The following is a 61,751-nucleotide window of genomic DNA, read 5'->3' as shown; positions in this document are numbered from 1 at the left end:
GGAGCCTTCAAGGTCCTCATACATAATGCATGGGTAGAAGGTCTGCTCAGTTTTCATGTCCTCCTAATTCATTCCACAAAGAGGCAGCGGTCTGCCAGCACACAAGGTCCACAGCTTGGATCACACTGCACATTGTCAAATCAGAAATTTTCTCTGCTGACACTTTTCCCCCCTTTAAACAAGTGCTACCATCAGGTTGTTTTCATTAATCTCCAGAGACCAAAGGGTTTTAAGTATTTAATAAGAATGACTTGTTACACTGCAAATGCATACACAGGATTTTGCATTATAGACAAACACAAAGAAGTACAGAAATGTGAGTAGAATGGAAATAGATCTGCTTTTCAATTTTCTACAAATAATTATCTGAGAGCACTAATATGCAGTTGCATTTAGCTTTATATATTTTTGCTGCAGTTCCAGGATTATATATTTTAGTCTATCTTAAATTCTCTGTTGCTTTCTTCTCAGATATTTTCTTCCTATTTTTATTTATTTATTTATTTTCCAGTAAAATAGCTCCTCTCGTCGAGACTGGAGACTCATTTATAAATAAATACTGATACATCTAGCAATTGATCCTCAATAAATGTAGGTTTGGGCTCTGCTTGCACCAATTCCAAACATGGATCTAAAGACTTGAATCTAAATCTATTAAATTCATGAGTTCTGACTATTTTTATTTTTCCTGTTTTGTAGATGCGCCTCTACCCATCTCAGGTCTTTTAGAGCCTATATCAGATTTTGTTCCAGGATTGCCCTGTTTTTACACCCAACTATCTTTAAAACCTCCTACCAGAAAATTAAAACATCTTCACAGCATAATAGTGCTACCACCATGTTTCACCGTAGTTAATTTCATACACTCACATAAAATCCAATAAAACTTATTGATTGATAATTTGGCTGAAAAAAAAACTAAATATTTATATATATATATATATATATATATATATATATATATATATATATATATATATATATATATATATACAGTTTATTCTAAATTTTCTAGACAGAAAGATAATAAAAAAAAAGCAAGGAACCTAAAGCTTCAATAAGTAATGTGATCAGTTCACCCTCTTCACAGGTAAAACCTTTGATGGAATCAGCATGCTGACTTATTTATCCAGATTCCCCGTGCTCTTTGCCTTCACAACCCAGAGACACTTAGTGATATTTATAAGTTTAATGCTCACTGACACAGCCGTGGCCTTTGCCTTCATTTTTTATCCTGCCTCCGCTGATTTCTTTTGTGGCCAGATTTGATGTGCTGCAATCGTCTTTTGTTTCTCTTCTGCTCACAGCATAAAATCATTCATGAAAATCAATCCAAGCCATGCCCCCATCTCCATGCGCTTCAAAACGTAGCCTTCTGCTGACCTCAATAAATTTACAGATGAACGTTAAACATTTCAGTTATTGCCCTCAAAGTGGCCTTTGCACAAACAGTCTTTCTATAAACGGGGACACTTAAAGCTTTCTCTGTGTCTGTGTAGACGGAGACTGGTAACATATCCACTAATGTCACATAATAGACCTGTGACCCATTTCCTATGCCTAATGAATGATGGCATGTGTTTGTTCCAGTTTATGGTATTTATGGAGAGGAATCCTGCTGTGCTTTTAATTGAAAGTCAAACCAAGACAAACATTCTGGATGTAAACTAAGATTAAAAACACAAAATGAAAGTTTTATTAGGAATATTTACGTCTATTCATAACGGCTCCCTTACTGCTTTTATTTAATGAAATACTTCTTTACAGATTCACCATGAAGCTTACAGTAACATTTCTAATAAAATATTCAGAATTTATAGTTGGTTATTGAGTAAATTCATAATTATAAAACAAGTAAAAAGCTGTTTATTCAAAATCTTAGCTTAAAATGTGTAAAATTATGTTTTATTTAACCGCCTGAAAAAAATAATTTGTGATTAATGCAGCCAAACCCTTTTTAATGAAGTACTTTATTGAAAAAGTAATCCTAATCCATGGCTGTTAATTCAGTTTTTCTTTTTTCCTGGATGACTTTTATTGTTAAAAACAGAGGCCAGTTTATTTATTCCAATGTTCAAACCTAGGAAGATAATGGAACATAAAAGAAGTCAGAGTTAAATGGTCTTCTGCTAAATCTAACAATAGTTAGGAGTCTTTATTTGTTTCACATTAACTCCAAAGTCTGTTTATCAACAAATATCTGTCCAAATATCTAAGTGAGTTTATGAATTCTTTGAAATTTCAGATTTCCAGACTGAACCTGATGGAGAATTTATTGCAGGAGGCAGAGATTTTGATAATAACAAGGAGAGCTTCCAGTGTCAAAGACTTGAAACTAATGCCCAAAGCTAACTGATCAAATTAGTAGTGAAAACACTCAGAAAGAAAGAAAGTTTTGCTTCCTGTACAGAAAATTATGATGGGTGTAAAGACCATAGACTGGTAATGCCATTTAATAAAAATAATACTGTTTTTTTTTTTTTTTTTTTTAGGCTGCACAGTGCCTTGGAGCAAGAAGCTTCTGGTTTTGATACCCGGCCCAGGGTCTTTCTGTATGTTCTCCCTGTGCATTTGTAGGTTCTCTCCGGGTACTCCGGCTTCCTCCGACTGTCAAAAAACATGACCGTTAGGTTAATTGGTTTTTCTAAATTCCCCTTAGGTGTGAGTATGTGTGTGAATGGTTGTTTGTCCTGGTTGTCTGTGTTTTGCGATAGACTGACAAACTGTCCAGGGTCTACCCTGCCTCTCGCCCGTAGACAGCTGGAGATAGGGACCAGCACCCCTTGCGACCACAGCTGGGATAAAGCGTGATGAAAAATGGATGGAATGGAAAATGTGCAATTTATTTTTTAACTGTCTTTTAACTTGTGACACCAACAGACAAAGCAGCTTTTCCCTCATGAGTTTGAGAAAACTGCTACCTCCCAGTCCAATGACCAGACTACTGCACATTTTATTGCATTACTATTAACATAGATTATATATTAAATATAGGATACATATATCTAATAATCATTGACGCATTTAAAAGGAGATGCTGGGAAGCAACATTTTGTGGTATTCTGTGCAATGACAAAAGCTTTTTCTTTGAGCCTGTCTCTTTCCTATTATGAATAACTTTGGGTTAACTGTAACTGATAGAATAAACAGGATCTGTAAACTTCTAAGTTCCTCTTAGTACACTACAGTGTGTTGTATTATACAATTTGCACAAGCCTGGGTCTCTATGCAAAAGGTTTTTGCATGTCTAAACTTTCTACTATTTTTTATTCCTATTTGTTCTTTAGTATCATTGCAGCTATAGGATGTGAATTGCGAATTCTTTCTGTGGTGTTCTTGTAACAGATTATATGCTTTGATTAGAACCTTTGCATCTATTTGTTTGAATTTTAGGTGGGTTTTATTTAAATATTCTCTAAACACTGTAAGGAGATTTAAATTATTTTCTCAAGTCACATCAATTTTAATTTAATAGGATCTGTTAATGTGTTAGTGTACAACAGACAATTTTTTTGTGAGCACTGGGAAAGAACTTTTATTTATTTATTTTTACTATTTTTTTTAAGCTGCAGCTGAAGTAAACTTGGGTGAGGGGGTGGTTTTGAAGAATACTTGTTGTATTGGGCTTATTTTTTGGCTTGCTGGAAAACTAAAAGTCAAAATACGATATAGTTTTTATGTTTATGTGAATTTGAGGTTTTCTGTCTTGAAAAGCTACATGCACACTGTATTGTTCTTTTATTCTTTAAATTACAAAAGCTTTGTCTTTGAGCGCAGGCTGCCCTGCTAAAGGCTAACAAATGATTCAAATATTTTGTGTCCTGGTGCCAAGAGTGGATTAAAAATTCAGATATTATCATTTATCAGAAAATATCTACCACCAAACAAATATATCTGCAAGTGAAGATTGGTGGATATGTAAACTGTACTTACTGGAGATGTGGATGGAGAGGCAATCAGCCAATACTCACACAACTTTCTTTAGACAACAGGGAACTTTAACAGAGGTGTGGTTCAAGTCCTCGTGCTAAAGCTGACCACAAAATAGCAGAAAAACTCTGCACAAAAACGTTCATGAATAGATTGCAAGCTATGGAAAGTTATGGTTTAGGTAAAGTTTTAATTTGATTCCATTTTTTTAAACAATCAAGCAAGCACAAAGAGATGCAAAACAATATTGTGTAGGCCTAAAACAATTGAAAGAAAATGGGAAATGCAAATAGCTATGGGAATCTTTCACTGAAAAACTAATTTCTCATCCCATCATACTGTGGGGATATTTTTTTTTTATTGGTGATGATAATTTATTTTAGTAGGCAATCTATCTTCTTCCTCTTATCAAGGGTCGGGTCGGGGGGTAGCAGCTTCAGTAGGGAGGCCCAGACGTCCCTCTCCCGAACCGCTTAGGCCAGCTCCTCCGGGGGAATCCCAAGGCGTTCCCAGGCCAGCTGAGAAACATAGTCCCTCCAGCGTTTCCTGGGTCTCCATCTGTGTTTCCTCCCAGCGGGATGACAGGAACACCTCACCAGGGAGGCATCCAGGAGGCATCCTAGACGCCTATGAAATTATATGCTGTCTAAAGCATATAATTTCAAAATTCAAAAGTATGTATAATTTTGCTTCCACATCACATTGGTCTGTCACTTAACCTGGTTTATCTTACATTATACATTCAAACCCTTTTAGTTTGCTTTCATTATTACTTATATAAAAAAAGGTCAATTGATCAAGGTGTATATTGGTGCTTTTCATTCCCAAATAATTGTAATATTATGCAAAATTCAAATTAAGGGATGAACTGCAGCTTTGTGAATTCTTGTATGGTGTCTGCTGGCCAGTTTGTAATATTTTGATATATGTCCAGCCATGCTATAAAATCTGGTCAGGATGATTGATTCGTATCTTTGCTCTCTGCAAATGAAAAGACTTGTTTTGCATATGGATACAAGGGTCAGTTGTGGAATAGATGTGAGCAGCTGAGGACTTCTGAGAAAAAAAAAGAAAGGAGGGAGACAAGTGAGAAGGAGAAAGGGAGGTCCTTTGGCCACTTGTGGCCTTCACAACACAGGCACAAATCATAGAGGGACGTGGCAATTGGAGTGACAGATGAACAATGCTGGCGTTTTCCAACCCCCTGCGAACAGTCCCATCCATCACAGCATGGGAGATTAATTCAATTCATCAGCTTTTTGTCTCCTTGGGCCCCTAATGCCACCTGATATTGCTCAAGGAGGACTTATAAATGTTTGTGGGTTTGATCTGTGCTCGCTTGCCTGACACTGAATTAAAACATTATTCTACTTTTAGCAGTACACTGTTTGTTTGTTTTTGCCAACAGCTTGACAACCACTTCTGCCATAACTCTGATCAAGATGAATTTGTATGAAGTCCAAAATGTTTGCCAGAGGCATCCAAAAAGACGCTTGAGTGGAGACTGAAAGAAAAGCAGAGGAGGGATGGATGGCTGTAAGAGAAAACAGACTTGCTGAAGAATTAATGGGAGCTGTGTTTAATAACTGAAAACATTTAAATTATTGGTAGAGACATTTTTGTATGATCTAAGCCTAAAAAAAAAAGACAGTTGGCTTCTGAACGTGAATACATTTGTAAATAAATTACAAATCATTTGACCAGAAATAAATAAATTTTGATATATTTTAAATTGACAAACAACCACTATACAATAATATAAATCACTGTCCAGCAACGAATGACTGCTGAATAACAGAAGTTAATACTGACATCTAGTGGCTTTAGAAATCACATACTTCATTGTAGAAAAAGTTTCAGTTTTTGCTTCTAATTTTTAGTTCAAACATTTCAATATATTTTCACAATATGCTTTTTGAGAAATGAGAACAAGTTCTCATTGAGGCCTGACAGTTTGGCGATAAGTCACAACCGTACAGGATGGACAAGAACCACAATGCTCCACACTGCAAAATTAGCTGCAGCTTAGTGATGTTCCTTTTAGACTATGAAAGGAACTCTGAGGAAGCCGTCATGCTTTCAGTTACGTCAAGTTGCTAAACTGAAACTGGCCTTATCTAAACATGATCTGGAGATAATCCAGGTTTATGCCACAAATCGTCTTGAATGTTGCAACTAGCTTCATGCTGGGATCAGTCAGGCCCATCTTCAACACCTACAGCATGTTGAAATGCTGGTTCTGGTAGAAACCAATATGCAAACATCTGTTCTTTATTCCACTGCATACATACCATTAACTTTTAATCCCTCCAATGGCTTTATGTTCTGGCCATTTTATACTTGCCTCCAAATTTACATTTCGGTAGCTTCCTGTTGGTTGTGCTTGAAACTAGGCTGAAGCTTAGAAATGGGGCTTTTTTTAGTCAGCCTAAACTTAAAAAAAAATGGTTGCCAGTGGGCTTAGACAGGCTGCTTTTGACATCCATTTAGCGACGTTTGGCAGCTTCTTTAAGTCTTCAATTCTGCTTCTATATCTTAGTTTAAGCAGTTTATATACCATGCAGCAGCCTGATTAAACTTTTCTTAAATGATTGGGCGCCATTTTTTTGGGGATAGGCTTTGTCAGCTTATAAGCATAATTTTTCTAACCATTAAAAGCAATTCAGAGAAAACGTTGCACCAATCTTTGGATTTCCTGCAGAATTATAGTCTATCATTTTAAAGGCATAAGGAAAATAAAAACCCATGCAACACATCTTGGAACCAAAAGTGCACTACAGGCAATATGTTAGATCCAATTTCCTAATATTTGTGGTTTCTGTCATAAGGCAAACTGATATTAAGTTTATCCATCCAAAGACCAACTTCACAACGACTAGTTTCAGTCCATCATTTAGACCTTAATAGATTGCTGCAAAGCACTTAGCAAGACCCTATAATAGGCTGCTATAGTGCACCAATTGTAAAGTAATCAGCCATCTCATAATATAAACATATCTTGACTTTTTCCCCTGCAAGCTTCCTTGAATATGCCAGACAACAGGCTTCAGGAAACTAGTTCAAAAGACATCTCTACAAAGTCATGGCACAAGTTTTGAAAGTATAAAACAAAGACTGAAAAAAACCTTAAAATTTGAACATTGTTTGCTTTATTCACATTTTAAGCATAGGTCTTCTGAGGCATATAATGGATCCTGCCTCCTCTCCAGATACAGAAGTAGTAAGCTGTGCCCAGACATCCAACTAGAGACACCAGGAGGACTGCTGTTACAACGACAATCTTCCACACCCTCAAGTCATGAACTTCATTAGAATCTACAGAGGGAGAAAAAGATGAGTTGAGCCTCCAAGGCAGAAAACAAACGATAATCCTAGAGGTATTAGCATTATAGAAGAACAAACCTTGACCCAATGCAAGATTAGGTTCTGGAGTTGTTTGGAAGTTCAGGATGTCAAGTGGCAGCAGTTCAGTTGATTCTGAGGAGTTGTCGGGCAACATGCCCTCATCTGGTGAAGGCGTATCTTCATCTGGATCAAAATAGTCTAAATTATCAAGATCTGTTACCCAGCGGCCATTGATAAAGACAGGAGAGCCTGTACAAGACAAGGACCAGAAGTATCAGAACTCAAAAAAACAACCTACTTATCAACCAATTGGCTGCAAACAGTCTCACATTCTTACCCAACAGAACAGTTGGCATGAACAAATGGGCCAGAAGCACAAAATGGAGCATAAACATGACTATACTGAGACATTTAGGAGTTTCATTTGCCTTTTATCTGTGCTGCTGATCAGCAGAAGAGGAATCAGCTGTGTTCTGACTCAACAGGCCCAATTACTGGTGCTCTCTGGTCAGCTGCTGCTGTTTCCTTAAATATCCCTCTGTTTCATTGGCTTGGAGGTCCCCGGCATCTGTTCAGTACCAAGTATCAAAATTTAAACACATAATCTGCTAATGAAATGTACAGCTCACAGATAAATCAAACCAAATTATAGTTATGTCTAATAAAATATACCCTAAAAAAATAATTAACCATCAAAGTTACTCTACTGTTAAAAGAAATTAATGAAACAATTATTTAGAATAACCTTCAAAAAAACTAAAAATATGATTACCAATGAAATAATGGGTTATAAAAGTGATATAAAAACAAAGCTGTGAATTGAGGTTTTTAATGCATTTCAAACTATTATGTTCTATTCATCTATTTTAATTATTCTCTTTATTCAGACCTTTGGTAAGAGCGTGCTGATTATGAAGTGTGACACTCTTTATTAATAAGGTTGGCTGGGCATTATGGTTATAACCTGGACTTATAGTGCAAAAATATTTATTGCACCGGATCCAGGGGAAAACAACTTTATTAGTCAACTGCTTGCATATATATATATATATATATATATATATATATATATATATATATATATATATATATATATATATATATATATATATATATGGACCAATTAGAGCTCTTTTTTTTTTAAAGGGAAAATAAATAAGGATAAATGTGTGAACTATAACAAAATCTCTGAACAAATATTACACACTGTCCATTATAGAGCCATAAAAAGAGGAAACCAGTTAGAGAAGTGGGGCCCACATGGTGCTTAGAAGGATTATCTGGTATAGAAGGAGATACGACAGTGATTAAAGACACTAGAGGAGCACTGTTCAAATTTTAAACAGAAACACAGAATTAATAAGCAGAATTTAACACAAATAAACTGTAAATGTAAGACAAAATTAAATATGAAATGTTTGGAAAGTAATGACTGTGGAATGGATAGAATAGCTTTAAAACTGATTTATAAAATATAATCATAATTTAATGGGGGAAAAAAATATGGAAACTAGAAATAATAAAACATTGCATTGTGCTTTAAGACTTTACAAAAATTTCCCAACTGCAAAACAGTTGTAGGAAAAACACAAATAGTAATATAGCCAGATTAGGATATTTTAAATGCATGTTATGAGAAATAAATAAATGAGACCTCAAGTTTTTGGATTATTTTGGATTATCAGTAAAATAACATTTTAAACATAATATAAATAAGTTCAATTATTAGCTGTATCAGTTATAACACTCCATATTTTACCAGAAGAAAAATTTGGCTTAACAATGATGGAAGAAGTACCATAATTCCAAATAAAATTAGGGAAAAAGAATCAAACAGATTATATATAAAGGAGAAAAGTTAAATATTTTATCCGCAGTCCAATGGTCGGAAGACATACACCAACAAAAAATAGCTTCCTCACATTTTAACTCCATGTTATTGAGTTTAAGACGGACATTTTATTTTATTTTGCCATGAGGCAATACTTCCAAAAGAAGGTTTGTAGTTACATACTTATTTGGGGCGGTCTTCCCTAATCTGAGTGCAAAAAAAAACAAAAAAAACAAGCACTTCTCTGCAGATCTCCAAGACAAGATTGTCTCGATGTACAATCTGGGGTCTGATACAGAAAAAGTTCTGCTTGTTTGAAGAACCCAATGAGAACAATGGCCTCCATCATTTTAAATGCAGTTTGGATCCACAGGGATTCTTTCTAGAGTGGTCTGGGGAGAAGGACCTCAGTGGGGAAAAGGACCATCTTTGCAGGAAGCCTCCAATTAGGATTTAATGGCAGCTTTGCAAAAAAACAACACTTTAAGTTCTCAGACCATGAGAAACAAACTTCTCTGGTCTGATGAGACAAAGATCATTTGTCTGAACCCCGGGCATTATGTTTGGAGGAAACCAGGCTCACCGCTCATCCCAAGTCCATTACCATCCCTACAGTTAAGCATGGAGGTGGTAGCACACTATATGGGTTGCTTTTTAGGCAGCAGAAACTGAAAGACCAGTCATGATAGAGGGAAAGATTATTGAGGCAATCTACAGAGACAGAGGATAGAAAAAATAATCGAATATACAGAGACATTTCAGACAGTACATGTTTTATTTCCCCACATCCAAAAAACAGCAGAATAAGAAGATTGCACACACTCAAAACACAAACAACTTGCTTTACATTTCAGCTTCAAATTCAACAGTGATAAACCGTTTCTAGGTTGTTATTTTTTCAGTTAAGGCTGAAATATGACCCAGGTTCACATTGATCAAAAAGTAAACATAAACTGTAGTTTCTAAAGCCTCTTTAAAATCAGATTAACATTTTACATAAATATAAACATTTGTTTACGGGGGAGGTCTACTTTTTTTTGTTCCAGGTGGTTGTTATAACACCACAGCAGGAAAGGATGGATCAATAAAATATTGTGAAGTATTGTGGCACAGCTACAACTCTGTGTTTGGATTGAAGAACATTTGGCTTCACTGCTATGATGAATTAAACTGGCTGATAAAAAACCTCCGGGACCCTCTTTTTTTTTGCATAAATAACACAATATGTGCATAAGTGGTTAAAAATGAAGCATAAAAGACATTTATTTTAGGGATGACATTCTGATCTACAAAAAAGTTGTACAAATTCCTGATGCAATTAGATATCTTGGAACCAGGTTTTCCTTAAGTAGGATAAAACAAGTAAATATGAAGAAAAGACAGATCAAAACCAGGGTAACTGTTAAAGGTTTATCCAGCTGTAACTCAAATTTCCTTTCTTAAATTCTAAATATTTTAAAATATAGAATTGACCTACTATTCTGAATGCAGAAACCGATCCCTGCTATATAAGCTCACATATACACACACATATTTCCCTTGCATAGCTCTAAGAAATGTTGCATCAGACTTGAAGCAGCATCAATAAATGTGCTATTCCTAAATTTTACATAAAGATAACATTAACCTAATGTGTATCTGATCACTGCAATGCTAAGTTTAAATTTCCCTTACAGTGAAATTATTTGAGATTTAAAGTTAGATTGCACAGTTTGTTTATTTTTTTCTTGGCTCAGGCTGAGTATACATACTGTAAATGTAAAACTGTGCAACCTCAATAATTTGAAGCCAAGACTGACATTTGATGCTGTGTAGGGTGTTTAATTATCTAGAACTGCCATCTTTAACTGTAAACCTGTTTTATACAGTGTATTGAATAAGAAATAAAAATAAAAACATGAACTGTTTAAAGAAGGCTGTAGAGAAAGGTTCACTGGCCTTCATAAAAAGAAAGATAGACTGGAAAAGTGCCCCATGTAACTTCAGCTAAGTGCTGCATTTTTTCTTTGGTAACAAATATTCTCAAGGAAAAGAAAAAACTTTGATTGCAACCAGGCGCATTGACTTGCCATTATACTACCGTACCATTAAATATGGCTAATTAGAAGAAATCAAGCATTCAATGATAGAAAATCCAGAGTAAACGGCTCAGTTCTCTTTTCAAAGATGGCAAAATCTAACATTTTCATTGCCTTCCAGGTATTTCACCTTATCCCTGCAGAAAAAAATATGATCTATTATAATCTATGACGACTTTCTCATTTAGATTCATTTTGGTAATACAACCGTCTGCCCTGAAGTTAAAACAGGAGCAGGATTTCCCCTTAAACCCCCTGACCTATTACATAAATATTCAACTCTGCTGTAAAAAACTATAGTAAAACAGGTATATCACTATGTAAGTGTGAAATATTGCTCTAATACATGTCTGCTTTCCAGATGGTCTGAATAACCAGTGCAGGTCAACAGACTGGCGAGTTTCCAGTCTTTCCTGCATCATCCCCTTTATTCTTCCTTCTTTGTTTCCTTGTAGACCTTCCTAAGACTTGAGTCCAGCAGGAAATCCACTGACCTGCAATGTAAACAGAAAACAACAGTTAGCTAAACAATGCATTTAGCAAACAAAAGGTGTCAAGATTCAAATCAAGCTCAGTAATTGATTACAAACTATAAACCAAGACTGTCAAAGTGAAACAAAAGTAAAGGATTTTACATATTTAGACTATTTTATGTATTGAAAGTTTTATGAACCAAACAAATGTGTTAATATTATTGAAATGAGTGCTAGCATTAAACCAATTATTAAAAAAAAGGTTTTTGTAAAATCTGAAAAATGAATTTCATGACCATTTAATAACAATGGCTGCTTTTGTTGTTCTTACAGAAATAAAACAAAAAGATATGCTCAAAATTTAAAGGCATACTGACACCTAAGAACAAGGAAACTAGCTGCTTTCCAGTCAGTGTGTAACGGTACACTAATCACAGTTCTCTATATCACCAGCTTTTAAAGATACACTTCCTTAAACTTTTTTTTATACACTCGGATGAAAACAATAAATAAACATAGGTGACATTGAATTAACTTTGATCAGCAGTAAACAAAAAATCAATTTCTAAATGTTCGATTTTGACATTTAAAAAAACTTACAACTGGGAATTCTAGAATGGACTAGAAATTTGGTGGGTTTCAAAGAAAAATAAATAAACGAGACTGTGTTCAAATTTGATCATAAAACGTACTTAAAATCACTTCTGATGTGCTTTGATGTGCGATGGTCTAGTTTACGAGCTGGACCTGAATGCAGCATAGCAGCTGCTGCTAAACTCCAAAGTAAATTCTCCAACTTGCATTTTACAAAATATATATATTTGAACTTAGTTCCACAATAAAACCTTCATATTTGGAGGCAAATGTATCTTGCCTGCAAGCTGAGTTAGTAGGATGGGGGAAAAAAAACAAAATGATTCATTGTAGGGATGCACGATATAATCGGCCCCATATCTGAATATCGGACATCGGCCACCCCATCGATATTTAACCTGATATTTGATCAGCTTCTGAGTTTCTAAAGTCTAAAAAAAAATACTACTTCTTCTTCTTCCTCAAAAACTTCTTTTTTACAGACTTAAAAACTTCTAAAGACGAGGGAAAAAATATTGATACATTAAAATATCACAATATCTTCATATGCTTATATATTGCTATTTAAAAACACCATATCAATCTCTTTTACTAATGAAATATTGCTATATGTCATCGTTATGCTACGAAATCCCTCAAAAATTCACAAAATTTTGCCATATTTTTATATGTTGATATATTGAAGTGGTATTGATCTATTTTACTAACAAAATCTCACAAGAATTTGCTAAATATCACGAGAGTTTGTAACAGAACGATGAAATTTCACGAGATTTTGAAAGTAAAATAGATCGATACCGTGTTTTTAAAAATCTATTTGATATCAGCATATGAAAATATATTTGAGTACCGGTATATTATTTTTCAAAGTGTCAGAAATGGATAATAAAACTGCTATTTTCAATGACTACTTATTTTTGTCCAGCTTTAACATCAGTATCGGTATCGGTTATCGGCTACATGAGTTTTAAAATAACGGCATATCGGATATCGGCCAAAATCCCAATATCGTGCATCCCTAATTCATTGTGTTATTATGCTGCTACAGTGAAATACAGTTTAAGGTTTTGTTTTTTTTAAAATACATGATTATCAAGGGGCCCAACAGTTACGGAGGATTGAGAAAACTTCAACCTTTACAAGGTAGCTGGCATCTTGTTGTGTTTTATAAATCAGCTACAATCAAAGCCGGTGAGCTTAATGTCATTTTACCATCCAGTGCAGTTAAAACTATTTAAAAGTTAAGACTTAAACATATTTAATTTGCATTTTACCTAGATACTAGCAGGACACAAACACAGCTTATACCAACCTGTCTATTGGAGTGATGATGAAGGGGATGGTGGAGAGGCCAATAGCGGTTGTGGTCCACTTGCGTACAGGCAGAGGCCACTTGTTGGTTCTGCCCAGCAGATACAGGGAAGCGGCGCACACCCGGTTAATGGTGAAGCCTGGGATGATGACAGAAGCCAGGGCCTGCCACACAAACGTGTCCACCACAGCTACCGCCACTCGTGTTGTCCTCCCTGGATTGTCCCCATGGACCTAGAGGAACAGATGGAGGAGCAGAGAGGGAACACAACATAACTGGATTTCCTTTTAATGATGTGGTGGCTCATTAGATCCTTTATTTTTCATGCTACTACATAAAAATATGAAAAATGTTTGTGTTCTACATAAAATCAAACTGAAATTACATACTCTGAGATGTATTGTAAACATAGACAGTGCACAGACATATTTTTGGTTGCCTTTAAACTGAAGTTTTACGCAGTTCATGTAAATACCCCAAAAAGCAGTGGTTACTCTTATTTGACCAGATATGTTAACATAGAAATTGAGAAAAAGCGAGCTTTCTAGCCAATTCATCGATGATTAAAATATCATTACAACGACTAATTATGCCAATAATCTTAACAAAGAGTGATATCTCACCACAGCTGCTTTCTTGCCTTTGTCCACCGCATCGGCGGTGACATAAGCAGTGGACACAGCATAGCTGCCCCAAACGAAGCTCACCGGCACCAGAGCACGGAAGGCCTCCCCGACTTCATTGGCATAGCCTGCAGCGACACAAAAATAGATGCAGTTAGATCTTTAATCTTATTGTCTCCTCTAGCTGAAAGACGATACTCTGATAAGCAGCCCTACAACAAGGACATCTTTTTATTTATCAAAAAATAAAAAATAAAATTAAAGAAAACAGTTTGTGTGCTGTAATTTTCTATTAAAAGCAAGCAGGAGAAGGAGGCAGCTGATTAAAGATGTTAAACTTTGGGTTTGTGTATAGGTATAATATACTCAAAGTACAAATTCCATTAGAGAAATTATTCATTTGAAAGGTATTAACTTATTTCAGTTTTTTTTTTTTTTGCATAATTTTATATATGATGATCCATGCATTCTGACCATACTGTAGGTCAGGGTTAGATGGTTAAACTGATCTATAAATCTATTTTTTTTTTGGCTCAGCCCTTACCTCATCACATCAGACCTAGGTAGATCCATCTAGCATCTACATCTAATCTGCTTATTGCTGGTGAACAAAGATACAAAACGTACACCTCTCCTCCTGCAATGTCGGTTTCATTCCCCCTGTGGAAAAGTGGATCCGATCTGACCTGGACGGTTTGAAAACCTCATCGGTTTTCCTTCTGCTACTGATCTAGTGAGGGTGGTGCTCACCAAACTGGAAAAGCACCTAAACAGTTTCTCTTTACTTTTTTTTTTTTTTTTTTCATGCGTCTATCCACACATCAACATAAACTTCATATGAGAAATGAAATAAATGACATGCCTTTTAGGTGGAAAATGTGATTTAAAACGTAATCTAAACTCAATTGCAGTTATTCTCCTACTCTATTATCATAAGCTGTTTTGACAGGTCAGATTGTTCCCAAATTGTTGATCTTTCAATAGAGGTGTAAAATAAATATAAATGACTCGCAATGTATGCTCTTGAGATATCTATTTAGGAATGTATGTTCCAGTTCTCAGAACAAGACATTTTGATTTTTCTTCATGATTCGCAGCTAATGATTTGATTAATATTCAACTTTACTTCAAGAAGTTACGATTTTCAAACCTGCTAAACTGTAAAGATCTATCAAGATCAGAATTTTAGCTGAAGTCTAGACAGTGAAAAGTGCAGTAACAATTTTATCCAGAATTACTCTAAAATAGGCAGCTCAGCAAAAATAATATGCAAGTGAGTAAAGGTTTTACTGCATCATTTAATTAGAATAATATTTCTAAAACATTGTAATGGGTGTCAATTATTTATTTTAAAATACTAACCAGAAGATGAAATCAATTAAATGAGACCCATCATTTAAATGACAAAAATAATTTCCAAAATAAATTTGAAAACATCTGCACAGATCTGTGTGAACAATCCTAATGGTAGATGAAGATAATTCCCAAGGATTAGGACTGGAAGCCAGCAGATTAGGATTTTATGAGCAGAGGCATAGCCGGAACATTTTCATAAGAGTGGCCAGGCAATAACCAATGTACACTGAGGGGGGGCCGAAAGCGGATAGGCACCAGAAACTTAGGGTCAATCTACACTGTTCCAACAGGAAAATGAATGAGAAAAACTGGAATTTTCTAAATAAAGACAAACTATACTTTCCTACAGCCTTTGCTAACAAGTAGATGCATATATTTAAACATCGGTGCTTTCTAAATAAAAGGCATAGTTGATAAAATTCTTTCAATTTTGAGATCTGGGGCGTAAATCTTTTCCATCGTCATTACTTACCTACTTGTATCAATAAACATTCTGCTTAAAATTGATATTTACAAGCACTAATATCTACATAAATTGATTATTTGCTAATTTTTTATTAAAATGACTTGCAGAGACACACTTTCTATTTACCCCATATAACACAAAATCTAGTTCTGAAAAGAGCATGAATTCTGTATTAATAATCTTTGATGTTAGTATATTGATGTTTATAATTAACCACAAAAAAATATAAATGTTGTGAATATTCCACTTGAGAGTATTACTGCTGCCACCATCTGTATTAAGGCCCATTCATACCTCACGTAAAAGACGGATACGGATACGTGTGGAGTGTTTCATACGTTCTAACCGCCGATTTCGTCCGTACTTTGACACGAAAATTGGGAGCTTACGCTTACGGACGAAACGGATCAATACGGAGCAATACTACCGGAAACAGTGGGGGCGCTATTGAGTTTTTAGTACAAAATGTCAACAAAATCAGGTCTTGGACCATCGCCATCATAGATATCCATAATAAAGGCTAGATGTCTTACGGCGGAGTCTCAGACGGCATCACCGGCGGCCATCTTACCACAGGCAGGCTTTCTGTTGTGCTCTGTGGTACCTAATGTAAGGTGAGTGATCAGCACGAACACAAATACTCTTATCTCACTGAATTCTTGACGGATTTACAAACAGTTTGGTTTCTTACAAACATTATGAACGTGACTATCATTCTTGATGCTTGAACATGTCGAAATTGCAGATTTTCTTGTCGAAAAATGACTTAATCATGCAGCATAGTTGTGCATCACTGCTACTTGCGCAAGTTATCAAGGCTGAGACTATTAGTCAATTATATAGGTTTTACTGACACCAATAACGATTGTATGACAATTAATCTTTGGTGTAAATTACAATCTTTGTGGATGTGGTTGTAGTTATTAGTTGGCTAATAACAATAATCTGAGTGTTGTATTTTCATTATTAGCCTAACGTTAGCTGGCTAATAACAAGAAGCTGCAAAGTGAGACATAACGTTAGTAAGTTAGCAGCTAACGTTACAGTTTAGCTAGCTGCTAACGTTAACCAGCAACTTTACATCAGTGGAAGAGGCAGAATTTAACATGATTTCCAATCGATTTGGTCTGTCAACACATCTTACATTATGTTACAGGAATTTGCTGGGTTTATTAAAAGGAAGATGCCAGACTTTTGCGATGACATAATAGTATTACAAGATTGTTGTTGACTCAAAGCTTTTATAAGTTTGTATTAGTTTCATTTGGACAACTTAAAGATGGTGTTGTGCCAAACATTTTCAACTTTCCAGCTCATCTTCAAAGGGCATGTGTATCATTGAAATTTAATCACATATTGATATACCAATCTTATACACCGTGAATTGTTGTTGGTCACTTTTGTTTTTGTTTCTGCAGGTTATATAATGTGTAAGCAGGAGGAGAAGATCTTCCATCCCCGTTTGCTGACATTCCTGCACTAGTACATGACCACAGCTACCTTCCTGTCCGCTTTGATGGCCTTGTGGACAACGCTCTCTTGTACATTACACAGAAGCTCAATAAAACCTTCCTTTTCAAAGGGCATTAGCCAAGCTATGTTTTTTGGGTCATTTTTTAAATCTCTGTCTTCCATGTGTATACCATCACAGTAGTGTAGGTGGGGATTTCAACATGCTACATCTATATATACTTGTGAAGGGGACTATTGTACCAATTTTAATAGCAAATAAATGTCACTTTTATAATGGTTTAAAAATAAGAACTTTTGTGTAATTACTCCTGATATATAATCCAAATAGTCTACATGAAACTTCAAAGTGTTACCTTTAATTTGAAACCTGGATTATGCTTCTACACCAAGAGGTTGCCACACAATAAGCCTTTTTTGTCAGTATTTCATATTTTATTATAACAATAATATTCATATTATAAAAGTATGTATGTAAATATAAATAAATTAGGACTGTGAAATAATTAATCACACCCAAATAAAAGTGTTTATTTATATATATATATATATATATATATACATATATATAAATATGTGTACATATTAAAATATATATAAATATATATAAATATGTATATATACATATTTATATATATATATATATATATATACATATTTATATATATATATATATATATAAATATGTATATATATATATATACATATTTATATATATATTTTAATATGTATATATATATTATATATGCATATTAATATATATATATATAAATATGTATATATACATATTTATATATATATACATATTTATATATATATTTTAATATGTATATATATTATATATACATATTTTAATATGTATATATATTATATATACATATTAAAATATATATATATATATATATATATATATATATATATATATATATATATATATATATATATATATATATATATATATATATAGGTATATATAGGTATAGGATATCTATCTATATAGATATCTATATAGATATAGATATCTATAGATATATCTATATATCATGTTACCATTCGGTACACTGAGTTTTAATAGCTTATATTGATTTAACATAAATACCTTGTGCAAATGTATATTTATTGCACCTGTATGTTCTATTCAATGTTCTTTTCATATGAAATTCCATGGTTATAATTATTCATAAGTGTGCAGTGTCATAACTACATGTCTGACTTTTGTTTAACAAACCAAACAGTTAGACAATTGAGGAAGTTATGGTTATTTAAGTACATGCGCCTTTAAAACACAATGTTACGAATGAGCGAGCTGCCTGTGGTAAGATGGCCGCCACGTGCGGACGTCGACCCCCATTGGCCAGCAGCGCGGACGAGACATCTAGCCTTTATTATGGATATCTATGATCGCCATGTTTTGATCAATGACGAATCATTGGCGCCCAGCACTGCCACCTAGAGGAAATACGGGTTATTGCGCACCTCAACGGACGGAGGTATGAAGGAGTCAACGGATAGAACGTACGGACAGAAATACGGACGTGCAGGCCAAACGTGAGGTATGAATGGGCCTTTAGAGGGAAATGGGTGGCCAATGATTGGGTAAGGGTGGCCATGGCCACCCCTGGCTCCCTATCTAGCTCCGCCCCTGTTTATGAGAGGAATGAACACATATCTACATATCAGGACACCAAAGACGTGTTTCACACCGGATACTGCTTCACTTTAAATGTTTACAACAAAAACAGAGGTGACGGTGCTGATGCTGCAATCTACCTCGGTTTCTCATTTCTCAGTTTCACTGTACGGTTTTTCCCTTGTTAAAATGTTATGAGTCACTACCTAAACTTCAATAATCTGGCTAAAGAGACACCTCTAACATATTAAACAAACCATTTGCTTGTTTTATTTCGAAGGGTTTAAGCAATTGTCTGAACAGTTTATTACACCCTTTATGTCCTCTAATAACAATCTGTCCTTCAGACCCCAGGTTTGCTATAAATAGAGCTTTAAAAGGGCAGGTAGCCGCATAAGCTAACGATGCTAACTAATAGCTTCTGTGTTTTAACGGTTCCGGTTTCACACTCGGCTCTTTTCTGAAACACAGAGATTACCAGGTTATGTTAAACCAGCACTTTACACGTACCTAAAAAGCGGACCCATGTGTCCCGATAAATGTCGACCGCTTTGTCCGTTTTTTCTTCACTTTGATCCATACTTCCCTCTACTCCATCCCCACCAATGCACAAGGCGTGTCGGGATTTCCGACAAACCAGCAGGGTCAGTGAAGGGGGCGCGGTCTGCTGCACAGCATTCGACTGGCTATAAAGGACTCCGAAGAATTAAATAACCCGATCAAAAAATGGGAATTCCAAAAATAAAGGATTTTTAAATGTTCTATTTCATTCAGTTAACAAATAAAAAAAAAAATTACTTGATATTATACATCAACTAAACATATATTTTATTATAAACCTAATCTCAGCTTATGACAAACATAAATATTAACCCTCCAATCTAAGATAGATGAAATCTATATCAAAAGCGCCTTTAGAGAGTCAAATAGATAGAAGAGGGTGTAAAGAACAGCCTACTTCGTACTTTAGAATATCTAAGAAAACAGCAAATTAATTAATCAGGTGGAAACAACAATGAAACAATAGCAACAGGGAACTGTAAATTTTATAGCAACATATATATCTCAAAATGTTCTGAACAAAAATATATAAGGTGCCCCCGAGGACATAAATCAGAATTAACTTCCATATACACATATTAAATTAAACTCTTCCATATAATGTACTGAAAAACATGCATAAATACTAGTTAAAAGCTCTCACTTAAACTAGTGAAAATACTAGTAAAATAAACTAGTGAAATAAACTAGTGAAAGAAGGGCAAGAGATTTTTATGTCTTTCCCTTCTTTCCTAAAATTTAAGATGATTATAAAGAAACGTGTGATAACAATATAGCGTTATGGTTGAACAAAGCTCCTGGTCCAGAAGGACTTATGGGTAACTTTTAGAAGCATTTTTTCGGTAGACATAAAAATATTATTGTTCCAAGTATTTATAGAAAATTTTAATAAGGATTTACCTCCTACAATGAGAAAAGGTTTATTATATAGATCCCCAAACCAGATAAAGATCCTAGACTTATTAAAAGTAGAAAAAACTCAGAAATTCAGATTATAAGTTGCTAACCTACACATTTAACATGCGCCATCAAACTGGAATCTCTAATATTGTTGTAGAATCACAATTTGGCTTCTTAAAAGGAAGATAGATCCACAACAATATTAGCCTAGCAATGGATTTAATCAAATATAGAGACTTTATTTAACAATGATGGCTTTATTTTTTTTTTTAGATTTTTATAAAGCCTTTGATTTTGTAGAACACCAGTTTATGTTTTCAATACTTAAAGATTTAGGTTTTGGGGAAAAAATATGCAATTTAATCATGTGTCTATATCAGAACATCAATATTTGTATAATACCACCTAAAGGTATGATTAAACATTAACAGCAATATTCCTCAAGGATGTCCAATTTCCCCATATCTGTTTATTTAAGCTGCAGAAATGTTACTAATTTACCTAAAAATAGTAAAATAAACAATTATCTTTTTAAGAGTTTTAAACTTTAATCTACTCTGAATATTATACTGCAAAACAGAATTCAACATCGTTATCAGTCAATTTAAAAACAAGGATGCCTCTCAAAAAAGTCTAATATATTTACAGTATATTTAATCCATTTATTTCTTTCCCTGCAATTACATTACATACAATACACCACCACTTTTGGAACCACTGATTCAACCGAGACATGAAACACTGTAATATAGGTTAAAACCATATTTTACCAAGCAATTTAAAATGCAACATTAAAACAGGTATACAATATAATTACATGACTGTGAGACGTTTAAAAAGACACAAAAAAAAAAAAACACCATCTAAAAGGACAATTTCTGGAGGCCCGTTTATTGTGCTAGAGTGTATCTTCCATGTTCTATTTTGTTGTGATTTGCAACTTTGATAGTAAAAGAGATTTGTTCACATTTAGATTTTAAAGGAGAGATGTTAAAGACCCAATGTAAAGATTTCACATAGATTAATCTCTAACCTTCTACTTTTATATATAAAAGGCTCCAATTGGTAATATATTATTTTAAATATGTAAATAATAAAGAATACTCAATATTCGAGCTATAATACTAATATAGATGAATTTTTTCATATAATTCTAATCATACATAAATCAGAATAGTAGTATTATAAGGGTTTACATCTAATAGTGACAAGAAAAATATTATATAGTCAAGCTATAAAGATGTATTTCTTAAACAAATGTATTGAACGGATAAGTCTGCTTATATTGAAAGTTTTATCAAAATATGATCAGTCAATAGACTCTCTAAGTAGTAATTTTTGCATCGAAAGTAAATCGACCAATTACAGGCCGAATGCTATGATTGACAATAACATTACCCAATCAAAACGGGCCAAGCAGCACGACGCACCAATGGGAACAATGCTGGTATTTCTAGCAGTGAGATTTTTTTTTGACCCATTATGGCTTCCGTTAACAGCAGCAAGCTGCGCCGCTCTGATTCACTCTTTGACGTTATGTTCAGACGGAACATCATGCCGCACAAACTGTATTTCATTTCTACGTGTCTTTTTTTATTTGCAGGCTCGTGTTTTCCCGACGATGATCATGAAATGGAGGAGTTTCTGAAGCGGGAGTTTTCGCTCTCCAAGCCTTACCAAGGTATGCCGGCGGTGGGGGGGTCATTCTAGAGAAAAATATTTCCAGAAGGATGCTTACTAAAACTGCATCTTCATTAGATTCTCATATTTGTTGGATTATAACCTGAGCAGGGGTATTGATCAGATACGATATACGTCCCTTCCTACGTTAAGCAGTATTATTGCAGTATTACCATAAAGATTAATTCATTTTAACATGTTTTTTACTGTGTCAGCTCTTTTTTTGTTTGACTATGTGTTGCTGCTCTGACGGTAACCTCTAGCCTTGTCAGCTCTTCTATCATTTGTGGTCGCAGGTGTGGGATCTTTAGGCTCCTCCCACTGGGAACTGATGGGGGATGCCATGGTAACCACTGACCAGGTGCGACTCACACCTGACATGCAGAGCAGACAGGGGGCGGTATGGAGCCGCATTGTGAGTACTATAATTTATTGCTAATAACTGATTTCTTAGTGTGTATGAGTGGGATTGTGTTAGATTTATGTTAGTAGAAGAATTGGTCATCTCCTTCTCTTTATTAGCACTGGGAATCTCATACTTAGACCATCATTAAATTATTAGTATGACTCTTTAGATGGTAATAATTTAAAATATTGTTTTGGTCGGATTTTTAGAGAATATTTGTTTTATTAGACTAGATAATATGTAACATAAGCTATAAGTTGTTAAAGATAAGCTCTGTGTATGCACCCTGATGCTCTATCTTTCCGGTTCTTTTCCCTAAAAGGTGAACACTCTGAACAAACTCTTTAAATTACACTTCATACTTTATATGTATTAAATAACCAGGAGACATGAAAACAGATTTTTATAGAAATTGTAATCTTACTCAGATCAGAGAAATTGCTTAGGGTTACAGAAGGCAGCTGCTCACCTCTGGGCTCACCTCTCAGGTAGGGCTGGGCGATATGGAAAAAAAACTATATCACGATATGGATTATTTTATATCACGATAACAATATATATCACGATATACCACAACTGATGTTGCATTTTATGTTTTCATAGTCTGTCAGATGGACAGGGTTGAAAAAAATCTTTCATCGCCTATTTTTTACCCATCATCTTGTTTCCTAATATGAGAATCCCAACCCCAAACCAAGAACACCAGTTATGCAATTTTCGGCCATGACAGTGAACAGTATAGAATCTTGGCTATTGCGCTGCAGTAATTAATCATTTAATATTCGTTTGTTATTGACATTTTATAAAATTCCAAGGCCAGGTTTTTCTCTTGTCTTTCACTTACCTTGTTTTCCACTAGAAGGCGCCTCGCCTATTTAAGAAGAAATGTGTATTTACAGATATAGCGTGAAATAGCACCTGTGATCTGCTTGTGTCGCTGAGACGTCTTCTCATATTGTGATCCTTGGGCGAATGCTTCCTTAAGCTTCGGCTGTGAGAATTTCTTTCCAGTGCTTCCTGTATTTTCATCCCTTGTTTGTTTTGATCAGAGTGGTTGTAGTTTACCGTGTTCTTGTTCATGATTTTTCTTCAGGTGGTAAAAGAGGCCGGAAGTATTTGCATCAGCCGCTGGAACGGTTTGCTGCACAGTTTACATATCGGCTGCGTTTTTTCTTTATCAGATGGCTGAAATCCGAAATATAACCAAACAACCGAGCTGCCTCCCATTTTGGGCAAAAGTGGTGTTTGTTGTGTCTGTGACCTGGCAACCGTTTCGGACTCTGTAACCGCTGCTGCGGTAACATCTTCTTGGGTGTCCATCATTCATTTTCTTTCAAGCCAGAAAGAAATTTCGCGGGCTCTCTCCGTCAGTAATGTCGCAAACGTATGGTGCAAAGCCGCGTGACGTAAAGCGGTGTAGTGTCGCAAAACCACGTTCTCTACACATTATCTTTTTATTCTCTTTTTTTTTTCGTTATATACACCTAGAGTTTGCATAGCAAAAATGCAAAATGTTATATTAACAAATTATATTAAAATGTATATTAGCAGTAATAATAATAATAAAAAAGTTTATCACGATAGAAAAAATAGAGGAGAAAGGTCACGATAGACATGTTTCTCTCATCCTCACGATATATATCGCCATATCGCCCAGCTCTACTCTCAGGAAGTGGCCTCGATTAACAGTTAAAAAGGCATTTTATACATCTCCAGTCTGCCGCATCATTATATTTTACATCATACACATTAGCAGATGAGTAGACATCCATGGCTCCAGCCTTATCAAAATAGGACACCGCTCTCATTCCGTTTCCAAATCGTTGCCACATACAAAATGAAGATTATAACTGTTTATCCAGCAGAGGAACTCTCCTAATTAGATTAAAACTTCATTCCTGATAGGCAACAGGCAGCCCATACCAGGGTGTGATAAACACACAGATCTTCAATGATAATTATCGTAACAAGTAAATAATGAACCAAAGGGTGCTATGAAGGACCTATCTTTAGTTCTAACATTTTTAACTCACACAGATGCAAACAAACAGAGGCCTGTCTCTATATATATATCTGTAACAGTCAAAAATAAGGTGCAATAAAATATATACAAACATGGGGTGTGTATAGGGAGTATACGGTAGGGTAGAATGAATTTTATAATAGTTCATTCACTGCATTTTGTTTTTCCTGTTGTAGGAAAACAAAACAAAATGAAGTCATTATGAATTAAACATTTACATCTGGTAAAGTAGAAGTAATGTAAGGTTATAGATTAATAATGCATAATAATCAATGGTATTATCAGATAATCACTGGTCAGATCATATTATATTATTAAATCAAAGTAGAGAATGAATATATTTTATTATACAAATACAAAAGGACATGTTTTGAAAATACCAGTCTGCAAATTATATATGCAATAATGTCAATAATGATATATAGATAGATATTTACAGATTTATATCTATCCATCTGTCTTTGTCTTTTTATACATACCTTTGTCTATATGATGTGATAATTCATCTAAATAATAAACCAATAAGGTACACAAAGGAATAATTAAAATTGATAAAAGTAAACAAACAAACCATCAATGGCTAAAAATCTTAATTTTTAAAACAATGAAGTAGTTCCAGGATCTCCTGAATGTAAAGGAGACTTTTTTCCACATTTTAAAGGATTGCTTTAGCCGTCCTAAAACAATTTAACTGCATTTAAAAAAATATATTTGAATTAACATAATTCAAACATGGAAAGGATTTCCACAGGATAATATAGCTTTCCTTCAACATGAAGCATGTTTTTTGATTTAACTAAATTTTCATGAGTTGGATCAACTTAATTAACTAGTGTGAAGGTACCACTGTAAAATAAGTTGGTTTCAACTAAATTTCTAAAATTCATCTTCATCAAGTAAAGTCAATTATTTGGTACAAAACATTGCTAATTAGTTCGGCTGGCTCTATTAGATTACATTGGGTCCAACTATAGTAAATAGGGTCAGGGTTTAAGGTTAAATCAACCTTTAAAAAATAAGTTAAGCCAACATTTGCTTTAAATTGGAATGACCATAATAAATTAAGTTGAGCCAACACATTTAAATTAAGTTGAACACATTTAATTTAAACTGGAGTAACATATTTACATAGAGCTGATGATTTTTTTTTTTATGTTCATCTAAAGAGTTATTTTTTTCTGCGATACTATAAGATCTCCTTTTGCTAAATCCTTACCTTCTTGAGAAACTAGCAGAACGAAAAGTTTCTTTTTTACACTCTTGCACATGTTTACTCTATAAAGTTCTTTTATTTACCAATAATTGTTTTACCGTTGCCTCTTTTTTTTTAGCCATGTCATCTAAAGGACTGGGAGATGCAGGTGCACTTTAAGGTTCACGGGCAAGGAAAGAAGAACCTGAATGGTGACGGCCTGGCTATCTGGTATACCAAGGAGCGCATGCAGAAAGGTTATCACGATAAAACATAATGTACTGTCAAACAAACTCGATACGATACTAATGTTAACAGATATAATTCTACCCATCTGTAAGTCTATATCAATGTGCCTCCAGGTCCTGTATTTGGAAATATGGACAACTTTACTGGCCTGGGTGTGTTTGTGGACACGTATCCCAATGAGGAGAAGCACATAGAGGTATGCCTCCTCAGTTGTGTTGTAAGGTCGGGTTAGTAAACAGTGCCTCACCCTGACAGGTGTTGTCGGAGATCGGTGTAAAGGGTCTGTATTTGTGTTCTTTGTGCAATCATTTGGAGACAGGCTCAGAAGAAGAGATACACCCCCCGCACACAGGTAACCTGGCTCTTTGTTGAGAAAAATAAATGGAATATAAAATAAATTCTAGGCCGGTTTTGAAGCATGTCACTCGCCTGCATGGTTTGCTTGGTGGTTTGTTTTACTCATGTTAATATACTTCACAATTCAGAAACCATTAAACACATTTCATATCAAATATAACAAAAAACAAACTGAAAATATATTTGAAATTTATATGTGAGTCTCAAATGGGTTTTACCAACAAGAAATTTCATAGGAATCTTAAAAAAAAAAACACGTTTCAAAAGGTGTCAGCACAATAAAGATACATTTTATTAGTCTTTTTAAAAATAAATGTATTTGGATGAGTTAAGCTTATTTGATGTCTAATTTTACAGTTGTTCTGCAAAAGTAAATATTGCTTTTTCAATGTTTAGTCACTTTACAGGCATTAATTACTTAAAGTTATTGGTTAATACGAATTAACCTATCATTTTAAATGGAAGATAATGGTTGATGAAATAAGTATAAAAGGCTTTATATGCCTTTATATTAGCCCCCCCTGAGTAAATATTTATCAAAAGCACAATTCATGCTATGACAGCTGCAGGTCTTTTCAGCTATAGCTTTGATGCTATCAGTTTATGTCTCTATGAGCCATATGCATCTAAAGGCATTGTGTTGGCTCATTTTTTGTTTTAAAAAAAAAGGAAAAAAAGGCTTAAACTGAGACTGGATGAAGATTTTTTTTTTATTATTCATAAGCACAACTTTGGTCGAATTATTTACATTCTGTATTTCTTGTTAAATGTTTTTAAGTCTGAGGTATTGCTATGTTCAGTCATGTTATTATGCATGTCATCTAATTATTTACGTTTTGGCTGGTAAATCATCAAAAACATTTCAATTCTGTCCTTAGTTTTAAACCTTTTGTCAATATCAATGTGAAATATTATTGTTTTTTAAATTAATATTTGAATAAAATGTTTGTCTTCATGCTTCTTTGACCTATAAAGAACTTTAACAGTTAGCAGACTCATAATTCGTTCAGTTTTTTTTTTATTATGTTCATATCTCATGATGCCATTCATTATTTATATTGTTTTGTGATGGTATTGTGTTTTTATAAGAAATAAGTTTAAATCAGATTCTCCCTTTCTCTCGTCTTCCCTTCTGTCACCATAAGAGGATCTTCCCATACGTTATTGCCATGGTGGGGAACGGCAGCATCAGCTACGAACATGAGCGGGACGGTCGGCCCACCGAGCTCGGCGGCTGCAACGCCATGGTGCGCAACCTCAAGCACGACACTTTCCTCTTCATCCGATACGTCCGCCGCAGACTGACGGTAAGGAAAATCCTTTCCTCTTTTTTCTGCCTAGAGACTCAGGGTCAGAAAGTCATACTTTACCTGCATCTGTGGGGCAGGTGATGATAGACATCGATGGTCAGCACGAGTGGAGGGACTGCTTGGATATACCTGGAGTGAGGCTTCCTCTGGGCTATTATTTTGGAGCGTCAGCAATCACTGGAGATCTGTCAGGTAAATAATTGACACTTCCATCACAAACTGTTATACTAATACAGTCAATTAAATATTTTTTTTACTTAAAGGCATACTGCTATCTGAAAGATCAGTCATATTGGTTTGCAGGATTTATACTTTTTCATGGTTGCAAGGGTAAAAAAAATAAATATTTTTTCTGCTTTATGTAAAGAACATGCCATGGTTGCTTCCCTGTATGGAAAACAACATTTTACTACTTGATTTATTAGGATGCTTAGAAATATTTTAGGGAGACTGAAGCCCCTCTAAAATAGGCCTCACAACATCAGTTGCTGTAACTATAGATAACCACTTGGGGGAAGGAGTAACTTGTTGGATACAGCAAACCTTTACAGAACAATCAGCTGTGGATGGGAGATGTGAAAAAATATGCTGTTTATTTTCACACAGACTCATTTGTTGTAAAGAAAATAATAAAAAAAATCTTTACATGTCTTGTTTTTGGAAATATATATGATAAGTAAGAGCCCAACTACTGCAAACAATACTCTGGGGGGGAAAGCTATTATTTTCTAAGCTTTTTTATTTAACCAGATAAAACGAGTAAAAAAGGTCCACAATACTTGCAACAATTCTTTCAAACGTATAGATTTTGATTAAGCTGTTTGGGATGCAACATTAGATAAAAGACAAACCGGTAAAGTAACAATCCCAGACCTTCTGTCAGTTTATGGGTTTCTAGACATCATTAGTTGGGTTTATTCTTGTCCCATTAAATCCTAGATGTCATTGCTTTTACTATAATATACATAATACGATATTTGCCCATCGCTAGTGTTATCTAGTCCACAAGTCCTGACTGACGTTTTCTCTAATCCTTTTGACTGAATACAAAATAATGAAAGCAACTATTTATTGTGTTTTTTCTGTATTTGCTTTTTAAACTTCCCGAATATGTACACACCTGCTCTATGTTTAAATCAAAATACCACAAGTCGAAAGTTAATCTCATTATATCTCATTAAGAGAAAAAAACAACTGTGTTGCTTGATTCTAAATTAAAATGGCATTTTTCCCCCGGTCCTTATTTTAAATGAGTGCAACCAAAAACTAATCAATGATTATTGATCTGGACTAATGTAAAATCTCACACTGTTATGTTACTCCTAATATTGAACTTATTATACTGATCTATATAAAGAGGGCTTATTTTTGGAAAATCCACAGTTATCAAGATTTTTGTAAAACTCTTAAGATAAAAAATATAAATTAGTTATTCACATGATTTTCTTGTTCTTGATTTTCTCTGGTTTGGTAGACAACCATGACATCATTTCCCTCAAACTTTACCAACTGACGGTGTTGCGAAGTAAAAAGGAGGAGGAGGAGGAAGAGCAGGATGTAATAACTATCCCCAGTGTGGAAAACATGGAGCTCCTCCGATGTAAGTTGTCCACAAACGTAACGTTACATTTTAAATATATAATAAGCTAATTACTTGATTTTATTTTATTTTTTTCCCTCAGTGGTTCAGGGTGAAGAAGGGATGAGCGGAATAGCGATTTTCTTCACTGTGCTCTTCTCTATGCTGGGATGCATCTTCCTCATCGTTATCGGCATGGTGGTCTACAGCCAGTGGAACGAGAGTCGGCGTAAGCGCTTCTACTGAGGAACGCCTCGATGGGCGCAGGGAATGTGACAACTGCTGCGGGCCGCAGACCCAGCTGAGATCAGACGCAAAGTAAGACACTCCAACCGATCGGTGGAGGAGTGGAGGTTGTGAAAACCTTGCTGACAATGAAATATAAAATAGGCAGAGACCAAGTACAGGTTCTTACTTGAACTCAAGAGATTAACCTGAACCTGGTGGAGGAATTTAAACTTTTCAAAGTTCAACTCAGCCTCAACAAATCCACCTCTGTGATTTTCACACACCAGACATGAGCAGCCTTCATGATTCTAATACAGGGAACCCAAATTTAATACCATGTTGTTTATCTTAAGTCATGTTACATTATTTGTAGGGTTGCCCAATATATTGCATATTTATTTATATATTTATTTTACAAAATCAAGCGTGCTATGTTTATTGCGAAGAACTGTTAAGATTATAATAAAAGTGCTGTCTTTTTAGGGCTCTCCATTATGATTCCGTCCTGATTACTTAGTTTAAATTTAAGGCACAATGATGCACATTTTTCATTTTATGTTTACAAATGCCTTTTTATTAGAGTCCATAAAGATTTCACTAATTGTAGTGCATGAAGCCAACATTAACAACACTTTAAAGGTGATTCAAAACCTTCTTTAAAACATGCTGAAACATCGAACCTAAAACTTAACTGGAAAGACTTTTTTTTCTTTCCCCCAGATAAAAAAAATATTGTATTTGTTTTATCTTATATTGTAACATCACTAGACTGTCCTTGTATTTGCATCTTCAACCCCCCTCAGTGCTTTTCAGAACTGGAGAATGTAATTTTACAGCCTACGTTAATTGTTCACATTGTTTACATATCATGCCCTTATCTCTGCAAAGTCAAACTGATTTTAAGATGTGCTAAAGAGTTTTAAAGGACAGGAATGTTTTATCTCTATTGGCTTTTACCAATAATAAATGCAGCTTCATCCAATTATAAAATCTCTCAGAATTTACCTTTAAATCTATATTATTTGAGACTTTTCTTTGATGAGATCTTATGAAGATTTAAGAATGTAAGCAACATTTATGCTACTGACTTCTATTTCCAAACACAAAGATTACCTTTGTTCCTGTGTTGAATATCATTGCTGTGAACTCGGCATATACACACACACTCTGGTTGATGTAGATCATCTTTATTTATATTTATCTCATAGTTATGTGATTCTGTTTTGTTGTCGAATTGTTATTTATATTATATTGTGTGTTTGTTTTTTTCTATTAAAACATGTAATGTATTTAATCAATGGTCCTGAATTCATTTAAGCCTCTGCAAGTTTTTAAGTTGAGCTTTGGGATTGACCTGGTTAGCATTTATTTCAATGCATAGGCATTAAAAGATTCTGCAGATTCAGTAAGTGGGTCTCTTAAAATTTAGAGAGCAGGACATCTAACCTTGCAAGAGTAATGTTTATTTGGTAAAGATGTTTGGAGCCCTAAAAGAGGTGTTTGGTTTGTTATAATAGTAGCACAACCCCTCAAAGTCTGATATTTTTCATGTATTCAGTGGAAAAAAAGGCTAGTTTTCAAATTAATCAGTAAAATGGTTATTAGTATCAAAGGCACCACAATTCAGTTGGATGTTGTTAATTCATTCTGAATTTATTGATTCAATAAATCAGATTAACATTTAAATGCCTCATAAGTTTACATAATTACTCAATTTAAAATGCACCCATTAAAAAAAACAAAATCACCATTTTATTTTATTATCTTATTCTGCAGCATATCAGTCAGTGGGCGGGCCAACCCTGCTTTAAACAAAGGCACTGGTCTGCAGTTTAGCTGCTGCATAGGTTATAAAATCAGATATTAAAACTGACCAGACTTTCATCTACATGTCCCCATCACAAGTTTTAGTTCATCACACAAACTTTGAGTTAAAATGTTAAGAAAGTTTACCGTAAAAGATGATCTAAGGTTGAAGTATGGAAATAAAAGTCGAGGAACAGAGCGCCAATGTTTGTTTTATTACAAAAATAAAATACAAACGATGACCCGGACAGTACGCAGTAGACTTGTTACCAAAACCGAAGCATTTTCATTCGTTAGTCAGTGCTGTTTTTTCTTTCTTTCTTGTATTTCACTTTACTCAATTTGGCTTCTTTAAATGTACCAGAATAACAAAAGTAGAAAGAGTTGAGTTTCTGTAAATGGCTGCTTCCCTTTCAGATTTACACGTTTCTCATTTTTGGCAAAAAAACAAACATTGTGTATGATATATGGGAAGAAAATTTAAATATACAGATTACTGATGCCAAAAAAAAAAAAATAATTCTTTAGGTTAAATGTCGAGGAATTCAGCCTAAAATGTGCTGGTTTACTGCAACCCAACTGTGTTCCACGTTGAGGTCTTTCATGTGTATATTATATAAAACTCATGGTGCTGTATTAAGAGGATTAAAGGCAACGGTTAAATATTCTCTGAAATTCCACAAGGGTTGAAAACGAGAAGAAAGCCGCATTTAAAAATGTGAGCAGCAAGAAAACATAATCAACGTTTCTCTGAGTGCACAGCTTCAACATGTGGTTCATCGTCCATGAGTCAGGAGTGGAAAGTACTGTTGATTTAGGGCGACAGATATAACAAACAGCAAAAACAAAAGGAGGCATGTGAGCTAAAACAGTTGAACTCAAGCCCCTCAGCAGACACAAGCATACAGAGTTATGTCATTAAAGTAGCATTACAAGTACATATTTTTAAACTCTTTTTCCAAAGAAATACATACAAATTCATTGATTACAGTACAGCGAAGTGCCATCAGTACTGACAGTTAATATTGCTTGTACTGGTGCCCACAGACAACTGACAGAAAGGGAGTCGCAGCATATAACAGTAAGTTTATGTTTGCATAGCCTAGTTGAGTAAAGTTTACAGAGATGCGTGATGTAGGGGAGGGGATATTGAACGGGACCATCTTGAAGCGTTTCCTTTGGCTTTTTAAGAGACGGAGGGTTAGAAATATACTCTAGCTCCTATTTTCCTCAATTATAACCCTGAGAGTGAAAAAAAAAACAACCTCTAGCTTGGAGCGTTTAAAGTGTGGAAATGTAGAAGGGCTTTAGCAGATCTATATGGATGGATGTGGCCTGTTTCTTATGAAGGACACATCCACACAAGCAGACAGTAATGTATGTTTTCACTGAGCATACATGTGGTAGGTCATCATCACGCACCTCTGATAACAAGGCAAGGATAAAGCCTAAAGCAGAACAAACATGTTAATACACAATCAGCTAATATATAAATATGAGCTCTACCACATCAGGGAACACCCAAAGTTCACTTTACACGTCTCTACGTTTCAGATAGTGGATCACTTTGATGGTGGTTTCAAAAGAGAAGAACACAATCCTTCAGTGAAGAACATGGATGTCTGCAGACAACGCGTTACCAATATTTAGCCCTTAGTCTCAGGAAATATATGAAAACCAAGAAAGGAGATATAAAAGAACCCCTAACCTAACCTCATTTCTCACTGCCCTCCCCTGCTCTTATTAAATATGTACATACGCACCATGCCTTGTATCCATATCTTTGGAAACTTTCCAAATTTTGTCACATTTTAACCATAAACTTTGAGGTATTTATATAGACTGTGGCATAGACCAACACAAAGCAGCGCATTGCTGACATGGAAAGAAGGGGACTTCAAAGATTGTTTTGTTTACAAAACTGCATCACATCCCTATATTCTAACACCCCAAGTGCAACCAGTCACTTTCTTTAGTCACATATTTACTCGACAGAGTATTTCACTATACATACAGCTGCTTTGTTAGGGCCTCAGATGTTTGATTGGGGTTCCTGACTATATGTTGAAAAGTGTCAAGAAGAAAACCCTCACAGGTCAAAAGAAAAACCTCTTTGAGGCTGGAGAAAGAAAAACAGTCTAGCAGAAAACACTAAACCAAAAGCAGGAGCTTTAATGGAATGGTTTATATATACACATATTCGATGTGGCCCAGTTTATAAGGAAAAACAAGACCAAAAAACAAAAAAAAAAGCTTGGAAATTTTATGTTAACAAATGGATTCCATCCAATCTGACAGTTCTTAGCTGTTTTTTGCAAACGTATATTCTCTAGATGTGCAAATTGGTTTAGAGACCTACACCTCAGGAACTGCTGGTGTAAAAGCAGCAACATTATCCACACTTGGGAGTGTAAATCTTTTTTTAAAAAGCACTATTTTGTGTTGGTCTCTTACATTAAACCCCAATTTATAAAATACAAGGAAATTTGTGGTTGTTCAAAAACAGAATATGGAAAACTTTCAAAGGGGCGTGAATATTTTTGCAAGGCACTGAGAGCAACGATCCCCTCCCACCCACATACTAACAGTAACAGCACAACCTTGATTTTTATCATGCTTCTGAGTCTGATAGAACAAACCAACTGCTTTCAAATACATACACACAGAAACGAACAAAAACAAGAGCATAAACTGAAAAATCTGGTCTGAACACATTTCATCAGTGCCACAGCTAACTAGATAAGAGTATCTTTAACTCAACAATCACTTCTCAGCAACAAAACCACCTCATCTCAGTGGTTTTTCAATGTTTATATACCACATCCTCTATGCAGAGAGCCAGCCAATATTTCAAGGATGAGATTAAACACTACCTTCTACTGACACAACAGTGCTCCTCTGCTCTCTAAGACAACCATGCTTTCACAAATATTACAACTTGTGAAAAAAAAAAAAAACACTTTATATCTACTCTAATAAGGCAGTATTACACTTGTTTTCACATACAGATGTTATATATTATTTTGGAACTCAAATCAAGACATCTGCCCTATAGAAATGCAACAAGGATGTTTAAGGTTTGCTGTAAAAAAAAAAACACCAAAAGAAAACAACAAAAACAAACAAACGTTATCTAATTTGCCTAAAGGTCTGCAGCCATGCTTACATTGACACCGCACCTCTGAAAAGGTCACCGTCGTGTTAGAATGGCTTCGAGTTCAAGCACCTGCTGAGTGATGCATCACAATCGCACCTTGACGGGTAAAGTTTTGATCTCCTGTGTAAACGTGGATCGTTCTGTCCCGACATGTTCTGTGCAGTCGCTGTGTGTCGCTACATTCTCTAGCCACAGCAGTGTTCAAACTGAACCACAGCCTGAATAAAGCTGCTGCAGGCTGGTGGGAGAGGAAACACTTTCATTTTGATCTGCACAAGCCCAGACATTTCACTATAATGTGCACTTTAAGTACGAATATACAGGTTCTGGTGTGGAGCAGGCCTTCCTGTTTAGACAGGACTGAACTGTTGGTATGCATTCCCCCATGCCTGTATACTTCTTGCACAAAGTCGGACTGCTGTCATCTGATTCAGGCAATAACCCCATTTTAAAATACACCAGTAGGCATGAACAAATTACAGGGATCAAGGTACTTGAAGGAGATTTGATGGAAGTTTTCAGCAGCTTCTTGAGGCTCAGTGTAATACAGTGCTACTGTTCCCAGCCTGCTGCTGCACACCTCTTTTTCCCCTGAGACATTTATTACTTATTGGTTCTTAATAAGAATCCAAATTAAAATAGCATTTAAACAGGAATTCTAACAGGTTTTTTGTACATGCTGGGCCATGCCTACATGGAATATTTCAGAGGCTAATATTACCAAGAAGCCATTGTGTGCATGTGATTATGTAGTCAGGACTGCAGTCTTCATACAATTGCAGCAGAAAAAGCTTGATCATTCTTAACAAGTTTCAGTTTTCTGTGCAGGAGCCTCAATCTCCTGCTGCCTACCCATCTCTCGCTGGTTAGTTCATTTTCTAAGCATGCAAACAACAGTTTAAGAAACAAGCCACATGCATTGGTGTGGAACATGCAGTTCATTGCAAGCATTTCTGTGGGCGAGCCAAAACTAAATCAACTGCCGAGCAGAGGATGCAACCGTCTCGACTTGCTAATCTACTGGCCCTATACTGCCAGTGGAAAAATGCCACCACAAATCCCTCACACCGACAACAGCTATCAAAAAAACACACACCCACAACGGCACCAGCTGCCTAGTTACCAGTTATCAATAAAAACTACATCAAGACATCCAAAGATGAATCAACCCATTTTTTTTTATTTACCTAAAAAAAGTGTAATTTAATTTTAATCACCGCTTCAGGCAAAGATCACCAATAAATGATGACCGAAGAAAGTATTGAAAATGACGGAAAATGCTAAATCACTCGAATATGAAACACCAAGACACGCCTCGTGCATAAAAATAGAAAATAAAGAGGAACAAAATCAGTGCTTTTAATTGTTAGTCCACTTCAATGATCTCAAAAGCATCCATTTATTTAGTGCCCCACACACCCACTGATCGATCGATCGATCGATCACTGCCACAGCAAGGAGGTTTGCCTGAATGAATGTCCGACACCTGTAGCTTTTACTGAAGCAGAGCTGGTTATGTGATGGGACAGCAAAGAGCTAATACATCCTTCAACAATGACCAAAAACATCCCTATACTGGATGATACAATTCCCTCCAAGATAACAAGTTAAATTGAATGGTAACATAAAGCTCCCCGCAAGGTTTTAATTGGAAAGAATCTTCCCCATGTTAGTAAATGCTAAGGATCCTCTTCACCCGTCTAATTAGAAACCACCAAGCTCTGGTGACAACATGAAATTCAAACAAAAGAAGAGATCAGGATGACATTTAAAACACAAGAGGGATGTCTTCTCTGCTCAAGTGTTCAGCCCCTCCTCCCAACCAATGGCGTCCATGACCTTAGAGATGACATCACTGCGCAGCTGTGGCCTAGATTTCACAGCGAGCCCTCAGTACTTAAACACATTAAGCTTTGGGAAAAACAAAGAAGAAAAAAAAAGATCTGGTTCTAATTTCAAAATGACTGTTAAAGACGTTTGTTCTTCCCTCATTTCAGTCACGACGGCTGCCCGAGAGATGTTGTTTACCGTGTTCTGGACAGCCGTCAATCCAGAGGTCATATCTTAGTTGGGAGGATAGGGCAGAAATGTTCTGATCTACGAGGATGTGGGACAGAAACGAAAACCGCAAAGCAGCGCTGTATGAGAGGGAAGGGTGAAACTGCCTCTTCTACTTTCAGTCCAAAGCAACCGCTTTCTTTCTCTTCATATTCTGTGATGTTTTCACTCTGGATGGAAGGTAAAAATATACCCAACAAAGCAGCAAAAATGTTTGTTGGATTCCCCACTGTGAAAAGTAGTGAAAAAAGAGCTAGATGTTCCTCACATTCTTACTAAATCTGTCCTAAACCAGAACCCAAACTGATTAGTCATCATCTTCATTTTGTTAATGTCAGTCCAGGGGAATAAAGCTTAAACATTCCCCGTGCCAATGATAATGGCAAACGTTATCACCCTGCGTGAAGCTGGAAGCTGCATCGGTTTGCTGGTTATTTATGCTGTGGATCACACCAGGTGGTCTCCAGTGCTGGTGTTGGGGGCCTGGCTGGGCAGCTCCGGGGTGCACTCCTTCTGTCTGAAGGTCTCCTGAGGACGTCCAGAGCAGCACTCCCCGCTGTTGCTTCTGCACATCCGGTTCTCCTCGTCGCTTTCTTCCTCGAGCCCCGAGCCCTCGTCGACGTCCAGCTGGCAAACGCAAACCTCGATCCCTGAGTCGCCAGTTACATGCCGGCGTCGAGTTACAAGCTCCTCATCCTCCTCGTCTGCCGCAGCCCCCAGAAGCAGAACATCCACATCCTCCTCTTCCCGACACAGTGATTGGACAGGTTGTGACATTGCCCCCTCGTCTGACGAGACGCTTGATGCCTGACAGTCCGCTGCTGGCTCTGCGTCGGGCAGCATTTGTGGCACAGAGACAGAAACTGGCTGGGTTATTTGTGGAGGGATCGCTGGAGTCGACTCAGGGGGGTTTTCAGAGTACGGCGGGGGCGGGGTTGGGGGGTGCCCTACAACCTCTTCATAGTCGGGAAGCTTGCAGTCATTCCAAAACCCTAAGGACCATAAAACAAGCTGTTAGATTTCGTCCATTAAATTGATATGTAATAAGAAAAATTCCATATATCAGTATATCTGACCCAGCTGTTCAATTATTGAACTGAAAATTAAGGAGCAATAAAACCTACAAATATTAAGAGTATTAAGAAAACAAATCACTATCATCCTTTTACTTCTGAAAGCCAGCATTTTACCATTACGTATAAAACGGGCAGTGCGGAGAATATTGAGGCTTTCACAATCATGTTTTGAATAAAAATGCCAGCCAGAACTAGAGCAGAAATGACAACATCCAACTGGAACATGAATAAAGATCTGACTGAAAGCTGCCAGAAGTTAGGTTTTTATAACTACAGGTTGTTCCAAGCTGTCATTCATCAGTGCACTGAATAACAGAGACTGGGCTAGCCGCAGAGCATTTTTAGCTCATCTTAGGGGTCAGGTCTATTATAACCCCAAACTAGCAACTGGTAAAAATATTTTAAAAGGGTAAAGAGGTGATCATTCTGTTGAGTCAATAGGAAGGTAAAAACTGTTTCAAGAAAAAAAAAAAAAAAAAATGACAGTCTGCATGATTTGTTCACCGAGTAGCTGTATAGACTGCTCCTTTTCTGGTGGGTTATCTTAGTTAAAGATAAACCCCCAGGGTTGCTGAGAGATACTAACAGGAATAACTCGTTTAATTTAATGTATCAAGTCATATCATTTTCATGCTAACAAACAAAAAGACAAACATCTACCTTTTATAAACCTCTGGAACTACTTTAATCATTATAAAGCATTCTAAAAGATTGAAAGTCTAAAAACCCCTGCAGCCCTAACATTTTTCACCTTACCTACATTGAGAGTGAGTTAAAGGTTTTAGCTGGTTGTAAATAAGTAACGGTTACAAATTTTCCATTGTAAATTTAGTTTTTCTCCAGTGCTGCAAAGTGCAGTCCATCAGGTTGTGTGCAGCATAAAGTTACACTCGCCCCGCCCCCATCAGAGGACAGTCCGTCACCGGGCTGTTTATGACGACCAAAGACACTGATCCATGAGAATTTCGCCACACTTGGGGAAAAAAAAAAAAAAACTTAAAAGAGATTGCTGTTTGAAACAGCTCAGCTAGCAAGGCAATGGGAAAAGTCTGAGGCATGGCTTAGACAGCGCCAGTTATCACTTACAGAAAATTGCTGTCTTGACATGTTTGTAAGGAGATGCAAAGATTACAGTGCAAGAAACAGCCCAATAAGGACTTATTACCACAGCGACAACATGAGTGTTTTAATTAAATTATTTTGTGGAGGAAAAGGGATTTTCATCTAAGTGCTGCAAACTATTTGGTTGGTTTTGTTTGTTACAAAAAGAACACAATCTTATAATGGCCCACATCTCATGCTGAAACTGTTACTACTATTATTATTTGTTTTCTTGCAAAGATGGCTTTGTTTCCATTATTTCTAGACATCTGCAAGGACAGCCTACAAGACTAGATGTTGTCATAGTGTCTTTGTGAGTCACTGTCTACATATGCATGTAGTTGGGAGTTGTGTTATAATTCTTGACTCAAAGTCAAGCATGATGGCTGTGGGCTTTAGACACCAACTAATGTGCAGCTTGACCCACTGCCATTTGAGATATTAATGGACATGATATCCTTTTCCTGGTTGGCTTAGAGTAACCAATGACATGACAATGACAGAGTAACCAAGGGGACAGCTCTGCTGCTGACTCTTACTGCTTCCATTTCAACTTCAAGATACAAAAGATTTCAGCCAATGAGGACATTATCAGGACAATTGTGAAGTTATGGCTTTATTTATTAAGAAAAAAGATAAATGGGAAAGAATCATATCTTATTAGGTAAAGGACTCAATAGCTATAAACATTAAAACATTAATATTAGGCAAATTACATTCAATATACAAAGTTGGGCCATAAAAGGCAAAAGGGTAAGATATTTTGTGACTCTTTTAGTTTGTCACATTTAACCAGTTTACTAATTTCCCTTGAAGAATTATGGGAAACATTAAACATGAGTTATACGTCTTTCTTTCAATTGCTTCTTTCTTAAAATTTACTATTAGTCAAACTACATTCCCTTTGCTGTAGATCTCTGCAGCTCCTCCATAGTTACAATGAATCTGAGCTCTGCTAAATAAGCAGGTTAGCGCAAGGATACAAAATAAATGCGGCTTTAAACTTTACATCCTTATCCGAGTCCTGTCTGATGTGTTTTCTGAGGGTTTTTTTTGTCTTTGTAACACCGTTTGCTTTCTTCTTCCATAGGTTGGGTTATATTCAACAGAATAGTTGTAATTGCAAAGAGGTTAAACTACAAAAACATTGACTTTATGTACAGAATGAGTGAAGACACATCCATAAGAAACTGGTTGTACTGGATTTTATTTAGGGTTACAACAGTAAAAAGTATTGAGTACTAATACACTTTTTTGACATTTATTTTAAGAAAGCCGACTAGAAACTAAGTACTTATGTCCTTCCTCTTTGCAACCATGCAGTACTTTGTATTGGTTTGCCACACAATTTCTTAATAAAATAAAAAAATTGCAGTTGTATCATGACTAAATTGGGAAAAGCCTGAGTGGTGTACAATATTCCTATGTAAGGCAATTCTAAGATTACTTACTTAAACTGAGAGGCGGAGGGGTTATGAAGGAGGTTGAAGCACCTTGATAGGCCATTAGGCTGATCTCACGTTGTCGCTGTTCCTGTTGCAGACGCATTTTAACTCTCCGGTGTCGATAGGCACAGCAACAACTGAGCATTATGATAAGTGTCCATACCAACCAGAACCCTGTGGGAGGGAACAGCCTAAGTTTAGTCTTTGCATCATTGCTGTATGGCACTGTGTTGGTTATTAAAGTATTTTTCTCATAGGCTATAAACAACTAATGAGGAGAAAGGAAAACTCTTAAATCTTGCTAGAGGAAATGAAAGAAAAGGCACTAAAATCATTTAGAATATTAACTTTTAAGTAACATAAGAAAGCGAAAATGGAAAGTCATACATTTTTTTCTACCTTTTAATTCTATACCTATATAGTTAGAAGAGTTAGAATGTTATGTCAAATATTAGAGATTAGGTTTAATGTTGTTAAACTTTTTGGAGGAAATTCAATCAATATGCTTAAAGATGCTTCTAGAGTAAGGGATGGATGAATGAAATACATACATATATATATATATATATACATATATATATACACATATATATATATATATATATATATATATATATATATATATGTATGTATGGATGTATGGACCAAATTTACCGGGAGGGCAAGGTGGGGCCAACAAAAAAAAAAACAAAAAAAAAAACAGGGCAATAGTTCATTGTAGGGCTGCAACTAATTATTATTGAGCAAATCGAGTAGTCTCTCAATTATTTTTTTTTTTATTAATTGATTGGACAGGCAAAGGTTCCTTAAAGAAGATTTTTTATAAGATTAAAACAGGTGAAACTAAACCGTTTCCTCTAGAGGAGTTCTGGATAGAGCATATTGACAGACAAATATGTTTTTTTTATATCTTAAATGCAAAATGTTTATTTATTTTTTTTACAATTTGGATATCATTACTGCTCTAAGTGGGTTGCTCTATCAGCTAAAGGCATGTATAAGAGTCTCTATACTCCAGTTAACGATTAATCGATTACTTAATTGGTTGCCGATTAGTTCAATAATCGATTAATCTGATTAATTGTTTCAGCCCTAATTCATAGTTTGACATTTTAAGTGAGCTAAAGAGCCATTAGCAACCATGGAGACCTAATATTTAGCAGATAAACACTTGAGCCTATGAGAGAAAATAAGAGGAACAAATAGCATTTTATATTATAATTAAGATCTTAATTAACTGTAAAAAAAAGATCAATTGTTTCAAGGTGTACTCAGTGGTTTCCATGACAGTGCATATTGTAAATAGACATTTATTTAGTATTACGTCTTTAGAAGCAGCCAGGACTGTTACCACAGGGGCACCGGCCCCTGTTGGCCCCCGTCTAGAACTGCCCATGGATGGAAGAATGAATACAGTATTGAGGTACAAAAGGAAAAAATGTAGATAGTAGTGAGGTCTGCAAATAAATTGATATTTTCCATGCTTGTACAGACCTAACAAAAAAAAATAAATCAAAATATCAAACTCCTTCATAATAAAAACTGAAAACAAATCGTGTTAACTTTGTCTGACTCCCATAACAGGGTCTATATAGTATGTGAACAGGAAGCCAACAAGGGGTAAAAGGAAAACAAATTTTTTCTCATTTAACCACGTATAATACCACAGGCTTTCCAGATGTACTTACACCATAGTTCGTAGTAGTAAGTGCAGCACTCTGTTTCTCCACAGCAGTAGCCCATCTCACAGCGGTACTGTTCATTATTTACCCCCGAACAGAACTCCTTTCCCTTTAGAAAGAGGTAAACATAGAAGAACAGGAAACACTCAAGTGCAAAAGTAAACAAATGCAAAGCTAGGGCAGCTTGCCCTTTCTCACTGTCACTTCAATGTCACTTTCTATATATTTGAACATTTCAGTTAACTATATACAGCTTTTAAATGTACTTTTCTGCTTTGTATACAACACGTTAGCAAACTACTAAGTAAAAGCACTAACTAAAACGTATCATAAACAATGTAGCATCAAATATCATACAAACTATGAGTTATTATCCTCCAACTGAATATCGTTATTAACACATAATAGTGGTAGAAAATAAATAATCTGAGAATTCCACATTCCTCTACTGTCAAACTCAGGTTTTAATATTTAAAAATATACTAAAGAACTTCAGTTTTGTAAAGAGACAATTTTCTTATAACTCTGCGCCGACCAAGTTTTTTTTTTTTTTTTTTTTTGAAATAGATAAATTGGAAAGTTATGTGAATAACTTGCCTACTCAGTCTGCCGAGCTAACGCCTATGAATAAATATGTCGATTCGCCGGGTATCCGCTAGCTAAAAAGGCTAACGTTAATCTAAACACCTTCGATTTGAACTGTCAAAATCTGCCTTTGGAACAGCATTGTACTTGTAGTTTGAATATAAAATAAACCCAGGTATTGAAAGAAGACTTCAAATGTAATGAAAAACTTTGGCAAACTGACGTCACCCACGGTAAAGAGAAGCGAACCTGCAGTTTTCTTTGTGGTGGAGACACACACACACAAAAAGAGGCCTTCGCCCAGTCCGAGAGCAGCGGGCTGGAGTGGAGGCTTACGCCGACAAAGTGGGCTCTAAATACGGGCTTACCTGCACCAGACAGGTCCCGGTACAAAGAAGACCTACAATGGATCCCAGTGCTTTATGCTGCATCTCTCGGGGTTATCGGTCGTGAACACGACGGGAACCATATAGCAGTCAGTCGGATAGACGCCCCGCAGCAGAGACGGCAGATAACTGAACGTTGCTAACGGTTCACTCTGTCACACTCTGACATGTTTTTGTTGTTTGACCGAGATACACTCCCCAGTACGGATATAAATCTGAAACGGCTATCAAACGGTAGGGGGCGCTGTCTGACCGAAAAGCCATATAAAAACAGGAACATAATAGATAGAAATTCCTTTTTCCTATTTCCACATGTTAAGCATTTGTGTCGGATTATATATATATATATATATATATATATATATATATATATATATATATATATATATATATATATATATATATATATATATATATATATATATATATATATATATATATATATATATATTTTTTTTTTTTTTTTTTTTTTACAAGTTGATATAATTTGCTGTAATTAGTTGGATTAGATCTGTGTGTTGGAATGAATTTAAATTGGACATGGTTTTTTTTTTTATGTATATACATATGAATGTAACCCATTTATAAAGTTCTTTATCAAGAACGTCATCATCACAGAAACAACATTACAGAAACATAAACATTTTCTATCTTTTTGCTTTTGCTGATGTTACAGTTTTCCTTGCGGCAAATCCTTGGCAGCCCTCAGCCGAGACACATGGTGAGGAAAATCTTAATCCACTCAGGCCGAGCAACGGCCACAGAAGGACCTGTGGACAGTATGGTGAGTTATCTTCATTCTTATTTGCAGCAAAGGACATTTTTAACCCAAGAGGCCTAACTTATATTTCAAAGTACTATAGGCTGATTTAGTCTGTTATATTTATCAGAGGTATAAATATGTCTTAGTAAAGTTGGTGAGACAGGTGTTGATTCTATTGGCTGTCATAAACACTAGTAGCTTTATTTCTGCACTAAGTTCAAGTACCTAGTTTAGTAAATGGTTTCAGATGTCATTTAAATTAACTTAAATGATAATGCTTAGTTAATTAAGTAACTGTCTGCCTAAAATCAAATCAGCAGGAATAAAAGAAAATTAACCCAATAAATTTCCCAAAGCATAAACTGTAATGTAGAAAGTGATAAAAAAAAACATATAAAAACAACATTAATAATATCTAGTAAAGTGAACAAAAATCAGCTGAATATATCAGTTCTTTGCATTTCTTGTTGTATTAAAGTAATTCAGACTATGAAACATTTGTACCACATTAAAATATTCTGGTTGTGTCAAAGCCTTGCACACTGTTTTCTACAGCTACCTAATCTTGGCTGACTGCAGGGCGTCTTTAACCTGTTACATTTATAGACAACTTTAAAAGCTAACAGCTAAATCCTTTGCTTTTTACAGCCATGCTTCTAGAACTGTCCTAAAAATACTTGGAATGCCTTTATAGTAGATACGATGTCAATCATTTGTAAGGTAAATGGGAATTAATTAAGTGGAATATGGAGTTAATAGTGGAAAACATACACAAAGAGAAGATTTTTAAACATGATCTTCACATCAACAGAGAACATTTTGAAATTTCCTTGTGCAATCCAGATCAGATGAAAGTATTGATGGCTAATTGTACTCTATTTACCCCTTCAGAAAGAGCTAGAACTTGGATTGATTTCAAACCAACACTATTCTAACTATAACTAATCTAACTTTAATGCGCTTCAAGTTCTAGTCAATGTGAATTAGGACGATGGTTAACTGCTATTAGCATAGGAAGAAATTCCTATTTTTCTCTGTGTTTTATATTCTCTCTGATGCTGTATCAGATAAATCTTTAAATAATAGATTTTTACCGCAGATATCTCTAAGTTTTCTATGCAGGGGAACCATATTGGATTTTGATGTAGGGTTTGGTGAGAAACCTTTAAAATTCCCATTCCAAACTCTAATAAATCTTCCACTCAGATGGATATATTTCCCTGTCTGAGTTAATCTAGAGCACAAGACTAAATTGCGTCCTTTGACCATGTATGCAGCACTAATGGATCATATCTAGAGCCGCATCCAGACCTGCTTATTTAGTTGCTGACTGAGCGTCGCCTTCAGACTGCCTTCTGAGGTCATTAAAAGTTAAGAAGACACTGCTAAGTCATCTCATTACTTGCAGCCACATGGAGGTTTAACAGTTTTTAATTTGCTGTGTGATCCTCATTCAGGGCCTGCTGTCTATTCTTCGGAGACTAAAGCAGCCGCCAGAGTGTGAGGTGCGCTTACTGCTGTTAGGGTTGGACAACGCTGGCAAGACCACCCTGCTGAAACAACTGGCAGCTGAAGATATCAGCCACATCACCCCCACACAAGTACAGTGATGTACACTCACATACAGAAGCACTCATAGTTTCTTAAACTGTGCAAATCCACTCTTTACCAGATTCGCTTGGCAGTCATGTCAGACATCAGCTCCCTCCCTTAGCGAGAGGATTCATTAAGCAAAATCTATTTCTACATTTCAACAGGGCTTCAATATAAAGAGTGTGCAGTCCTCTGGGTTTAAATTAAATGTTTGGGACATCGGAGGGCAACGCAAAATTCGTCCGTACTGGAGGAATTATTTTGAGAACACGGATGTGCTGGTAGGTTCAGTCTTATGATTTCATCCTGCATGTTTCTACCCATTTAAAGATCAAGTCATTTGTAGTGATGGTCAAAACTTAAGGTCATAGTGAGGAATGTTATTTCAATTCTAAAAATAACATTAATACTCCATACTTTTCGTACCAATAAAAACTATCTGGTATAGCTCTATTTTATTACTAGTTTCAACATGAATTTAAGTTCATATGGACTGTGGGATGCATAGCCTTAAAATTTTCATCAGGACCAAGGTACGATAAGGGCCTTAGGGTTACTCTGTCTTATGTTTGTGATCATAGTGCTGCTAAAAAATGTAATCATAGGCAGTCCTACTTCTTATTTTGTGCATTATGAACGCAATCAGCCCATAGCATGATGCTACCAACATCATCCCTAAGAGTGGATATGATGCAACTTTAATTCTTTGTGCAAATTATATTACAAAGATGAACTTAGCTTTTGGCCATCAGCAGGTTGAAGACTACTTATCAGTAAAGCTGAACCTTTACAAATAAGTCTTTAGAATATCAACCTAAAATATTATCTTTCTTCTTTGCCACTGGATTCCAGATCTATGTGATTGACAGCTCAGACCGGAAAAGGTTTGAAGAGACAAGTTTGGTAAGATTTTATTAAATATTTCCGACAAAAAAAAACAACATCAACACATTTTCAGTTTTGGTAATCACTAGACATTTTTTTCAGTACAAAGACAAGCTAATTTATTTAATGATTCAGTTATTGCAAACGGTAATATCATCACCAAAGCACATCTGTTTGTTTGTTTGTTTTTTATTCCCAGGAACTTGCAGAGTTGCTGGAGGAAGAAAAGCTTGCAGCCGTGCCACTGCTCGTGTTTGCTAACAAGCAGGACTTGATGACAGCCTCTCCGGCGTCAGAGTTGGCAGAGAGTCTTAACCTGCACACCATCCGGGATCGCATGTGGCAGGTGCAGGCCTGCTCAGCACTCACTGCTGAGGGAGTGCAGGTAAATACAGTGTAAAATGCAAACACAGCAGGAAGAACAGGTCAAAGTAGAGTTTGCTGACGAGTAACAACAACTGTGTTGCATGGTTAGTTTTTTAATTCAGTATAGAGACATTTGTTGCTTTGACGTCACAAGAATAAAAAAAAAGTGAGCTCTGGTAATTACATGCAATTAGTCACAGTAGGCTTACTATCAACGTCTTTAGCCCATATTTACTATTTACTCTGACAATCTCTACACCATGACTATAGTCCTGCCTAAAACAGCAATACATCATCTTCATGCTGGTTCTAACTTCTAGAGAAACATTTGGGGATGTCTCGCTAAAGTACATCACCTATTGCTGAGCAAAAACCTTTATACAAGTAAACTTTTTCACAGTTTCGCATCCTACAACCACATCAGTACAAATCCAAATGTTCTATAAAGGCCTCAGAGGTTTGTTAAAGAACATCAGCAAACAAACAGCATCATGAATGAACACTAAGAACCACAGCCACATGAAATCAGTATTGAAACACCACAAGCTAATTATAATTAAATGATGCTGTGATTAAAAAGTGAAAGGTGAAAAGATGCCCTTATCAAGATTTCCACTGATGTCTTACCAAGGTGGCTGGGATCCATCAAATGGGCAAAGTCTGACTTTAATGTTCTGATTCAGGCTAAATGTGGATAAGAATTTCTAACAAATTTGAATGGGAAAAAAAATACAGACAGACTGATCAACTTGAAATCATGTCAGTAGAGGTCCAGTGTTTAGAGAGACCATTTGAAAGGCCCAGGGAGCACTCTTAGTCTAAGTCTCTGAAATGGAAAAAGCCGTTTAGAAATTAGAAACTTTCAAATCCTAATAAGGTGACAGATTAGGCAAGAAGAGGATTAATCAGAGAAACAAAAAGATAGCAATTCTGGAGGAGCTGCAAAGAGCAAAATTTCTGTTGAGAAAACCTTTTGCTGGTTGGAAACGACATGAGATCAGATTAGCATTTTGTAGGGAACACAACGAAGAAACATGGAAGAAGTTAGGTTAGACAAAAAAGTCTTCATGCATGTGTGAGGAAACTAACATTGTGATTTAAAACATGGTGGTGGCAGCATGATGCTGTGGGGATGATTTACTTCAGCAGAAACAGTGAAGCATTTAAGAACTGATAGGAAGATACATTGCTGTAAATACAGATTAATTTAGGGGGAAATATACTGTTAGTTCTGTTCAACTTCTAGCAGATCAGTAACCCTAAACATGTAAGTATAGTCATGTGTTTTTTAAGTCCAGGCCTAATTCTGTCTGACCGAAAAGCGTCTGAAAGCATCTAAAAGAGTCTGCTATGATTAAAATGTGCATAGCAGGATGCTCTTTATGCAGTTTGAATGAGCATGAGCTATGTTGCAAAAAAGGGAAAAAACGCTTCAAGGCATGCATAGGGATATATTGTAGAAGAGTTTCATCAAAACATTTCAGGTTTCATTTCTGAAAAACAAACTGAAAACCTTTTATTTTGTTTGACTTCTGAAAAGATCTGCTACTTTGTGCCTTTCAAGATTAAATTCCCAGGATTTGGGGATTTGTGGTTGTATGATGTCAAACAGTGAAAGAGTTTTAAGGGGTGTGTTTTTTTTTAAGTAGGTTTCTGTACACCAGAGTAATCAGGATGTTTGTCTCTTCTCTTCTCTTTGCTGTACAGGACGGGATGACCTGGGTTTGCAGAAATATAAAGTTTCGAAAGAGATAACCGGGGAGACATGATCAACACAAAGAAGCACTTTAAACTCGATCTGTGGAATAATTTTGAATCCCTATAATGCAGCAGATATTGGCTTTAGTATTTTTCTTACTCATACAACTGTAATAATAAAAAAAAATTGATATATAAGAAATTCCAGTAGACTACAAAATAGATATTACAGCTGTCACCGGGCCCAGTGTTTGTATATGAATATATGGTTTTGTTTAAATCTTAAATATTATGTGAATCCAAGCAATTCATTATGTAGATTTCTAAATGAATCTCAGAAATCTAATTTATCACTAGAGGGCGACATTGTATCAGCAAACATCTTCCTCTGCTCACATACTATTATTAACATGGGTAGTAGGGAATCTTTTTGCCATGGTTCATCTATTTTTTATGATCATGATGCCTGACAAACCACTAGTTTGGTTCATTTTTATTTATGAACAAACATAAAGTATATATTCACGATAAAATCAGAAAGATGGCCTTGGCAAGCATTTTATAAGTTTTGAGCTAAACATTTTCCCTTTAATGTCTTCCTATTTCAAACTTGGACCTTCTGTTCTATAGTTAAGCTTCTGGTTTTGTGCAAAAAAAAAAGAAACCCCTTAATGGTCTTAAACCGTTTCAGTGGGAAAAACTCCTTGCATGTGCACAAGAAGCTGACTTTAACCCATTTGTCCTGCCAATCCAATACATTGCAGATATACACCTTTCCATTGATTTACTCGAATTCCCACCTTGTTCTTCACAATTCACCATAAGGTAATAGCATTCCCTGTCTCTTTCTTGCTTATGTCTTTTTGCAGCACATTTGCCACAAACCCGGCTAATCTGACCTGGATGAGTGCTCCGCTCTGGTCCTATAAGGGCATTTACATACAAACCTTTTCCAGGACTAATAGCCCACCGATACAATTTGCATTTATATAGCCCCCTTCATACCAACATGATTTGGCACCTTTGCCCATGATAAAAATAACCCTCCTCCTTTGGCCTTGAGTTACTGCCCTGCTGCCAGTGCTGTGTGTGCATTGTGCGAGTCCCTTCTCATATGTAAGGTTGGCTGGTTTTAATATGCTAGAGCCACCCGGGCCTCTGATGTAGTCTGGGACAAGTGCATAACCTTTCGAAATGGGCCTCATAATGATTCAGCCATCAGTGTGGGCTTTGGTCTAGTGTTCTGTATGCATGTTTGCTGCTACTGCGTATTAGATTTTTGTTGATCCAGCAGCCTAGGACACTTGGCCAGGGCAAAGACTCACCAGGTAAATATTAATCCATATCACTCCTTGGTTTACTTACTTAATAAAATTAGAGAACTGTTATGTTTTTGTAAAGTTGAAATGGTATTACAGACATATAGAGGAACAAAGCTCTACCTTTTTATCCACCCACAGTATGGAAATTATATTGCAGAGGCTGTCAAGGGGCCTTAAATCTCAAAAGAATTAAACTTAATTTGCCAAACACAAAGTGGATTGGAGAGAGCGAACCTCGTTACCTCTGGTTCCATCATCAGAGAGGCAGTCAGGCCTGCAAAGGCCCATAAATCACAGGACTTTCCCAGCCTCTCAGGCCAACACTGCAGCCTCCCACAGAGGGAGAAACCAAGGGGCAGAGAGGCCGACTGACCCAAGGGCCGCAGAACCTGAGAGGAGGAGATCCTGTGACTTAATTAAACTAAAGAAGGAAGTGACTTTTTTGTCTAGAATACGCACCAAATCATCAAGAAATAATAAGCTGAAAATAATATTAATTTGTGATTAGACTAAATGTTGCTTTGAAATTGCAACTGGAAAGTTTCTTAATTCTTTCTTGCAAAATACAAAACCTTCCCAAATGTATTTTGGAGTTTAAAGGAAAGATACTTTTACAGATATTAGGAATCCATGGAAAATAGAGTTAACAACCTGATTATGACTGCAACCAGCTAGTTGATTAAAAGCTATAATTTTTTATTGTATCATCCTTATCCTTGAGTATTAATTTGTTAAACCCAAACAGCAGAGATTGTTTTACTTCCTGGTATCAATGCTATATGTTAAAATGAACACTGATGATATGGAGAGGCAAAACATTTTCTAAACCCTAGCAGTGTCACAGCACAGGTGCTTCCTTAATAATAGTAGATAGAAATTTCAGTTTCTAACACATAATTTTATTTTGTAAAAAAATATACAAACTAAATTGGTCCCCTTGTTTGTTAAAAAAACACAATGACCACAGAAATAACTTGACTCTGATAGTAAGTAAAAATGAATCAAAATATATATGAAAATTAAGAAATGGAGGTCAGACAGTGCTTTTAAGCTATGCTTCAAAAGAATGATGAAGAAAAAATAAAGCACTTGTGTAACAGATTTCATCTGTTACATGAGTGCTTCATCTTTTGATTTTTTTTTTTTTTTTGCACAACCTTTGCACAAACACTGCAAGCAGACATTTCTTTTAACTGCCAATGAGACTTCGGCTCCTCTTAGCAAGTATTTGGTCCACTACTTCCTTAAAAGGTGCTCAATAGGATTTAGATCACAGGTTAATATTCCAGTGTTTTCTTCTTAGCCATTTTTGAGTGTTTTAGCTGTGTTTTAGGTAATTATTCTGTTATAAGACCCATTACCTGCATCTGAGACCAAGCATTCTGACACTGGGAAGCACATTTCTGTCTAGAATTCCTTAATAGTCTTGAAATTTCATTGTACCCTGCAGCAATTCCATACACCCCGTACCAAATGAAACAAAGCAGCCCCAGAGCATCACTGAGCCTCCTCCATGTCTCACAGTAGGGACAGAGTTCTTTTTCATGACATGCTTCATTTTTCCACATGTGTGGCTTGGTTAAAAAGTAAAATGTTTGTCTCATCTGTCCATAGGGAATTCTCCCAGAAGTTTTGTGGTTCTTCAGCATGTAATTTGACGAATTCTAGTCTCTTTTTTATTATTTCTTTTCAAGAATGATGTTCACTTTGGCTCAAACAGCAACAGATGGTGTGATCTGACACTGATGTTCCTTTGAGCTTTAAATAGACAATATGTACATTCTTACTGAAAAACATCTCGAAAGAGCCTTTTTATTTGACCCTTTTTTGACCAAAACATAATTTAATGAGCAGACTGACACATCAGTAGTTCAGTGCTGATGCACTTATAAGCCTGTAGTCTATTTTCCTGAATGGATATCTGGTAGACACCAATGGCAACTCCAGGAAATGTGAAAAAAGAAAAAAAAAGTAACCTTGAGTACCATCACTCTCTTCGATAATGAGCAGAAGAGTTCTGCAGTTCTGGGTTTTGGCCACAGGTGCATCATTGAAAAGTCTGCAGTGACTCTTTAAGTTCACCTTTAATCTCTTTAGAATTTTTTTTACTGAACTCTTTTGTTACCATTCCTATTACCTGTCACTTTGATTTGTCATCAATCTTTCCTCTTGCGGCCAAATCAAAAAATGATGGCAAAGGCCCATGCATGTTAAGTTTCTGAATAATATGTGCAACTCTAGTCACACAATCATCTCATAGCCTTTACCTCTAACACGCTTGTCTATAATTTTCTTTCTAATCTCCTGAGACAACTCTTTCCTTTGCTTCCTCTGGTCCATGTTGAATGTGGTGCACACCATGTCACCAAATGGCAAAGTTACCATCTTTAGCCCTATTCATAGGCCCAATAAATGAAAACAAGATTATAGTGATGCTAATTAGTGGAAACAATATATCATGTCCCTTTGGTCACATGGGTTTTGTCTTTTCTAGGGGAATCATCGATTTTGTCCAGGCCTGTTTCATAAGTTTGATTTTTTAAATCATTCAGGGTCTGATTTGCTCTTATTCTTTATCACTTAAATTTGATTCATTATTGCGTTTGTCAGATTGAAACTATGTTTTTTTTTAATTAAAGAAGGGGCATCAACATTTTTTTCCATGTCTGTAAACTTAGTTAAAGGAGGTTTTCAGTGATTTAGGTGTGTTGGGTATTATGACGCTCCTGATGCATTGCTTTTTAAAATTATGCAGTCATGTTAACAAACATGTCTGTTTAATTAATGTCTTTGCTCCATGGATCAGGCAGTATTCTATTGTTTGTGTGGTTAGTAGAATTCCCTTAAACAAATGGCTTACCAGTTATTTCATAATTTAATAAGTGATTTGAAAACTGCATTTTTATATTATATTTAATTAGATTAACTTTGTTTGAGTTTATCGATCAGAAACATTTTATTGCAACAAAAAAGCACAATTTTATTACATTTTTGTACATTTTAAACTAAAACATAAGAAAATAGAGTTGACAGACTAATAATCATAAAATAATTGTTGGTGTGTAGATCTTAACCACTGCTCCATTCTGTGAAGTGGAAGTGAATGGAAGTGCCTTTACCAAAACAGGTCATTTATTATGAGGGAATGGTTTTACTTCTATATTCACATTTAAAAACAGAAAACAACTTAACTCTTCAACACTGTAAAAAAACAACATCTGATGTTAAAAAATGTTGTCTTACTATAATTGTTCTTCTTTATTTCAAATTTAGTTTCCATAGAAGCACAATGACAACATCATATATCATCAAATACCACCGAAAGCATTGAAAACATTTTGTAAAGCCTGAAAAGCATCCATTCTTCATCATTCTCAAGCTTATTCGTCATGACTAAATAGATAAGCATTGATGCTGGATAATAACTTAAACAACAAATGCTTACATTCTTCCCATAGCTTCTTTGAAGTTTGTTTGTGTCTCTTACCTCTCCACGTGCTTTTATCAAGCTGTAGAGTCATAAACAGGGAGGCTGGAAGGCCATAAAAATTATCAGGGAGTGGGGCAGAAGTTCACACCTTAGTGTTTCAGAGTGTGGACGGGGTCAGGCCAGGGGTCGGCAACACAGGGGGTCTGCCGTGCATGTCTGATTTTCCCGAAACAAGAAGAAGAAAATAAAAGATGGAAAATTGAGGAAAATCTGAATTCTATGTACATGGAATGGACATATTACAACTATTTATTGGAATATTCCTGTTGTGTATTTTTCTTTGAAATTGATTAATTCAAAATTGAACAACTTTCATTTTTCACCATCTTTGGACAAAATTAATAAATATGATCATGCTATAGGAAGATGAGACCCAAAAAATAAGGATTCATTCTTGGGATTTTTTGAGGGAGTCGTGGTTCATTCAGAGAGTATGGGCAAATAAAGGAGATGGTCAATGAGTTCTGGAAGCCACAACCAAAGCATACACTGCTCTACCTTAGCCTGACATAGAGAACATGAGACTTAATTTCCTAAAAGACCACCACTAGAAACATGAAATGGGTCCAAATGGGAGACTTTCTAAGGGAACTAAGCATCACTGCCTGCATTCATCGTCACAGCATTTTACAGAACTGGTGCTGAGGCTGTGATGACATGCAGCATCTCACAGTGGTCCTTAAGCTTTGAAATGGCAGAAAGATGGCCTCCGTAAAAACAGCAAGGACAACTGAAAAGGCCAGATAAAATTCCACCGACCTCTGTTTAAGATCTGTTTCTATGCTGTTTCAGGAAGAGAAATCTGAACCATGGCAGAGATTGCTTACATCATCAACCTGAACTTCTTGATCTGGAGCCATCAATCAAATAGTACAGCAACATTAAAGCCAGAACTACCCTGAAACCCCCTGCTTCAAGCTGGTAAAATTAAGATTGTGTACCTTGTAATATTGGCTTGACTTTATATTTGTTGTGTTTTTGAGCTTAGCCTAATATTCTGATTATTAATCTGTCAAATCACTCTATAGAAGCAACATTCTACGTTAGTTTTACATTTATTTTACATACATTTTTAAGGCCTGGAAACGGCATTTTTCGATTAATAGGACCTCAAATAGTGACAGTAAGGGGTTTGAATCAATAACTGTCTTGTGAAGCTTTCCTTTTTATAAGGTTAAAGGTCACACTCTTGACCTCTCGCTGACCCCATCACTGAGAGGAAATAACACTTTCCATCGTCCCAAATCTTCCTTAATTAAATGATTGCCCTTATCAGCTGACAGATCCGACCCAATTGTCACTGACCCCCACCCAGCCTCACCCTACACTCCCATGTCCCTCCTCAGAACTTATAATTCATCTTTTTACCCTCGCTCACTAAAACAGATGCCTGGCCTCATCTGTCATCACAGCGCACACTGACAGCTCCCCGACATGCTTAGATTTTTATGTTTGACTCAATCCAGGGGCTTACTTTACTGTAACCGATTCAATATTTCTCAAATGAGCTGGACGATCTACATACACGCTCAGGCAGATGGGATGATCTATGGCGTCGCCTTAATAGATTTCCCAGGCTTCAGAGCCGAGCTAGTGAGGGGAAGGACGCATAATCTGTGCAATAAAAACACAATTATTCATTTAAATAGCTTGATAATTTATGTTACACACATGTTTTAAGGCGTGAGGAAAAATTGCTGTTTGTCTGTCTGTCAGGCTGTGTGCATAATTCTGTTTTTGTATATATACCAATAGTCATTAGTTGATTATCCAATATGTTCTGCCTTAACTACTAACAGGGTGAATTTCTGCTTTAAATTACACAAATTATAACATTAACACTGTAGCCCAAATGTGTATAACCAGCTTTTCTTTTGCCCTTTTCCACCAAATGGAATAGATTTGTTCACAGTAGGGAAAAATCAACAAACTAAGTTGAATTTAATTTCTTAAAAACATGTTATTTCTTATATTTTATGTATACAGATATTAATCTTTAAATCTCAGCTGAAATTAATCAATTCACAGGTGAAGAAAAGTGTCCAATAATGATAATAATAATAATAATAATAATAATAATAATAATAATAGCTGAACTGATCAGACAGCAGGTCATGCTATCAGTTTCAGTCTGACTTTCAAGCATCCAACATCCCTGTTTGGTAAATCATCCTCAGAGCGAACAGACTCTTTGCCCAGTGTTACGTGAGTTTTTATGCTGTTATTAGTTCATTGTGTTTGTCAAAAAGCAAAGAAATTGTGTATTTATTAGTTTTATTTACCTAAGGTTAACATAGTAGACCACTGAAATGGCAATGTTGTCACACTGTGCTGTGACGATATTGTGGATATCGCATACATAAAAGAATATTTTACTGTGCAGTACACACACAGGTAATCTTACAATCATGAACTGAAAGTTTCATGTTCTGTTTTTTTTTTTCAGCTCTCGAGTGATGAGATAAATGGTTTGATTATTATACATAAGGTAGACACTCCAACCATTAGGCACCGTGTTGGTAGTGTACTGTCACAACGAAACAATTTAGGTAGAGTTTCTTGGTTACATTTTTAAATAACAAATAAAACACATTTTCAAAGACATTAATAGTAATTAATAAGCTGACATATAGAAGATAATCAACTAAAGGATTTGAGATCATTGTCAGGTCTTTGCTGCAAACACTGCACAAGATGCTATGAAAGTGAAGCAAAGGGACCAATGAAGTATTGATCAGCAACTGTGCATCTGTCTCTTTGAAACAAAAATATTACTAATCAAATTTTGCTTGGAATGTGTATTGCCATGATGTTTTTCAACTTTGAAAACCAATGACTATAACAACTGTGATCTAGAGACTTTCATTATGAGCTATATTTGCCAAATAGAGATATGTTCTTAACTTGTTCCATTTGTACGAGGCTCTTGGCCAAATCTTCATTACAAGAATCAGAAATCGTCACTGTATAAAGTTTTGGTTTTTTTATTGTTTATGAACTGTCAGAATTCACTTCATACTGTCGAGTGGATTTAAGCCCAGATAGTGACATCAGTTGCATTGTGGTTTGGCTTGGTGGTTTCTTGGTTTAAAAGATATTTATTCAAATAAATAATAAATTTAATCTTCAAATGGTTTTTAAATGATTATAAACATTTCCAACTAGTCTGAGCAGACGATTCAATTTAATTAGGACCAGTTATTTTAAATAGTTTATCTTTGAATACCAAATAAAAATTTCCCCTTTAGCAAAGTGTAATAAAATCCATTTAGCTGGTTTCGTATTATAAATACATTTAAGTTAAAATAACAATGAGAGATTCATGACAATGTCTCTACACTGTTCTGTGTGACACAGAAGGAGTGTGTGCCCCAAAGAGCCAGATAGGGAAATATTGTTTCTGTTTTCATTTTGTTTATTTCTCCCCCTCTTTTACATCCTGCTTTGCAAGCACCAGAGAGGGTAAAACAGAGGGAGAGACTGAGAGTATTCTCAATTTCCTTCTAAAAAGAAAATTCATTTGCAGTTGCTAATGTAATGTCATCGTTATGTTTACCGAGCGTGGATGATGTATAGGGGATGTTGCATTGAGTGAGACTGCTTAATGATGCATAGAATTAAGTCTGTGGTTTTCAGCTGAGCTCCCTTCTCTCTCTCACACACACACACTCCGACTCCCTTTCTCTATCCTTCCCTCCCTCTCACCTCTCTCTTTTCGTTTAATCCACACCATCCTCCTCAACCCCAGCCTCTCTTTTTCCCTCTGATGCCGGCTGTCTTGGACTGTTGGCCACACGTTGCTCTGTGTTCTGTTGCTTAACTCCATCAATCACTGTGAGCACACAGAAAATAGTGTGTGCCTGCATGTGTATGTCGGGGATGAGGAGAGGTGCAGAAAAAGGAATATATGGTCGGCAGAACTACAAGAGATGAAAACAGACTTTGAAGAAGGGCTAGTTTTAGAAACCTGGAGGGAAGGGACAAACAAATGGGAAGAATAGCTATTACACTTAAAGATCCGCTGGGCCCAGTGTCCATCCAAATAGCCTCCTGAAAACTGTCCCCCTCTTTGGGTGGAACTGTGTTATTTCTGGCTCTGGTTGAGCTGGGACAGTAATGATAATGATGATTATGATAATGATGCGTTTTTAGTGCTTATGTTAATGGTTATTACCTGAGTGAAATGAGAACCTGAGTGGGAAGGGTGCATTTCAGTCTTAGTTTGATAAAACACAAATGAAGAAAATCACCACTTCCCAACTGCTGAATTTTGTTTAGCTTTTATCTTATTTTTCAAATAAACTTCAATAAAATACCTTTGGTTCAAAACCATAGTTTTACTATTTTTTTTTTAGAAATATAAATAGCTGTACCTGGAATTTTATTCGTTTCTTAAATCAAAATATTCTTCAATTGTCACTATCTGCCAAATACACTTTAAAAAATAACTTTTTTGTCCTGTAAATATTATCTTGGTTTTTATTTAAAATTTACTCCAAATTGCCATGTAAGTGACAACTTTTATTTAATGTCTGACTTTGAATTAATTTGTAAATCTATATCCATCAAAAGATAAGTAAATTTAATTCATCTTACCAAATGGTTTTAAGAAAACTATTTAAATATGTTTCCAACTTAACAGATGCAAGTAATATGTACTTGGATATTATGAGTAAATTTGGTTCTTTTTTCTTTGCCTGACCATAGGTCAGAAATGGAAAATATTATTTACTTGTCACAGTTTGCAGCACTTTTGCCTTGCAGTAAGAAGATTGCGGGTAAGATTCCCCTGCCCGGGGTCTGCATGGAGTTTGCATGTTCTCCTGCATAAATGGGTTTTCTACAGGTACTCCGACTTCCTCCCACAGTCCAAAAACATGACTGTTAGGTTAACTTCTCTAGATTCTACTTGTGTGTGCATGGTATGTGTGTCTGCATTGCCCAGTGACAGAATGGCGACCTGTCCAGTGTGTACCCCGCCCTCTCGCCCATCGATAGGCACTTGCCCCAATGCCAACCTGATGGAGGGAGAAGATGGATGAAGATTTTCTTGTTAGTCTTAATCAGCAAATGCACAGTAAATGTCTGAATCTGACCAGAGTACACTGAAAAAATTGACTTTTTGCTGCCATAAACTCTTTTAGAGTATTCGTCATAATTTCTACTCTGTATTTTTAAGCTTCAGTAAAAACTAACGTTTCTGAAGTAAGTCTTACTTAGATTTCCTTATATTAATTAAATGTATAACAGCAGGATGTACATGCACAAACTTTACTCTAAAAATGTAGTGTTTTGAAACTCACACACAGAGCATGCACACTGTAGCTCACAGCAGGACTGATTCTGCTCCGAGTCCAGACATTACAGGATCAAACACAGAGCAAGAGGTAGTCCAAATGACAGTCATTTTGGCAGGGTGCAACAGTATTGCAAAAGCCTCCTTGCTGCTCATGGGACTGATATATGCCCTGAACTTGGCATATCATCCCACTTTGCACTACACTTTTGAAGTCATCCAAAAATTTTTCCTTGGGTTGGATGGATTTAAAATGTCCCCAAAAGTAAACACCCTGAAGCTTTTCTAAATGCATTCATTACTTTATCATCTTATGGTTGGAAAATGTAGCATCAAATGCCAAGAATTAGCAATGGGTTCCAGTTAATCTTAGTGGAAGATTGCCTGTCATTAATGTTTTTAATTTTTTGCAAAATAAGGTATATGTTATTTGGCATAAAATAACAGAACCTTTATTCATCTATCTAGTAGAGATTTTATTCTTCATTGATAATGGTTTGACAGTTTAAGCTGTTAATTTTTTATTGCATTGATTTTGCTTCATTAATGTTGTAATTGCATTTTTTAAGTCCACTAGTCTGGACTTCTGGTTTAAATGTTTACATTGCACTGTTTGAGTGTGTAGGTATGTAAGATTTTTATCGCATATTTGAGTAGTGACTATAGTACCACATCTGTGTTGGATGTGGTGTTTATCAAATACTGTGTATTTACTGTTTACCAGTCATACAAACCTCATCTTATTTTCAGTACAAATTCTAATGTAGTACAACATAATGCATTTTACTATTAATTAGTGTTGCACCGATACCGATACCAGTATCGGACGGGGCCCCGATACTGCCCTAAAATGGTGGTATCGGTATCGGCGAGTACCAACAAATAGGTCACCGATACCATTGTGAGAGCCATAAGTTTATTCAACTATTGTCACCCACTCCTGGTAGGCAATAAAAACTTTTTATTTTTATTATCCAGTAGAACTTTGTATTAAAAAGTTCTACTGGATTCACTTTGTATTAGATTTTTTCCTACTTCACAAAGGTAGGCAGCAGCTTGACAAAGCCATGATGGCAATTTTACATTATTATGGTATAGGTATCGGCCGATTCTGAACAGCCAGGTATCGGGTATCGGTATCGGTATCGGGGCCAAAAAATGGCATCGGCCCAACACTACTATTAATGCCATATTTGTACATGCTTTTTTTCCCTTCATTTAAATAGAGGCATACATAGTCTTTACACCAGTGCTCAAAGTTTAAGTGTCTGTTTATGTACTGACCTTCGTCGACAAGTTGTTTTGAGCATGTCTGTGTAAGTTAAATTTTCTTGATCTTACATATAAGTATATTTCTGTAATGAATGTTGAAACTCTCATTTCAGAGTGTTGTAAAATTTTTTATTGCATATTTGAAAAGTATGTCCAGGTTTGAATCCTGGCCAGGTATCCTTCTGCTTGGAGTTTGCATGTTCTCCCTGAGCATGCGTGGGTTCTCTCCGGGTACTCCGGCTTCCTTCCACAGTCCAAAAACATGGCTGTTAGGGTAAATTCTCTAAATTCTCCTTAGGTGCAAGTGTGTGCGTGAATGCTTGTTTGGCTCTGTGTTTCCTTAACTTTTTGAGTAAAATGTTGTTTGTGCCTATGAAAAACAAGTAGACCTTACTTAATTTGTTTAATTAAATCTAACTTACAACTTGGATGTAATTAAGTAAATGTTTCTTAATATCTTTACAACTGTTATGTCTTATGGAAGGTAAAATTCACTTGATGCTGGCAAGTGAATGTTACAGCATTAAATTTTACTTAAATAATTTGCGTACTACTTACAATATACTGTAGTACTTACAATATATTTTTTAAGTAAATCTTATTAGTTGTTCAGTGTACTTTTCAGTGAGAACTTATTGCCTGAGCCTGATTTGCCCAGCTATAGGTTGATATACAGACTGTCTGTATGGTTTAAAACTATAATGTCGAGGGTTACAAACGCTTTATCTAGTTTTTTGAATGACTGGTACATATTGTAAATGGAAAAAAAAAAGTTCACAATATACAGCTGAGATTTAGATTAATTTAGTAAAATTTCCTCAAATATTAGTTAAAAGTAAAGCAATCAAAAATCATTACTTTTTACTTAAGTTTTGGACTTGAATGAAATATGAGTTGGGTAAAATGTACTAATTAAACTAAAGTGCATCTTTTGTTGATAAAAGAGATTTGGTAGTCACCTTTTCTGAAGTTTTTTGTTAAATCAACTCTTCCTAGTAATAAAATTAACTTTCATTTTTTGAGGAAAATTCACAAAGAATTTCCATGTGGAAAAAGTTACCTAGAAAATTAGAATTGCAAAAATGGATTGGATGTGCATTTCTGCAAGTCAATATATATATTTACATTAGTTTAAATCCAATGATTTTGAGCTTAATCTGTCAGAGGTATGCATCTTTTCTTTTGTATAAATGCAGCATGCTCTCTAACTTCACTGGTTAAAAAGGTTCTTTTCTATTTCCATATTACAGACAAAGCTTTAAGAATTATTCTCAGTCTTTTGCGGAAACAGAGAGAAGTGTTGCTTTAATGTGTCCACACTGATGATTTTAGCACAACAAAAATTGGGAAATATATGCAGTTCTATCTGCAATCCATTTATGTGTATTCATGCTCTACTCTGAACTTAACAAAACCTATCCTTGAACCGAACACAAAAAAATAATATCTATTACACCCTAAATGATGTTGAACACTGATTAGCCAAAGGAAATAAATTTACCACGTTTTAACAAACATGCAAATTAAGCTCCCCAAACGAAAGAAGATTTACAATAATGTTTAAGTTTTAGTTGAAAACAAATAATTTACTCCTTATGCGATAAATGGCATCTGTAGCCTTGAAGCAAATTACTGGAATCAGAACAGGTGAGGACATTCCTAAAAAATTCAAATGTGTTAAAAACTTTCCAACACATTTAACTTGAGAGGATTGTAGAGCCTTTAGAACTGCACTTTTTTTTTAAGGTTGAAAAGGTATTGGATAGTGTCTTCTGCTGAGTGTTGTATGTTCCCAGTTCCAAAAAAGTGCAAAAAAAATTCCACTGGACTTTGTTTTTCAAGTTTAAAGATGTTTAGTATCCCATCCAGGGAACTTTTTCAATTCAAAAAAAGACTTGAATCTGGTTAATTTTCTCTGCTCTGTAATAATCTGCTGCAATTGACATGTATGGGAGTGTAGATGTTTCTGTATCTGTCATCATGGCTTTTTTTTAATGAGTTGTTGTAGATGTTGATAGGTTTTATGGGGAAGAATCTCCTGAGGTCTGTGTTGCAGTGGATCTGGAGAAGCCTTCGACTGAAGACACTCTGGTGCTGTTCAACAGGATGCTAAGGGTTTTGTCAAATTTGTTATTTATTTCATGAAGAATTATTCTTGGTAAAATCATCTCCTGGGG

At 35.6% G+C, this 61,751-nt stretch overlaps 4 protein-coding genes across 5 annotated transcripts; 2 read left to right on the top strand and 2 right to left on the bottom strand.

Annotated features, from left to right (window-relative positions):
* Positions 1-9,862: 9,862 nt before the first annotated feature.
* On the bottom strand, positions 9,863-19,770 carry mtfp1 (mitochondrial fission process 1). Its single transcript, XM_038282027.1, has 4 exons — positions 19,619-19,770; positions 14,187-14,314; positions 13,564-13,796; positions 9,863-11,678 (listed from the first exon to the last, which is right to left on the bottom strand). The coding sequence occupies exons 1-4, from the start codon at positions 19,686-19,688 to the stop codon at positions 11,612-11,614; spliced, it is 498 nt and encodes a 165-aa protein (XP_038137955.1). The 5' UTR covers positions 19,689-19,770; the 3' UTR covers positions 9,863-11,611.
* Positions 19,771-22,044: 2,274 nt separating this feature from the next.
* lman2la (lectin, mannose-binding 2-like a) lies at positions 22,045-30,883 on the top strand. 2 transcript variants are annotated; one of them, XM_038282037.1, is made up of 9 exons: positions 22,045-22,250; positions 22,546-22,664; positions 26,010-26,127; positions 26,233-26,315; positions 26,439-26,471; positions 27,622-27,783; positions 27,864-27,978; positions 29,261-29,386; positions 29,469-30,883. In XM_038282037.1, exons 1-9 carry the CDS (start codon positions 22,052-22,054, stop codon positions 29,609-29,611), a joined length of 1,098 nt encoding a protein of 365 aa, XP_038137965.1. In that variant the 5' UTR covers positions 22,045-22,051; the 3' UTR covers positions 29,612-30,883. The 2 variants fall into 2 exon arrangements, with proteins under 2 accessions (XP_038137965.1, XP_038137966.1); XM_038282038.1 differs by lacking the exon at positions 26,439-26,471 and having other exon boundaries at positions 29,469-30,882.
* Positions 30,884-36,166: 5,283 nt separating this feature from the next.
* On the bottom strand, positions 36,167-43,122 carry wbp1 (WW domain binding protein 1). The gene is made up of 4 exons (XM_038282035.1): positions 42,872-43,122; positions 41,925-42,027; positions 40,243-40,410; positions 36,167-37,606 (listed from the first exon to the last, which is right to left on the bottom strand). Exons 1-4 carry the CDS (start codon positions 42,932-42,934, stop codon positions 37,062-37,064), a joined length of 879 nt encoding a protein of 292 aa, XP_038137963.1. The 5' UTR covers positions 42,935-43,122; the 3' UTR covers positions 36,167-37,061.
* On the top strand, positions 43,007-50,642 carry LOC119781540 (ADP-ribosylation factor-like protein 3). Its single transcript, XM_038282036.1, has 7 exons — positions 43,007-43,123; positions 43,566-43,673; positions 45,110-45,253; positions 45,410-45,526; positions 46,098-46,148; positions 46,330-46,515; positions 48,204-50,642. The coding sequence occupies exons 2-7, from the start codon at positions 43,608-43,610 to the stop codon at positions 48,249-48,251; spliced, it is 612 nt and encodes a 203-aa protein (XP_038137964.1). The 5' UTR covers positions 43,007-43,123; positions 43,566-43,607; the 3' UTR covers positions 48,252-50,642.
* Positions 50,643-61,751: the final 11,109 nt, after the last annotated feature.

The sequence above is a fragment of the Cyprinodon tularosa genome, unplaced genomic scaffold (assembly GCF_016077235.1).
Source record: "Cyprinodon tularosa strain WSP-4 unplaced genomic scaffold, ASM1607723v1 ctg179, whole genome shotgun sequence".
Taxonomy (NCBI): domain Eukaryota; kingdom Metazoa; phylum Chordata; class Actinopteri; order Cyprinodontiformes; family Cyprinodontidae; genus Cyprinodon; species Cyprinodon tularosa.
Note: the sequence above shows the minus strand (reverse complement) of the source record. Positions and strands in the feature narration are given on the sequence as shown.

What these genes read in the sequence shown, in the direction of transcription:
- mtfp1 (XM_038282027.1), bottom strand. Translation starts at nt 19,688, where the DNA reads ATGGATCAAAGTGAAGAAAAAACGGACAAAGCGGTCGACATTTATCGG. An exon ending in CACATGGGTCCGCTTTTTAG is followed by an intron (nt 14,315 to 19,618) that starts GTACGTGTAAAG and finishes GTGTCGCTGCAG; the next exon opens with GCTATGCCAATGAAGTCGGG. An exon ending in AAGGCAAGAAAGCAGCTGTG is followed by an intron (nt 13,797 to 14,186) that starts GTGAGATATCAC and finishes CTGTTCCTCTAG; the next exon opens with GTCCATGGGGACAATCCAGG.
- lman2la (XM_038282037.1), top strand. Translation starts at nt 22,052, where the DNA reads ATGGCTTCCGTTAACAGCAGCAAGCTGCGCCGCTCTGATTCACTCTTT. An exon ending in CAAGGAGCGCATGCAGAAAG is followed by an intron (nt 26,128 to 26,232) that starts GTTATCACGATA and finishes ATGTGCCTCCAG; the next exon opens with GTCCTGTATTTGGAAATATG. An exon ending in AAACATGGAGCTCCTCCGAT is followed by an intron (nt 29,387 to 29,468) that starts GTAAGTTGTCCA and finishes TTTTTCCCTCAG; the next exon opens with TGGTTCAGGGTGAAGAAGGG.
- wbp1 (XM_038282035.1), bottom strand. Translation starts at nt 42,934, where the DNA reads ATGCAGCATAAAGCACTGGGATCCATTGTAGGTCTTCTTTGTACCGGG. An exon ending in TTACTACTACGAACTATGGT is followed by an intron (nt 40,411 to 41,924) that starts GTAAGTACATCT and finishes TCCCTCCCACAG; the next exon opens with GGTTCTGGTTGGTATGGACA. An exon ending in CCCTCCGCCTCTCAGTTTAA is followed by an intron (nt 37,607 to 40,242) that starts GTAAGTAATCTT and finishes TATGGTCCTTAG; the next exon opens with GGTTTTGGAATGACTGCAAG.
- LOC119781540 (XM_038282036.1), top strand. Translation starts at nt 43,608, where the DNA reads ATGGTGAGGAAAATCTTAATCCACTCAGGCCGAGCAACGGCCACAGAA. An exon ending in GCCACATCACCCCCACACAA is followed by an intron (nt 45,254 to 45,409) that starts GTACAGTGATGT and finishes ACATTTCAACAG; the next exon opens with GGCTTCAATATAAAGAGTGT. An exon ending in GGTTTGAAGAGACAAGTTTG is followed by an intron (nt 46,149 to 46,329) that starts GTAAGATTTTAT and finishes TTTTATTCCCAG; the next exon opens with GAACTTGCAGAGTTGCTGGA.